At 36.7% G+C, this 72,089-nt stretch overlaps 3 protein-coding genes across 5 annotated transcripts; all 3 read right to left on the bottom strand.

The window, feature by feature from the left end:
* Positions 1-21,314: 21,314 nt before the first annotated feature.
* Positions 21,315-24,339, bottom strand: LOC121969917 (UV-stimulated scaffold protein A homolog). Of its 2 annotated transcripts, none has more exons than XM_042520237.1 (2): positions 24,049-24,339; positions 21,315-23,379 (listed from the first exon to the last, which is right to left on the bottom strand). In XM_042520237.1, exons 1-2 carry the CDS (start codon positions 24,108-24,110, stop codon positions 21,726-21,728), a joined length of 1,716 nt encoding a protein of 571 aa, XP_042376171.1. In that variant the 5' UTR covers positions 24,111-24,339; the 3' UTR covers positions 21,315-21,725. The 2 variants fall into 2 exon arrangements, with proteins under 2 accessions (XP_042376171.1, XP_042376170.1); XM_042520236.1 differs by having other exon boundaries at positions 21,315-23,492; positions 24,049-24,311.
* A 6,257-nt stretch (positions 24,340-30,596) lies between these two features.
* On the bottom strand, positions 30,597-39,456 carry LOC121972398 (protein SHORT ROOT IN SALT MEDIUM 1-like). Its single transcript, XM_042524074.1, has 3 exons — positions 39,226-39,456; positions 31,420-31,814; positions 30,597-30,612 (listed from the first exon to the last, which is right to left on the bottom strand). The coding sequence occupies exons 1-3, from the start codon at positions 39,454-39,456 to the stop codon at positions 30,597-30,599; spliced, it is 642 nt and encodes a 213-aa protein (XP_042380008.1).
* Positions 39,457-51,701: 12,245 nt separating this feature from the next.
* On the bottom strand, positions 51,702-66,897 carry LOC121969916 (protein SUPPRESSOR OF PHYA-105 1-like). Of its 2 annotated transcripts, XM_042520235.1 has the most exons (9): positions 66,505-66,897; positions 64,281-65,806; positions 63,674-63,831; positions 62,289-62,551; positions 61,702-62,213; positions 53,250-53,396; positions 52,604-52,921; positions 52,396-52,455; positions 51,702-52,122 (listed from the first exon to the last, which is right to left on the bottom strand). In XM_042520235.1, exons 2-9 carry the CDS (start codon positions 65,670-65,672, stop codon positions 51,931-51,933), a joined length of 3,042 nt encoding a protein of 1,013 aa, XP_042376169.1. In that variant the 5' UTR covers positions 65,673-65,806; positions 66,505-66,897; the 3' UTR covers positions 51,702-51,930. The 2 variants fall into 2 exon arrangements, with proteins under 2 accessions (XP_042376169.1, XP_042376168.1); XM_042520234.1 differs by having other exon boundaries at positions 61,702-62,551.
* Between the last annotated feature and the right edge of the window lie 5,192 nt (positions 66,898-72,089).

The raw sequence follows: 72,089 nt of genomic DNA, 5'->3' as shown, positions 1-72,089 counted from the left end.
ATTACCGTACTACCGCACCATTCCCAAATTACATTATGAGCTCCTTCTTATCATGAGTGTGTTAGTCTCCCTGTGTTTAAGATTACGAATGTCCACTAATTAAGTAAGTTACTGACAGCTCACTTAATTAATATCTAGCTCCAAGAGTAATACCACTCAACTTCATTGTCATGTCGGACTAAGTCCACCTGCAGGGGTTAACATGACAATCCTTATGAGCTCCTCTTAGGGACATTCTCAACCTAGATAACTAGGACACAAATTCCTTCTATAATCAACAACACACACTATAAGTAATATTATTCCCCAACTTATCGGGCATATTGATTTATCGAGCTAAACCTCACCCTTTGATAAGTTAAAGAAATAAATATTAAATATATGTGCTTGTTATTATATTAGGATTAAGAGCACACACTTCCATAATAACTAAGGTCTAGTTCTTTTACTAAGTCAGTACAAAAAGAACTTACCTAAATGATCCTACTCAATACACTTAAAGTGTATCAGTGTAATTTATTAGTCAAGATAAACTAATATTTAATTACACTACGACTATTCTGATGGTTTGTTCCTTTCCATCTTAGTCGTGAGCAACTGTTTATAATTTATAGAGAACCGACAACATGATCTTCTGAGTGTGACACCACACTCCATGTTATCTACTATATAAATTAATTGAACAATAACATTTAACAAATAAATGCAGATATTGACCAATGCGATTCTTTTATTTCAAAAATAAATGTTTATAAAAGCTAGGCTTTTAGTATACACTCCAACACTTCTCTTCTTCCTCTTCTCCACTTCTTCCTCTTCTTCACACTACAAGAAAAATGATCATAGACAGCAGTTCTCCACCGCTATCTATTACAAAATCGACTGATGTCTATGAAGGCGCTGTTAAATGTCTGTCATTTTAGACATCGGGTTATAACCTGTGTAGTATCACTTAACGATACCGATTTTTGAATTGGTTATGGACCGGTGTAGTATCACTTAATGACATCGTTTCAGTAACAGTGTAAAACCGATGTAATATATGTTAATAACACCAGTTTTGGCAACGGTTTATGACCGTTGTAACATTAACAACACCAATTCCATCAACGATGTAAAACTGATGTAATATCAGTTAATGATACCAGTTTTGGCAGCGGTGGAAAACCTTTGTAATATCTGTATTGTTTAATGACACCGATTCGATTTCCGAAATAGTGAAAAATCGATTTTATACAACATTTTAATAGTACAAAATTTAGTTAATATTAATATACATCGGTGTATCTAAACACACCAAGTCAATATCCATGTAACCAACACATAAATATTATCCTTACAACATAAAATGATAATAGATATTGTACACATCAAGTCCGTATCCACAAATTGCACAAATATTCTTCTTACAACTTCAAAAGGTAATAGATATTGTACACATCAAGTCAATATCCATAAAATACACAAATATTCTTTTTCCAACATCAAAAGGTAATAGATATTGTACACATAAAGGTAGTATCTGCAATTTACATTCCATGCAAATGCATGCATCATCCAAAATTTTCAAAAATCAAATACCTTTCCTACTCAAATGTAATCTAGCATGCATTCAGCCCACTCGAACCACACTTCATCAATCTCAACTCTGGAGTACTTGAGATTTGTAAACTGTAAAAACACATAAATAATATATTAGTAAACCAAGATAAAAAATCATAGTTGAAAAAGCAGTAAGAGCACCAGGTAACAAGATGACTAATTGGAATGCTTAAAAAGAGAAACGTTCATCAATTATCTCAACCACATCATATAGTGATAGATCTATCATTCTTGGGAACTTAATATAATCCAAACCAAAAATTATTGCAACGAAGTTTTCTCATAGTTGTAATTTAATTAATCAGTACTTATCTACGACTTACAGTATGTACAAGCAGAAAGATACAAACAAAACAAATTTCATCGAGTCTAAATATCTAAAACACTATAAAAAAAGTTATTTGTTGAAATATATGCAATTTATAACCTTAGTATTAAACACCAGTTCTTCACAAGTTGAATACTGAACTGTAAGCCTTTTTTCACTAGAATTATTGCTAATATGGATATTCTTACAACATTTATAGTTTTGGTCATCAGCTAGAGGGGCTATATGTATTTTGTTCGAGTATAAACTTAGTTGTATTCCAAGATAATTAACTATGATGCCTAAATCACATTGGTTGATTACAAATCACCGACAGAGCCTAAATCACCTTGATTAAAAATTTAAAAGAATCCAACTACATAAACAGCAATTTTAATCTTTCAAATTCAATTCATTAGTAGTTGACCCAAATGACATAACTGTTTATCACTAAGAGTACATGAAAAGTAAATAAATTCACTTTTAGTTTACAAATATTAAATTCACTTTTATCACTAAGAGTACATGGAAAGTAAATAAATTTCTCAGCAGCAATAAAGATGAGTAACATCAATTCATTTATATGATTTCCAATGATACAATAACATCAAAACAAGTTTTTATTTCAAGGGGAAAATAGCTAAAATGCAAACTAGTCAACACAAATTTTAAACTTTATCCTCTTCGAGCTAGGCTTATGAAATCATTTCTAAGAACAAACTCGACAAATTCAAGACTGTTCTTTCAACTAGACATAAACTTTGTAGAACTAGAGGAAATCAAATGAAAGATCATATCATAAACCCCAAGCGCAACAACTGGAGCAACGAATATCTAAAAGGGATCTTTCTACAGATAATTAGGCTCCCAACGAAAAATACTGAATTTTGGAGAGGGAGGAAGATCCATCTGCCAACCGATTAGCCATTGAAAGGGAGAGTCCGGTTGAACAAAGAAATAGCAGGATTTCCAATCCTTATTAGAAGAAGACATTTTTTCAAAAAAGACTACCTTCGGTTAGACTTGGAAAATAAAAAGCTCTTGTTACTACTTTTTTAGGATAATAAAAATAATGGAAGATGTGAGGAGACAAGGGGACTTGGCACAACTTGAACATAATAATGACCCCACACAGTAATCGAATCTAGTTTGGGATCACCTATTGAAGGGGGATATGTCAAGGACTAAAAAATAATGCCACCTATGAATTGATCCCTAAAAAATGTGACATAACCTGAAGGGGGAAGATGGGGACGGTCGAGGGTGTTGGGAATAATGATATTAAAGTTCGTTGAAATGTTGTAGATTAGCTTCATCTGATCCACCTCCCCGTCATTAATATCTGAGAGCATGGTGGTGTACCATAGGGAGGGGATGTGTAGTGGAATTTTAAGGGCCATGGAATCGAAACAAGGAGAGAGAGAGAATCACTAAGAACTTATGGGAGAAAGTGAGAAGGAAACGAAGAACAAGGGTGAAGCAAATAATTGTCGACGAAAGATAGCGAGAGAAATTGAAGAAGATGAACGCGTGGACACTTACTCTGAGCTGCCATGACTTATAAACTCTTAGGGTGTGTTTGGTTCAATTTATCATATATAACATTAGTTATGTGATTACCAGGTAATCACATAACTAAGGTTATGTGAAATAAAACATAACCTGTTTAATTCAACCTAGGTAATGTAATAAAAACTTGTTTGTTTGAAGGTTTTAATAAATTACCAAGTAATTTTACTGTATTATCCTCACAAAACTAACCATATTTATATTTTTTACTTTTTCTTTTTCACATTTTTTTTACTTTTTTTTTATGTTTTTCTTTTTTTTAATTTTTTTTACTTTTCTTTTTTTTTAAAATTTTTTTTTACATTTTTTTTTATTTTTTTACATTTTTTCATGTTTTTTTATTTTTTATGTCTGCTTTTAAAAGATTTTATATATATATTTTTCATGTTTTTCTTTTTTCCTTTACCTTTTTCTTTTTCACATTTTTCTATTATCGGAGAATATTTTTGGTAAAAAAAAAAAATTCATTAACCTCGAAATCAAGAAAAACCTCAGTTTTCGAGATTTTTTTATTCTGGATTGCATGCTCCTTTTGCTGACGTGTCAGGCATGAAACATTACTCGAGAATCATCGATTACCTAAACCAAATAAGATTTTCTTTGATAACCTTGGATGGATAACTAAAATTATCAAGGATAACCCTCAATCAAATGCACCCTTAGAGTTTTCTGAACTCTTCATGTGATTACGTGGACAAAAAGTGGACTTCACCACTATTCGATCAGAGAGATAACAAAATTCATACATCTCTTTAGCAAACCTATGATTTCGAGCGACATGGGTAAGCCACATGGCAACACTAGAGGAATTGACATTTATGATGGATGAGATAGACGAATCATGATCATGATACACCCTCACACATATTGTCGCACCTTACCGTGCATTTATGGCGCCTGCAAAGCATATCATTTCCTATTATCTAAGCATTTATAAGGTATATAATCCCATTTTTCGAGGAAGATAATGGCAAAAGCGGCTTGATGGTAAGGCATTAGATTTCCGATTTACTCTCATTAATAAGAATCTGAGAGGCATAATTCACTCAGCAATGTTGCTCGATAATTTCATGAAAATGGTAAAAGTCAAAACAAATGAGAAAATATCGGTTGGCAGTCTAGTCATACACCAAGAATATGCTAACTTGCCCTAAAATTCAAAACGAATGCACAAGGGTAAAGGACAAAGGTGAAATGCCAATCGGCTCCAATTAACAAAAATCCTATCAATCTCATGAACAAATTTTGAGTTTACAATTGGGTGCAGTTCAAATTTGTGATAGATTTGGTCTAGTCAGTCGGACTCGCACCTCCTTCGACTAGATTTAAAGAGGAGGTTTATGATATGATGAATAAGGAAAGGGTCAGCCTGTAGGAAAAGGGATTAATAAGCTTGTGCAGGTGGCGGTCAAAGTCCACAATGGGACAGAAAGCCGAACAGCTAGCCTATTGATGTGCATAGATTATATATACTTATTTAGCATATTTTGACGCACATTTATATATTTTACGCATGCTTTGTCTATACACCTTCATACTCTTAGTCTTAGTTTCAACATAATTACTCTTCTTTGTTTGGAGATATGCTCTTGTGTATTTTCTACTTACAGGAGTCGAATGTGGAGAGGAAACGATTCTCGTGGTTAATCCTCTCAACAAAGGAAGGAGGACAACACTGGTCGTGTGGCCATGCCAAAGGATCAAGGAGGAAAATGACCTAGGCCATGTGGTGCAGATAGGCCATGTAGCTTCACCAGAGGAGGAGGATGACATGGTCGTGTGGATCCACATTGCCATGTCATCCCAGTAGCTTTTCCAGCACATGACCGTGTAGATCTACACGACCGTGCAATGACTCCAGAGTACAAGCAAGCTAAGGCCGTATGTGCCACACAGCCGTGCAAGATTTCCAGAAGCCAAGAATGGCCTGGCCGTGTGAGCCACACAACCGTGTATGCCATCCAGAGTTACAGCAGCACACGGCCGTGTAGATCTACATGGTCATGTCACTTTGGCCGAGAGTAGGACTTGTGAGGCTGTGTGAGAGCCACACGGTCGTGGCATGGGCCGTGTGGTGCCCATTCCCTGCTCTATATAAGGAGATTTCTTCCCCTTTCAAAGGGAGGAGGCTCTCCCTTTTGGGGAGAATCAACTTAGGGCTATTCTTCATCCTCTTCAGCTTTGTTCCAGCGATCCTAAGCCATCTTCCCCTTCGCATCGACTCCAGAAGATAAGGATTGGTTCCGAAGATCACTCATCGTCTCTAGATAAGCATTTCTATTCTCTCTTCTCGTTGGGGATTGGAATGTTTATAATCTCTTTATCTTTGGATCTCTATCTTTGTGTTATGGAGTAAATTCATTGTTCTAAGTTTAAGGGAGTAATTGCGATGTGATTTGATGTACGAATCTCATGGATATGCCAATTTTCTATTTAGATGATGTTAATGTGTTTTGTATCTATTTGATCTTGTGTGGATGTTTGTATTTAGATCTTATTACCATATTTGATTGAATGTTTGTGAGGCTTTTGGATCTCGTAGAGGCGTATGACTGAGGGGCATTTGTGACAGGCTGCCCCGCTAACAGACGTCTAGGAGATCACCTTGAGAGATGAAGATAGTCTCTGCAAGGAGGTGGGATAGTTGAATGCATTTAGTTCCTGCACTTTTATGTGAATTGAGTGGTGTTGTGTTTCTATGTCGTATGACCAAGGGGCGTTGGTAACATGCTTCCCCGCTAACGGACTTCATAGGGATCATAACCATTTAACCACTAGAAGTGTAGATCGAAGTCCCTTGCCAGTTTTCTTCTGCAGGAGAAAACCAACAAATTCCTACAAATGCATGTCAATTGAGGATATGAATTGGAGAACCATGCTACATCAATGAATATCACAATGAAACCGAATTCCTAGAACACTCGCCAAACCATATACTTCATTTACTTTCCTAGTTTCATTTCTAGTTGCTACTTAGTTCATTCCTTGCCTTATTGATTATTTGGCTAATTCTACGTGAGACATCTCTTGTGTATATAACCAATCCCTGTGGGATCAATATCTTTTTATTACTGACGATGAAACCGTGCACTTGAGGTTGCGTAACAAGTTTTTGGCGCCATTGCCAGAAACTGTATCTATAATATTAGAGATAATCATTTGAGTTAGATTAAACTTTTCTTTTCGTTTCTATTACATAGTTGTAACTAGTCTTGGAAATTTAGTTTTCACAATCATATCTTTTATTTTTGATTACTTATTCTGTAATTTGTCTTGTTGCAATTCAAATTTTGCATTTCATATTTTCAGAATTTCAGTATAGTTGTTCTTTGCCTTTCAAGTAAAGAGAAAATTTTGTGATTTGTGATCTTGTTCTTTGTATGCGGAGATCTAACCTTGTAGGAGATTTGTTGCCTTTTGATCCTGATATTGATAAAACTCTTCATAAAAGAAAAACCTCCCAAAAACTTCTAGAGGAACAAGAACACTCAAATATGGCAAACAAACCACTGAAAGATTATGCAACACTATATGCAAGAGGACTTCGTTCTAGCATCACAAGGCCAGCTGTTGAAGCCAATAATTTTGAAATCAAGCCTGCGATAATCACTACGGTACAACAAAATCAGTTTCAAGACGGACCACACGAAGATCCAATCAACCTCTTAAAGTTTTCTATGAAATCTGTGGTACAATGAAAATGAATGACGTTCTAGCAGAAGCAGTGCGATTATTATTATTTGGGTTTGTTTTGAGAGACAGAGTTAAAGAGTGGCTAAATTCTTTGCCTACAAATAGTATATCTACTTGGGAACAATGTGAGCAACAATTTCTGGACAAATTCTATCCTCCAAGAAAAACTGCTCATATGTGAAATTTAATAGCAAGCTTCAGACAGTCAGACTTTGAATCATTATTGAAGCATGGGATAGATACAACAATATGCTCAGACAATGCCCACATCATGGATTAGTAAAATGGCTAGTTCTACATACATTTTATAATGACATCAACTATCATATAAAGGTGTCTCTAGATTCTGCAACTGGAGGGGTACTTATGAACAAAAGCCTAAATGAAGCCAAGAGTATTATTGAAAGTGTAGCATAAAACCATCATCAATGGGCAACAGAAAGAAGTGGAGGCTATTTTTATCCAAACCCAGTTAAAGCATCAGGAAAATTTGATATAGATGCAATTACTTTGATGTCTTCAAAACTAGATGATCTTACTAAAAAGTTGAAAAATCTGGGAACAAATTCTAGCACGGTCAACGCCATAGTGTGTGTTTGTGAAACATTTGGAAGCATAGATCTTGCTCAAGACTCATGCCCATTGGGAACCATCCCTGCATATATCAATCAACTTGAGCAGTGTGATGCAATCATGAGTTAGAATCAGAAACAGAACAATCCATACTCCAACACATACAACCCTAGTTGGAAAAATCATTCAAACTTCTCTTATCGTAATAATCAAGATCAAGGATCATCCACAGGGGCTAGATCGAGCTACTAGCCTGGGCAACAAAACTTTCAACAACAACAACCTTCTCAATGTTATCAATTTTCTAAATTGGAGAAAATGCTTGAAGAAATAATTTATGGTCAAAATGAATTGAAGCAAGAAATCAAGTTGTTAAATCAGAGAGTGGATAATTCAAAGAAACACCAGAAAATGCAAGATAGCCAAATCACCCAGATAGCTTCTTCATCTTCAAGAGCATCAGGACAATTTCCTAGAAAACTTGATGTAAATCCACTGGAACACTACAATAGAGTTGAGCTTAGGAGCGAACAGATCTTGGGGGATCCTCAAGTGACTACTCCAAAAGGGATGAAAATTCAAGAAGAGCTCTCTCATCCAACACTTGAACCAGTTCAGATTCAAGATGATGAGGAGAATACCAAGAAGATTGAAGAGACTCTTCCACGCTACCCTCAAAGCCAAGTATCCCTTTTCCTCAAAGATTAGTCATGTTGAAGAAGGATAAAGAATTTGGTAGATTTCTTGATAAGGTTAAAGATATTTGTGTTGAGGTCCCTCTATTAGATGTCATTCAACAAATGCCGAAGTTTACTAAATTTCTGAAGGATATTATGCCCAACAAAAGACAAAAAGGAGAGATCGAGATCATAGCTCTTACCGAAGAATGTAGCACTTTATTTGAGAAGAACACTTCCCCGAAGCTCCAAGACCAAGGAAGCTTTTATATTCCTTGAACTATAGGATCAGAATTTATAGAAAAAACTTTTTGTGATTTGGGGATAAGTGTTAACCTCATTCCATACTCAATTTGTAATAAGCTAGGTCTAAAAAACTTTAAACTTACTACTATGACATTGCAATTAGCTGATCATACTTGTAAGTACCCTATAGGTATTGCTGAAGATGTGCCAGTAGAAGTGGGTGGGAGCATTATTCCCACAGATTTTATCCTACTTGACATGGAAGAAGACCCGAAGATTCCAATAATACTGAGAAGACCTTTTCTTGCAATAGTTGGAGCTATAATCAACGTGAAAAACCATAAACTTTCATTGGTAATCAGTAAGGAAAGGTTAAAGTATGATATATCTAATTCTTCTAACCATGCCTCTTCTTTCTTAGTGAGCATTTCCAGCGGGACGGATGCTTGCAAATTGGAGGATTGGAATTTTCATCCTCATGGGAGGCCGCCGGATGAGGAACATGATCTGGCAATCGTTGGGAGAAGGCCTCAAATAAAAACTGAGAAGTACATCTACCCTCCGAGGGAAAGAAAGAAGGAAGAAGAAGCACACTCAACCCTAGGGAAATTTGTGTCCCTTGGGCTATGGTTGTGAAAACGGAAATGGGGTCAAGCTAATGACCTTAAACAAGCTCTTCTTGGGAGGCAACCCAAGGGTTCCTTTAGTTAAATTCAATTTTAGCATTCTTTTTCATTAGTTAATGTTTTTGAATTGTTGTTATTTTGTTTTCAGGGTGTACATTGCTTCCATGAGATGACCATGATTATTTCATGGTCATGGACGCATTAAAGAAGTCAGAAGGAAGGAAATTCAGCAATCCTGTACCAAACAGAGCTCGGCCTTGTACCATACACGACCGTGTGACATACACGGTCGTGTGACACTTACAGAGGTGGAGGAGCACAAGGCCGTATGACTCAACACTGGCCGTGTGAACTCACCTAAGAAAAAGAAAGATGAGGTCGTGTGATTTCACACGGGCGTGTAAAAATTCCAAAGGAGGAGAAGGAGGCCGTGTGACACACAACGGCCGTGTGAGCCCAGCTGAGGAGGAGATGATACTGCCCGTGACATTTATCATGGTCGTGTGAATCTAATCCAAAGGAGGACTGCTTGGGCCGTGTAGATCTACACGGCCGTGTGGAACATCTCGACCTGGCCGTGTCTATAAGACACGGTCGTTCCAAGGCCATGTCGGCCACACCCCCAAGCCAAATTTTCTCTCCAACCCTTTCTCATCCTCAACCTTCCTTCTTAACCTCTTAGATCTAGATCTCTCAATTATTCATCCCCATAACCCACACCCAGATCTAGATCTATACAACAATTCTCCTCTCATACCCTCAAGATCTACAACTTCCTTCTTTACGATCCTATTTTTCAAGATCTATTCTCTCAAGATCTCACTTCTCCAATTAAACAACACTTTTCCCTATTAGAACTTGACATCATGTCCAACCTTTTGAAGAAGCTTCAAAAAGGAAGTGGTGGTTCAAGTCGAGAAAAGGATCCATTAAAGGAAAAGGTCAAAGAGAAAGTCGTAAAGGGGAAAGGCAAACGAAGGGCACGTGATGAAGGTAACGATAATGAATTCAATATCGTTTTTAGAAATGAGGATCATAAAGCTAGATTTGATATTCTTATCACAAGGAAGGCTCTGTGTACACGATACATAGACTCAACTGTTTTGAACATTTTAGGAATTAGAGATGATGTAGATTGGATGATTAGTTCTCTAGATTAAGAGGATATTATGTACACACATCTTGCTACATACCCCCAAATTATACTTGAATTCTTGAGCTCATTAGATGTCCACTATTCAAATGAAGATGATTACATTGGCAAAATTACTTTTAGGTTAATGAATCAAGAAATTCAATGGGCATTTAGTGATTTCAACAGTTGTTTTAGTTTGTCTACTGGTGGCTCTCGCAAGTTTGGCCCTAGATTTAATTGGAATAGTTTTTGGAATTCAATCACTGGATTGGATCAACCTTACGAGCCTTCTAGAGCTAAAGATTCCCATATGCAAAACGCCATCTTTAGATACTTACACTGAGTTATGAGTAAAACTATTTTTGGTAGAGGGGAAAGCGATGGAGCCATTAGGAAAGTGAAACTTTATGCTCTATGGGCTATGTTACATAAGGTTGACTTTAATTCCAGTTTTCATTTTTTGCAAAACCTAGTGAGAGCCGGGAAAGAATCCTCGGGATTGATTATCTTTGGTGGATTGATTACCAAAATATCTATAAATCTGGGTTGTGATATGGAGGAGTTAGAAGTCGTTCATGGCAATGACATGATCGATATTGATACATGTCTTACCATGAAGATGATTTGCTGAGATGAGAATGATTTTGCCTTTCCTAAGAAGGATGGGTTTCCTTTACCCCTTCCTTAGCTTGAGCGGACCTCTGTTCACACCCTCGCTAATTGGGTAATCATTGATTTAGATCCCGAGAATGTCCCTTCCTTGTGTGGAGACACCGAGCCCCACCTTGAGCCCTCGTCATCTAGACACCCGCAGCCGTTCGGACATCCAGAACCTGCTAGGCACTCTTTTGCCTATGGTACGGGTCACTCTAGATTTGATTTTTTTGGATTTCAGTACTTCTCTAGACTCGCTTCACGAGAAGCAAGAGGCCCAACGAGTAATGTTGGAGGTCCGCTTCACCTTGTCTGATGACCAGTATAGAGAGGTGCAAGATCATTTTTAGTTCAAGAGAAACTTTCAGGATTAGGTGGCTGAATTTGTCCAAGATTATGATACAGATCAAGCTAGAATGAGAGAGTTCATAGAGGGCATGATCGTTATGCGTCAACAAGTTGACATCCTCTATGAATATCATAGGATCCTAAGCGAGACTCCTGGGTTTCCTAGTTTTCTTGCTGGCCGACCATGTAGACCTCCATTTCCCTACCCTCCTCCACCACCACGATATTGATTTCATCGGGACGATGAAAAGTTGAAGTATGGGGGGATGTTTTGTTGGGACTTTCGAGCAGCAAAAATCACTTTTTGCGTTGCGGAAACCTCGAAGTCTTGCCACGGATCCGTGCGAAGATAAATAAAATTCATGTACATGTTTGTTTATCCTAGATCTACCTTAGATCTACATGATAAGAGTGTTACCCTTGTCGCGATGCCCTTCGCTTATCCCGCTCGTCCAAACGGTTGTCGGATTCTGTAGAGTGTCAAGTGTACACTCTTCTATACGTATCCACACGGACAAAAGGTGGAGAAAAACCACTTAGAGTGTGCTAGCACCCTTGAATGGCTTGGCAATGGAGGAGAGGGAGAAGGAAGAAGAGAGGAGGAAGAAGAAGAATTGAATGAGCACACACCTTGCTTCAATTCACCATAAAGTGGCCGACCACTTCATTGTGTGTTATATACCTCCATGTAATACCAAGAGTCATGGCTCTTGGTCTTCCTCATGAGGTGGCACACAATGATGTAGCCATGATGATGTGGAACACCATCATTGGCTGGCCCATGCCAAGTCAAAAATGAGGTGGAATTTGGTCAAGTCAAACTTGACTCTTCATCTTCCCTCTCAAGTCAAGTCAAACTTGACCTTTTTATCTCCCATGGTTGATCAAATCTAACCATTGATTCAAGTCAATTTAATTTAATGAATCTCTATTCATTGGTTTAAATTGACTCAATGAATTATAATCTAAATTAGACTCATTCTACACATGAATCAAATTGAGTCCAACTCAATTAGTCTAATTTGGATTACTCTTAATCCAATTTGGTTCATCACATGAACCTAATCCTCTTGGTCCATCATATGAACCTAATCTCCATCTAATTACCCTTTGTGTGTGACCCTATAGGTTCTTGTAACGTTGGCAATGCTCCTAAACTCATTTAGAAACATAAGTAATGAGTGGTATCTAGCAACACAGCAGTACTACCCAAGTTACAAGAATGTTGAGATCCAACATCACCTTTGTGACTACTAATTATGACTCTTACAATATATGATAATGTCCTTCTATCCTTGACATCTAAATTGATCAACTGAGGCATAGACCGTGTCATCCTCTAATCAATTTATGTCTTGAATTCCAAGTAGACTCACTCTAATCAAATGAGCTCAATATCTCATATTGACTCATTTGGGCATGACCATGCACTTAGTGGTCTCCCGTTATATAGGAGGGATGTCACTACCGTTATATAGGAGGGATAAATCTCATCTACATCACTCACATCCCTCCGCATAATTTATTACATACCCAGTAGTCGCCTTTATAGTCCACCCATTTACGGGTGACGTTTGACGAAGCCAAAGTATACATCTCCTTATGTAGGGAACCATGGTGACTTCAGGTCCAAGGATTGATAGTCATACTAATAGTCACATGAGAAAGTATATGACACTCATATAACGATTCATGATACTTTCTCATGGCGGGTCATTCAGTTTACATTCTCCAATGCATACCCATGTGTCAACTTAATATCTCATATCCATGACTTGTGAGATCAAGTCATTGAGTTGACCTACATGCTAGTCTCATCGCATTAACATTGCCCTTGAATGTTAATACTTGACTAGGAATGATTAAGAGTAGTGTTCTCTATATTATCTCACTATCAATTCAACCAATCGATTGATATAGATAAGAACCTTCTACTCAAGGACGTTATTATACTTAGTTATTTGACACCAATACAAGTAAGTATAATAACCATAATGAAATGCCTTTATAAATATATAGGAATATGATACATCAAGTCCATACAACAATCATCACATGATTGGCTCTAGGGCTCTCACTAACATGTTTGCAACCTGAAATTTCTGCATTTTTTTTTACATTTCTACATTTTTTTACATTTTCAATTTTTCTTTTATATTTTCAGTTGTTTTGCATTTTGTTTTGCTTTGCTTGTATTCAGTTTTTGCTTATGTCTTGCATTTTTTCCTTGCTTTGTTTGTTAGATTTGGTTTTGACTGTCACGTGATTGTCTTTTGAAACATATGACATATTGAGAATATCATTCCTCACTTCTGCTGACTTGTTTACAAGTAAAATTGTTTGCACGTTTATATCTTGATTCATGATGTTTTGGATATAATACTAGTATGTTTAGTATACCTCTTTTCTCTATCTTAAGTAGCATGATATGTGCTAAGTATTGTATGGAAACAAATTCGAGTTTCGGCTTAACCTTAAGGATTCTATTATTACTTACTTAAGCTTGAATAGTTGATATCATTGGAATAGTCATGATTCATCTTATTTGTTTAGTACTTAGTTCCCATGGTGATTTCTCAAACTACATCTTGGTTACTGGATGATGCTCGAGTCATGTAAGTTCATTTGGAAAAATCAAAATATCCTAACATTTGCACTTATATGCATTTGTGTTCAAGTGTTACATCTTACAATCACTAAATAAAAAAAATGATGAATAAGGGATATAAAAAACGGTTGTCGTGAGTGGAACAAGTTACCCCTTTGAGACCGAGTTTGGTTACTGGGGAAATGACTACTATGTTTCTCTTGATATCGAGCACGCCTTTGAGACCTTGGGTTGATTGAGAAATATGAACCAAGTGTATGGCAGGTAAGTGTCTATCACCGGGAACATTAGGAATTTGATTGGATGACGACTTGACTAGGACAAAGATTGAAACTTGAAGAGTTTGGGCACTTATTGCACTGTGCACAAGAAACTTATGCTTAGGCCATACTTGAGTTATTTCCACAATTATTCTTATCAATGAACCTTGTTGATAGAATTAGGAAAGTGCACTAGGGATTATGATGCATTATAGAACACATAAGTTTAGATTGTAACATTTTGCTTGAGGACAAGCAAAGGTTTAAGTCTGGGGGTGTGATATGCGTAGATTACAAACACTTATTTAACATATTTTGACGCACATTCATATATTTTACGCATGCTTTGTCTATGCACCTTCATACTCTTAGTCTTACTTTCAACATAATTACTCTTCTTTGTTCGAAGATCTGCTCTTGTGTATTTTCTGCTTACAAGAGTCGTATACAGAGAGGAAACGATTCCCGTGGTCAAGCTTGTCAACAAAGGAAGGAGGACAACATTGGTCGTGTGAGTCACACGGCCATGCCAAAGGAGCAAGGAGGAAAATGACCTAGGCCATGTGGTATAGACAGGCCGTGTAGCTTCATCAGAGGAGGAGGATGGCATGGTCGTGTGGATCCACATAATCGTGCCATCCCAACATCTTTTCCAGCACACGGCCGTGTAGATCTATATGACCGTGCAGTGACTCCGCAGTACAAGAAAGCTCAGGCCGTGTGTGCCGCACAGCCGTACAAAGTTTCCATAAGCCAAGAATGGCCTGGCCGTGTGATCCACACGACCGTGTAAATCATCCAGAGTTGTAGCAGCACACGGCCATGTAGATCTACACAGTCGTGTCACTTTTGTAACGACCCACCTTCTACACTACTACTACTACTCTAAAGGTGGATGCTACTTAACTACTAACTCTACTTAACCGGTATGATTAAAAACCATATGAAAACCCTACCGAAAAATTTCGGCAGAGTCTCCCTTGTACCGGTGACCTTAAACTGATATACAAACACTATATACACAGCCACAGGCGGCTGAAACTTATTTCAAACAACCACGTAGTTTATATATAACAAAAAGAAGCAAAATACCAAAGGAAACCAACTCTAACAAAACACGACAAAACAATCCAAAAAGTAACATGTACAAGTTCTAAATACTTAAAACAATTAAAACAAAATACTCTTAATAAATTCTTGACAACTTCTTAGATCACTCCATAGTCCAAACATCACACGCCCATCAAGCCTCCCCTTGTCGCCTCCTTCATATCGTTTTGGCTTTTCCTTTATCTGCAGTAGGAGGAAATGCAAACTATAAGCATAAAGCTTAGTGAGCGCTATCTAACTCACAAAAACTCGATATGCATGTATATAAATAAAAACATGCTAAAACTGAATGCTAACATGTAAAGCTACTCATGCTCATACATAGCAAAGGAATCATACTAACTGAAATACTAAACATGTATAGCTAATCATGCTCATAAACCAATAAAGGAATCATACTAACTGAAATACTAAACATGTATAGCTAATTATGCTCATAAACCAATAAAGGAATCATACTAACTGAAATACTGCATGCTAGAAATAAGAACTAAACTTACTGATTCTAAACATATGTGAAGCTTGTCTCACTTGTTTAATACTTATACTTTAATACTTTTATATTTCAAAATAATAATAAACTTCTTTCTTGGGTCCAGGCTTAGTACCAATGCGTGCTCCCTAATAGGGACTGTGGTAGCTAGTCACAAGTCCTATGAGGGTAAAGACCTTGGTCTTACCAGGGCCAAGACCTTGGAATTGGTCACCTGGATTTGTTTAACAACAACCTTGAAAGTCGAGTACTAGCCTCTTTAAAGTAAAATACTTATTATCTTTTATTACTTCTTTTTTTAAATGTCTTGACATTTAAACAAGACCTTGTGTGCCAAAATTCCTAAAGTCTTGACTTTGGGAATCTACTTAAGGTCTTGACCTTTTTCTTTCTTTTCTTTACTCATGCTTCTCATAATCCTTTATTAGAGCTTACTAGAACACTGTAAGTTGATCTAACAAGTAGAGAATTGCAACTAACTGAGCATGCTATATAAAATAAAGCAAAACCAATCAACTACAAGATAAACTTAATAACTGTTCATGTTAAACTAATCATGCTTAATTACTAGCAAATGAAAGCTAAAAGATCTGCTCATGTATATCTATATAAACTAAATTTTCTACACAAAGGTGCTAAAAATGAAGGCCGTTCATGCTTGTTCAAGTAAGGAAAATTAACTGTATGTTTCACTTTAAAGAGCTTTTAAAAGCAAATGAACACATATCATCAGATAGATCAGTTGCTGTTGATGTGGCCTTAGAGGGTATAATAACAATGTCATTTTCCCTAGAGCTTACCCTACATGTTATAACTTTCAATAATAAAATTCTTAACTAAACCAATATGATTACAGAAAGCATTAATCTGTCAAAACAAGGCAAATGTCAATATGGATTCAACCTCACCAGCTACTTGATATACAGAAGTGCACATCAAAGGCTCACGCTTAAAGAGATACAACGTTTACAATTTCATGCCCTCATTAAACCCGAATACATCTATACTTCCTTGAACATGACAATCAAAATCACATGTCTCAGGCCCAAGCTAAGAATAAATTCCAAAACTCCATTCCGTGGGGACATAATAATACCAGGAAGAGCAATAAAAGAAGTAGATCTAAGCAAAGGTCTAAACAACATGCTAAATCCATTCAAATCCCTTTCCATTTTCTTTATAAACTCACGGTAGCAACATCAAAAATCAACAATCCTACAACATGCTTCGAATTCAAGAAGAACAAATGTCCGAAACTACTCCTACTGCAGGTGAGAAGCTACTCACATCGCTGTTCTTGGACTTACAACCGAAAAGGAGAAATCTAGGGTTCGGGTGAAGCTTCAAATCTGGCGATCCTTCTGTGCCCGCGTGCTCCCCTCGACGAGCCGACCTCAAGGAGGTGAAGAAAACCTCTCGAAAACTCTGGCCGGCGCTGGAGACAAATCCCTAACACGGCTCTGTTTCGCCCGAGCAGAAGAGTCGCGCGGCGTCGCGTGTGAGGAGAAGAGAGGGATCGAGAAGTTAGGTCACGGGAAAAGAAATATAAACTTATCCCTTAAGTTATTCTCGGTTCCAACTATAACTTAAATATTTTTCTCTCCCTCTTAGGTTAACACAGCCCGCGGGCACAGCTGGTCAGGCGGGTTTTGCTCGAAGCCACAGATCGCAGGTTCGATCCTCGCTGCACCCCTTTTTCCTCTTATTCTCTGTTACTAACTTCTACCTTATATACATTTTATTCCCTTCTTGATTAACAAAATACTCGCAGACCAGCTGGTTGGCTGAGTTCGGTTAAGACTCGGTTCAAGTCCGAGGTCCACGGCTCGAATCTCGGCTTGGACATTATTTTTGTCCAAATTTCTCTCGTTTAGTAAAAATACCAAACGACCTCAGAAAATTCCATAAAAATATTCTAAAAATTCCTAAAAATCTCTAGAATATTTTAAAAGCATTTCAAATATTTTTAAGGACATTTAGAACTAAAAATAGGGAAAATTGGGTCGTTACAACTTTGGCCGAGAGCAGGACTTGTGAGGTCATGTGAGAGCCACACGGCCATGGCACGGGTCGTGTGGTGCCTGTGCCCTGCTCTATATAAGGAGGTTTCTTCACCTTTCAAAGGGAGGAGGCTCTCCCTTTTGGAAAGAATCAACTTGGGGCTATTCTTCATCCTCTCCAGCTTTGTTCTATCAATCCTAAGCCATCTTCCCCTCCGCATCGACTTCAGAAGATAAGGATTGGTTCCGAAGATCACTCATCATCTCTAGATAAGCATTTCTATTCTCTGTTCTCGTTGGGGATTGGAATGTTTGTAATCTCTTTATCTTTGGATCTCTATCTTTGTGTTATGGAGTAAATTTATTGTTCTAAGATTAAGGGAGTAATTGTGATGTGATTTGATGTACGAATCAAATGGATATGCTAATTTCCTATTTAGATTATGTTAATGTGTTTTGTATCTATTTGATCTTATGTGGATGTTTGTATTTAGATCTTATTACCATATTTGATTGAATGTTTGTGAGGCTTTTGGATCCCGTAGAGGGATACCCTAGATCGTATGACCGAGGGGCGTTTGTGACAGGCTGCCCCGCTAACGGACGTCTAGGAGATCACCTTGAGAGATGAAGCTAGTCTCTACAAGGAGGTGGGATAGTTGATTACATTTAGTTCCTGCACTTTTATGTGAATTGAGTGGTGTTGTGTTTCTATGTCGTATGACCGAGGGGCGTTGGTGACAGGCTGCTCCGCTAACGGATTTCATAGGGATCATAACCATTTAACCACTAGAAGTATAGATCAAAGTCCATTGCCAGTTTTCTTTTGCAAGAGAAAATCGACAACTTCCTACAAATGCATGTCAATTGAGGATATAAATTGGAGAATCATGCTACATCAATGAATATCACAATGAAATCGAATTCCTAGAACACTCACCAAACCATATACTTCATTTACTTTCTTAGTTTCATTTCTGGTTGCTACTTAGTTCATTCCTTGCCTTGTTGATTGTTTAGCTACTTCTACGTGAGACATCTCTTATGCTTATAATCAGTCCCTGTGGGATCGATATCTTTTTATTATTGATGATAAAACCGTGCACTTGCGGTTGTGTAACACCTATAGGGCCTATATTCCCAATCGACTCTGCCGATCAGATAGGTTCCATGTGGACCCCCACTCCAGCTTGGACCGGACTTACTAGGGACCTACCTCCCTTATTCCAGATTAACTCTGCCGATCAGACATGTTCCATGTGGACCCAACTCCCGGCTCGGACCGAACTTATTAGGGACCCAGTTCCCTCATCCCTAATAAGCCCTACTGATCAGATAGGTTCCATGTGGACCCCATTCCCAGCTTGGACCAGACTTACTAAGGACCCAATTTCCTCATTCCTGATTGGCGTTGTTAATCAAATAGGTTCTTTATGGACTCTATTGCTGACATGAACCAGATTCATTAGGGACTCAACTCCCTCACTAGGGATCGACCTTTCTGGTCGAACAGATTCCCTGTGGGCCCCATCCCTGGCTTTGACCTGATTTTCTTATTTCTCTATCCCACTCCTCCGGTTGGTCGGCCCGGTCAGAGGGGTCTTAGAAGATTCAATGATGGTTTGATGGGCTGCCACAACTCTGGTTCCTTTGAGATTATTGCTACGACCCATTTAGGTCGGGCTATGTGAGAAGCCCACCTAGCTAGTAGCCAAGAGGCCTCATGGCCCAAGAGCCCAATTATGGCCATTACTACAATGCATAAGTTTGTTAGAGGATCATACCTATGTACGAATACTTACACTACTTACATGCCAATGTGATTGATGGATGTAGCATAAGCATGATGATGCATCAGGTTGACTGATTGCAGGATAATGTTTCATCAAGGAGGAAATTGTGAGGGACATTATAAAAGTGAGTCCTTCTTCATTGGAAAAAGTACGCATACATTTGTATATTTATGCATCTTCTTTTTCTATTTACTATTATTTACTTTGCGTCACCACCCGTTTTTGGCTTGACCGTCAGAGTAACTGTGTCAAGTACCACTCTGGCCTACTTACTGACGATTTTTCTCTTTTTTAAAGTTTTTTGGAGCCAGTCCATCTGAACGCTACATCATCGATAGTCCATCCTCATTGCTTTAAGATGAGATCAGATCCAATGGTAGGACAAAGTAACAAAGGGTTTGAAAAATAAATAAGCTCTAGATATCCTAATCTTTACCTAAGAAATCAGATACGACATTACAAACGAGTAGATGGGTTGCATGATCTTGTGCTAGAAATGCCTATAACCCACGTGTCTTCACTTACATTTAGTGCATTTGAAGAGACAATACAACCTCACGAGTATGATGAGATCGAAAAATCATCTTACTTGGACACTCATGGTCAGACTTATCTGCATTGATCAAACGCATAAAATCACATTAATAAATTTAACTGCATTGATCCAACATTAAAATATCATAATAATTGCTCTTCATTAGAGAGGAATCAACAATTTTTTGCTTATAACTTTGAACTAAAGCTTAACTTTGCCTTTGATTCTCTAACGGGAGAAGGCGTGACACCCTAGATTGTTTAGATAAAGGAGTTATTGTGGCAAACAGGAGGAACATGCCGGTCCTACTAGTGTTTAGCACTTTACAATTATATGTTTCATGTAGTTAGTTAGTAAAACGTAGTGACATAGTATAGATAGTTACGGTATCTAATTTTAATTTGTTGATTAAAGTATGCTGCTTGATGTTTCATGTAAACTGTTGGTTTCAATTGTCAAAGACCTCTTTGAAAAACTGCCTGAACTATTTCTAGGTGAACCCAAATCCTTGTAGAGGGACAATTAATAAAGCTTGACACAAACTTTATTGAGCCCATGTATGTCTAAATGGGTAACAGAACATTATGTCAATTCAAACATTTTGTGTCGACCTAGTCAATTATAGGTCATCTTATTTATCTCTTAAGTTGACCTATCCGTGGTAGAAGGTTTTGATGCCATGTTCTCTCATCTTAAGTTTACCTATGCGTTTCCTTCGGTCTACCTAAACTGATGAGTGTGTTGGATCCAGAATTGCATGTCCATGCCAGCTTACCTCTTTGCTTACTCCGACTTAACCAGAGCAATTTTCTCCCTTAGCTTCTACTATGAAATTTATTATAGCGGGGTTGCAATTTGCATTGGCCACGGACAATCTCTAAAAAAGAATGCATTCATATTGATAGACAAAATGTACAGAGCATAATAAACACCCTAATGGAGATGTCTTTAGTACTGCAAGAACGCAATTCTAATAGTCTTCACAATTTTTTCATCAATCAGTATATGTATCTGTCACAGAGAAAATAATTGCAGTGGATAGCAAAATAGAACGCACATTCTTAAGAACAAGATTTCAATAAGTATAATTCCAGAAATCTTACTTTTATTCGTGGTGCAATCTTTATAACATTATGAAAAACACATAAAGCCAAAGCAAAAAGATGAAGACCCAGTTTTCTGTGACAATCACATAAATGGGAATCTAACAGGAACCAATTTCAGACATAATATAACCATCATACATAAATATCCTATCTGAGATTGGTATATACCAAAAAGCATGGTCATGAAATCGACAAACCATTGAGAAACATATATTCAGCCAACAGAAATGTAGAAGGGTGAAAGAATGAAAAAAACAAAAATAAGTCGAGCTACAGGATGAAAGAAGACTGTCCACCTCTTTAGATACTCTTTATACTTGCAGAAATGTGCTTGCTGAGGACCATAAAGACAAACGAGGAAGGATTCTATTAGTCTATCGCACAAGCTAGCTACCACTGATTTGGGAAAGCTTGTCTGTAGTTCAAATCTTCCCCCTGCATCACCTGCCTAATTGCAGAATCGGTTACTCGGGTATTCAAGAGCCTTTGATTTATTCTATCTTTAGGTGTAACTTTCTTCTTCAACATTGATGACAATGTGGGTTTCTTTTTCTTTGGTTCATTTTGGTTTTCTTGTAAGGCTTCTCTATATTCTCCAGAAGCTCCTGAGTATGATGTGGAAGCAATTGCTGCTTCTCTCAAGACCATGTCATTATGCTCACGAACTTTTGCATGTTTTGCCCTCTTCAACAGCTTGTCATTTCTCTCTCTTTCCCTGGCATTCTTGACTGCTTGTTTTGCCAATTGCTCAACTGATACGTTGCTCAGCTTGAGAGATTCTTCTACACACATGCCATCACTTTCTCCATTTGTAGTGATGGAAGAATTTTTTTCAGGTTTCCCTTTATTAGATAGACTTTCACCTAAAGGATTTCCATTAGAATCACGTGGAATAATAGGTCCATGGAACGGGCACATTCTCAAGTCCCTTCTTTGACAAAGCCCACCTTTTCTTAAAGGAGCAAGGCATGGTTGGATTTCTACCTGCTCTTCTTCATAGACAGTACGATAAACGCTCAGCTCTGCAATCTTCTCAGCAGGAATAATGGCATCAAAATCCACTCTACCCCAATGGCTCTCTAGTTCAAGCCCCCTCTGGTTTGCCAAAACATCTCTTCTTGAGCCCCAATTATCCAAGAATGGACCCCAAGTCAACACTGGTGCTTCAGCCAAAAGTCTTGACCTTGGAGATGATGAACCAGAACTAGCAAATAAGTTATTTTCACCTAATGGCTTTGCATTCTTGTCTTTTCCCATAGTTGGAGCATCCACAGGACTCTGAACTAAGCTTTTGTACCTGCTCGACTTCTCCAATGTGCAATCTTCTATTTTACCCTCTTCCCAAAAGTCTTCCTCTTCCTCATTGGAAGGGTCATTGAGAACACACCCTAATTGAACACATCTATTTCTAACAGAATGGATATGCTTTTGGATGTCAATCAATTCCTTCAATGCAGTTTCCCTGAATCTGTTGTCACTGAGCTCCACTCTGATAAGTACTGATATCCACTCTCGTATCGATGTCAAATGTTTCAAGACTAGAAGTTTGAACAACTCTCTTAGTGCATCAAAGATGGCTTTGTTATCACTATTCTCTTGAACCTTTTGACCCTCCTTCAGTGATTCTAAACGAATTTTCCTTAGTGCAAGTGATTGAAATTCTTCCAACTCTTCTTCCTCAATAAACTTGTGTGGATAAAATTCTTCTTTTTCATTAAAAATTTCTAAACACTCTTCAGCTTCATCAATTGTTGATTGGATCTCACTCTTGATAGACGGGAAGTTTTCCTTTAGATGCTCAAACTTATTGAGTAAAATCTGCTGTGTTCTTATTTCTCTTTCTCTTCTCTCTTGTTGCAAATGAGCTGCATTTGCTATCCGATTAGGGAATTGGTATCTGAGAGTGTTCTTTAGATAATCAAAACCTAATCTCAGTTGTCTGTAGTAAATTCCAAAGGATGCATTCCATTTTTCTAGTAGCTCTATGCTCATTTTACGCAAATTAGTTGCAATGGACAAAGGAGGAGGAAGAGCCATATTTCTCCTGAAACCAACACTTAAGATCAAGAACTGGTCGAAGTGAATCACTAGAAGGGATCTAAAAAGCTTTGAACGCATGAAGAGTTCATCAATGATAAGAACAGCCAGGTACCGCACCTGTAATCCAGCACTTGATTCAATAATTACAGGACAGGATTGATTATATCCAATGTAAAATGTAAGACAACTTTTTATAGAAAAGTTGTGGATTTCACAATTGGAAGGAAAAGATAAGACAAATTAAATTAGTTTGAAATATGTTGCAGATCAATATACGTGCTTTGTTTCTGAAATCAAGAGAGGGCAAGTTCAAGAACTCTTTACAAGATTCTCTTACTTATAGAGGAAAGTTTGTTTAACGTAAAGGAAATATCAATCTAATTCGTTTACTTCAATAACACAGTAGGACGCCTTTCCCTTCCGTGTCCTTCAAAGAAAAGAAACAGAAGTTAATTTGTGTAAAAATCATAAGTTTCAATAATCAGCTAGCCTGATAAATCTTCAGCAGGTCAAGAAAAGAATATCCCACCCATCTAAAGGCCAATCAAAACCCTAATTATGCCCAAGACCTAGAACAGAAAGGCCAAAACTGGAGTTTTGGGAGTCAATTGTCGTACAATCGAGTTGAAATAACTCATAATTAATTCCATTGAAGGGTTTATCGATTGAGGACCTGTGAGTGGGATTTTCGCATCTGGAACATGAGAAATTGGACGGCGGCGCGGACCTCGTCATCGGAATAGCGGATGGTTAAACTGATGGCTCTGAGGAGGCGAGGATCGACCTCATGCGCCGTCGAGTTGGTGGCCTTCTCGATAAGCCTCAGCACCGCTGGCGCCGTTTCTTCCCCCATCTTCTGCTCTTCCGCTCGCATCCTTGAGGGGGTCAATTTCATTTTTATGCCCGGACTCAGTCGCCGTCCGGGTCGTGGCCTACGACTCAGTCTGGTTGTCAGGTACAGGCCTGGTACAATCCGGGCCGGATCTTCTAGTCCGTAATTTACGGACTAGGACCAAGCGATGATCCATTGTAGGAGGATCATTGATTTGAATAGAGCTTATCTTTAAATTGATAGATTCCATCCAAATCAACGGTCTATAATAATGAATCATCCCTTGATCCACAAATTACGGACCAGAGAATCTGTCCTCCGTACAATCGGGCGTAGGCATAATTTGTTTGAAAAAGTAAAATACAATATATATTTTTTAAAAACAAAACAGAAAATAAAAATAATTTTTTAAAAATAAAAATATGTATATATTGTATTTTTAAAGATTTTTATTTTAAAAATCATTTATCTAATTTTAAGTCTATATCTTTTCATGAATTTATTATACACATCTAAAAACTCACTATATATTTTTTATAAATAATATTGTTTTGTTCCACGAGACAAACAAAATAGTAAATATTAAGCTCAAAGTAAAAAAATGATAAAGTTCTAATGATGAGTCATCCAAAGTAAAAAAAGAAAGTTCTAATTTAGCATATTAAGAGAATTTAAATTTGGTAGTATGGGAAGTAATAAGGTAATTATTATGATAAAAAATGATAAGTTGATAGAGGCTTACATCTCTAAGCTCATTTATTAGAAGTAAATTGTGGTCATAAGGTAAGGATTCGAATCTCGGTAAAGTTGAGAAAACAAAGTCCTCTTTCATACTAGCTAACTATAGTTTCTTGATTTACCTCTTCATATATGGTCGTAGAGGCGACCGTGTGAGGCTACTAGGGTGGTGGATTCCACCTTTTGCTACCATTTATTGGAAGTAAATTGCCCCCGGGGTAAGGTTGAGTTGGCTAGAGTGGAGTAGAGTTGCTACCATAGGGCAAGAGTTCGAATCTCGGTAAAGTTGAAGAAAAAAAATTCTTCCTTCTCATTAGCCAACTACAACTTCCTGATTTACTTCCTCGCAAATAATCGTGGGGCCGACTGTGTGGGGTCGCTGAGGTGGCAGATTCTGCAGATAATTCTAAATGTATGAAAAGAGGAATTAAATTAAAGCGGTAAAAATTTACAGCGATCTCCCGTAGATCTGCAATCAGTAATGGCGAAACTCGTTGTCGGAAGAGCGATCACAGGATCGGAAAGCCCTCCGCAATTCCACAAACCAAATCCCACCGTCTTGAATATTCTCCTCGCTTACTCTCGTCTCCAACCCACGAATGATCTTTGGACGCACCTCCTTTATATAGGGAAATAAACCAGGGGCATAATGGAATTTTCCATTATGAGTAGTGGGGAACGTGGGCCATGTTCCCACATCCCCACTATCCACATTTCCAACATCTCCCACTCGTCCAAGGTAAGTCACTAAGACTAGTTCATTCAGGTAAGTCACAAAGACTTAATAAGTCACATAGACTATTAGAGAGTTTGGTCACATAGACCATGTGAGAACATCCAATCCATACTTAGAGAAAATGGTTCGTGCGACAGCAAGCACATTGAGCGATAGTTGCTAAGAAGATTGTTACACCTTGACTTAGCCGCTCTTTGAGTAATCAATGCTAATAAAGTTGTTACACTTTACTTGGTTGTTCAAATAAATTAGAGATACACTCTTTATGACACATAGCCACTTTCCTGGTGGCACATAGCCTTTATCCAGGATTCATCCAATCTTCAAGTGACACACAACCATTATCTTGGAGATATCCATGTCTTGCTATTTACCCAGATTAAATAATTTTTATTTACATCGATATGAACATCTCTAATCCCTTATAATGACCATTATGTCAAGAGCATGTTCCATATCCAATATTCACATTTATTTCTATACATAATAGAAATGGGTCGACCAGTGAATAACAACAAAAGATGTAAATATATTTAATCTTCCTTTTTAACTAGAATCTATTCATTTTAATCAGTCGCTTTCCTAGTTATGTTCCATAGACCGAATCATCCATAACCATAGGATATACGCTAAAGTAGCAGACACTGATTAAAACTTCAAGTAAATAGCTAAATAGTCACTAAGGCAAAAAACTGAGATTAACTTATAATCTCAAATGTCTCACATAGTAGAGAAACAGGGATTCATTCTCGTACTACCTTTATTATGGTAATAGCACATGTGATATGAATCACATGCTACGATGTTATTCTCTTTACTAAAAAGAGTGCATATTCTCTTCAAATTTAACATTGTATAGATTTTGATTTAGACATACCTAATGTCTAATCCTGAATTCAACATATGAATTCTAATATGGCTTTCAACAGGTTCAGTAAATAGTGAGTTTATTTACTTCGATCATTATTAACACATAAATGATCTCATCTTGACATGATTATCAAGGCGACCTAAACTTATGGATCTGTCTCTAATTTCAGCTACATAAACTGTTCCATAAGTAACGGTCTTACCCCTATATGTACTTAACAAATAGAGATGATTGTCCATATGAGTGGACCAATCTCTACCTGCCAACATGCTCACCGAGATCTTATATGAATGTAACAAATACAACATATACACTGAATAAATTATGACAAATTACACAATCATAACACAAAGTCTGATTGTTATTTCAATATTGTTACATTCTACGAAGTCCCAAAGACTTTACATGTTCTTTAAATGACTCTTTAGTCATTGGCTTAGTAAAAGAATCTGCAAGCATAACACGTGTAGGGACATACTCAAGAATGACTTTTTTTTTAGCCACAATATCCCTTACAAAATTATATTTAATTTCTATATGCTTGCCTTTGCTATGATATTTGGGATCCTTAGAAAAAGTTATTGCAGCTTGACTGTCATAGTAGACAGTTACTGGACTCCCACTATCCTCAGCAATTTTCAGATGATTCAGAAACCTTCTCAACCAGACTGCTTCTTGCACAGCCGCTGAACATGCCACATATTCAGCTTCCATAGTTGACAAAGCTACACAAGCTTATTTCTTGTTGTTCCAAGAGATGGCGCCACCATTCAGCAAGAATGCATAGCCTGATGTAGATTTTCTATCATCCAGGTCTCCAGCCTAATCTGCATCTGAATAACCTTTCAGACTCATATATGATCCTTGAAAACAAAGACAATAATCTGTTGTCGCCTTCAGATATCTGAATATCCTTTTTATCGCCTTCTAGTGTCTCGGTCCTAGATTTGACTGGAAGCGACTGACCAAGCCCACAACATAGCTGATATCGGGACGTCTACACAACATAGTGTACATCAAACTACTAATAGCACTAGCATATGATTTTTTATTCATCTCAGCTATTTCCTCTAGAGTTTTAGGACACATACTCTTGCTCAACACAGTACCTTTCAAAATAGGTGTATGTTCTATGTTGCAATTAGACATGCTGAAATGATATAACATCTTATTTATATAAGACTCTTGTGACAGACCCAAAAGTCTTTTAGAACGATCTCTTATGATCTTCACCCCTAAGATGTATTTAGCTTCTCCCATATCTGTTGTATCAAATTGTGATGACAACCACTGCTTGACTTCATTCACATATCCTATGTCATTTCCAGTTATCAGCATATCATCAACATATAATGATAAAATGACATACTTTCCTTTTTCCCTTTTCAGGAAAACACAATGATCCTCATTGATCATCTCAAAACCATAAGATAAAATGACTTCGTTAAATCTTATGTTCCATTGTCTTGACGCTTGCTTTAACCCATATATAGACTTTCTAAGTCTACATACTTTCTGCTCTTGGCCTTCAACAATGAAACCTTCTGGCTGAACCATATAGATTTCTTCGTCAAGATCACCGTTAAGGAAAGTGGTTTTTACATCCATTTGATGTAATTCCAAGTCATAATGTGCCACAAAGGCCAAAATAACTCATATTGACACAAATTTCACTACAGGAGAAAATGTCTCTTCAAAGTCAATGCCCTCCATTTGGGTATATTCTTTTGCAACTAAACGAGCTTTGTATCTGTTAATCGATCCATCTGCTTTCCTCTTTATTTTGAGAATTCACTTATTCCCAATAGCCCTTCGGCCCAGAGGAAGATCGACTAAGTCTCAAACATGATTTTGAATCATGGACTCCATCTCTTCAACCATTGCAGCTTTCCATTTTTCTCTAACTCTACATCCCAATGCTTCCTCAATGGATTGAGGTTCGTCGTCGTCAATTGGAATTGTAACCAATGCCTCATTCTCAATATCAAACCTCTTCTTAGGTTTGATCTTACGAACACTTCTCCGTAAGTTGGGCTGTTGAGAAGTCAACTCATGACTCGGCATATCACTCCCACTCGGTTGACTAGACTTAGGTATCCCTTTTGACATCTCTCTTGTTGATAATATCTCATCCTCCACAAATAAAGGAACATTTTTATCAACATCACCTCTGATTGAGAACTCTGTTTCGAGAAAAGTCACATCTCTCGAGTCTATTTCGGAGATGGTTCTATCTAGTTGCTCACATATGAAAATATAACTTTTGGAGGTCTCATGATATCTTATAAAGATACATTTATTACCCCTAGGTCCCAGTTTTCCATACTTGTGAGAACTAACATGAACATAAGTAACTGACCCCCAGGGTCTCAAATTACTCAAATCTGGTTTTTTGTCTGTCCAACGTTCATATGTGGTAGATGGAACTGACTTTGAAGACACTTTGTTAAGTATATAGGTTGCAGTTAATAATGCATCTCTCCAATAGGAGATTAGCAAATTAGCTTGCGCCATCATAGACCTAACCATTTCAAGAAGAATCATATTTCTTCTTTCAGCTACCCCATTTTGCTGTGGAGTTCCAGGAATTGTCAGCTGTCTAATGATCCCTCTATCATTACATATTGTCTTGAACATATCAGACAAATACTCCCCTCCATGGTCAGTGCGTAAAGTCTTATCTTTACGTTTCGTTTGATTCTCAACTTCGTTCATATAACAAATGAAGTAATCCAATGCTTCAGATTTGTGAGAAATCAAATACACATGACCGAACCTAGAGAAATCATCAATAAATATAATGAAATAGGAAGCTCCATATCTAACCTTCACATTCATTGGACCACAAATATCCGAATGAATTAACTACAATATTGATTCAGATTTTATAGCCTTACCAAATGGTTTCCTAGTTACTTTTCCAGCAAGACAATGCTTACATATAGACAATTGAATCTTAGCCCGAGTGCCCAATAGGCCCTCTCTAACCAACCGATTCATACGTTCTTGTCCTATGTGTCCTCATCTAGCATGCCAAACCTTATCAGTTATATCTGCATCACTAGTTAAAGCAATGTTTGAAAAACAACCATCAATAGCATAATTGACATCTGGTTTTACATCAAGAATCATAAAATCATTTGTTAAAAAACCATGTCCGATTAACACTGAGTCAATCTTAAATTCAATAGACCGACTGTAAAAATTAATACAATACCCTAAATCAAGAAGGCATGTAACGGAAACAAGATTTCGTCAAATTTCAGGAGTATACAGGACATCATGTAGAAACAAAACTCTACCACCACGGAGGTTGAGTTTGCAAGTGCCGACTCCTTTGACTTCAACTCTTGCATTGTTTCCTACATAGATCCATTTGTTGTCAACTGGTACCCGATGGTACTCAACAAATGTAACTCGTTCCTGAGCTACATGGTTGGTTTCTCCCGAATCTATAATCCACAAAGGATAAGAATCAGCTAACAACACTGAACTAGAAATAAAATGCTCTAGAAAAGAAGACACACTTGGATTTACCTTTTTCGGCTTAGTACACTCCCGAGCGAAGTGACCCTTTTTGCCGCAGTTAAAACAAGTCAACTTGTTTTTAGGTTTCTTTCCAGTCTTCTTTACTATCTTCTTGATTGGGCCCTGTCCCACACGAGCAGCTTCCCTCTTCTTTCCCTTCCCTTTCTTGAACCATTTCCTTTTTATGGATCCAGATGATCCAGCAGAACCTACAGTCACATAGGCTTGTCTAGAAATCCTTGCAGATTCAACTCTCTCTGCCTCCAATTCTACATGACATGAGACGTCAGTGAAAGTCTTGATACTCTCACTATGAGTTAATCTGGAAGTCATCGAATAACTACTTGAACCTATTGTTCATCAGTCAACTCATGACCAGCAGTTTTAAGCTCCCGAATCATGTTCGACATCTCCCTGAGGTGTTGAACCATTGATACATTCGGACGCTTTTTGTAGCTGTCAAACTTGATTGTCAGCTGGCGAAGCTTGCTCAGACTTACTCCACTATATTTTTCTTTAAGGGCTACCCAAACTGCATGAGCCGAAAGGTACGACTCATACTCAAAAGCTAAGTCGTCTACCATTGAACTAATCAATATGCCCTTTGCAATGGAGTCTTTTTTCTTCCATGCCTTATAGACATCAAGATCTCGTCTATGTTGTGCAGTGGGACCATCTACAGGTATTTCCATAACCTGATTTACATCCTCTAGAACTTCTTGTTCCTCAAGTACATATTGTATCTTGAGGTGCCAAATCTTATAGTTATTCCCATTGAGTTTTTCACCTTTGTTGAGTTCAGCTATTATGTTTTTGGTTGTCATAATCTATCATTAATAAACACATTATTTAGTATTCAGTGTAAATCATATGCATGCAATTTATGATTGACTCAATATTATTTTCAGTTGATTTACAAAATCAAATGACAACTATGTTTTCACTCATCATTCGTATGACTAATCAAATTAATATTAATCAATTTTATTACATACATCCCAACAAATGAACTGATCATTTTTAATATCATGAATTGTATTATTAAATAAATTAATCATTTAATATATCATGATTTCTTTAATTAAATGAGCTAATCATTTAATACATCATGAACTAATCATAATCATGTTAAGAAAACATCGTAAATAAATGAACATATCATTAACATAAAATTATGTTGCATATTGTTAACATATAACTAACTGACATGAATGAAATTGACTAACATTGTTCATACATAATGAAAATAACATAACCCTAGAACACTAGATAGGCAACTGCTACTCCTACTAGGACAGACACTAGTGCAATGACCAAAATAATCCCTCTCATCCTGAACTCATTTGGGGTAATCTCAGGCAAGACAGCTTCAAGATTCTCTATAGGATCCTCCACACACTCTCCCAGATTCTCTTCTGATTCTTCAGGATCTTTTGAATCCTCTTCGGATTCCTCTGGATCCTCCTCTAGATCTACAGGACCTTCTGAATCCTCTTCAGGATCTTCTGAATCCTCTTTAGATTCCTCTGGATCCTGTTCTGGATCTTCAGGACCCCAATAGTCTGAATCCTCTTCAGATTCCTCTGGATCCTCCTCTGGATCTATAGGACCTTCTGAATCCTCTTCAGGATCTTCTGAATCCTCTTCATATTCCTCTGGATCCTGCTCGTTCCTTTGGATCCTGCTTTGGATCTTCAGGACCCCAATAGAGATGAAGTAACTGTCTGCACATCTCTGAATACGAGATGTGCCCATCATAATCATCCCAAAGTTGGAATGCTATCTGCCTAAGATTTTCCGGCAGTGAATAGACTAGAGCCCATCTCCTGTGTGTGTCTTGGACTGGAAACTCTTCTCGCTCGAGTTTCCAGAACAATCGATCGAGCCGACCAATAAGTCATCCGAGTCCTTGAACAGGGTCAAAATCAAGCTCCTTAATCTCCTCCCAAAGCTCATGTTGTCGTAAATCACGACTAGCCATCTGAAAAATTGAAAATAAATAAGTCAGTACAAAACTGACTAACCAGTACAAAACTGGCTTATTTCAATTTATACAGGCATAGTACCAACATAATAAATCAAGAAAAACAAATCTTCTCGATTTTCAGGAGTTTAGATCGACAATTAGAACTGATCTAATTAGTCAGACCCATTGAATCGGTTGATTAGTGATCCAGATCCTAAGCTTGCTCCATTGTCCTTAATTAGAACAAATCTAATTGGATAGGGATTTTGTACCGATGTTCTGTTACTTTTAATCTAAGTCCATTTCTACCAATTTCAGACTTATTGATCAAACTCAGGTCCGTTTGATCAAACCAATGTCCATTGGTTTAAGTCTAACCAATTAGAACACATCTAATTGTTTTAATCAAATTTGACCGAATAGAACAAATCTGGTCATTTGATCATTTAATCAACCCAAATTGATTTCGGGTTTGGATCAAATTGGTTCAGTTAAATCAACTAATAATTTATACTTGAACCGGATCTAAATGGACCAAAATTACTCTAGACAATTTATTATAAATGGTGAATTAATTGAAAGTAATTTTCAATTAATTAACGCATGCGAATAAAATTAATTGCATTAAATAAAATAACTAAACATGCATATACGCATTTAAATCATGCATGAATTAATGAGAAATTTTAAATTATTTCATAAAATCTTTTGTTTTTTTTTTAAAAAAAACTTAATCATATTTTGCTTCCACCTCATTCTGTGAACATATCACAGTTCATTTTTAATTTGAAAAAGTCAAAACAGAAACTTGATATTTATCTTTTTCGTTTTTCTTTGTTACACAATTCCGTGTGTAGCGTTACACAATTCCACGTTGCACGCTACACGCTGCAGATCGCACGCCGACCATGCTGCACGTCGTCTCACCCACAACAGCCAGCCTTAGAGCGACAAACGCTGGGCAGAAACTGCAAGAGGCCACCTCAATCTTCTGCATGCACGTTGCACACGTCGTGCATGCTGTGCATGCCACCTTGCCCGCGACGAACACGGGTTGCAGAGGTGTCCATGAGCACTCCGCCGGCCAACCTTGATGTTGTCGCTGGACTTGGATCATTGCCGCCATCCATCATCGGAGACAAACTCCGCGGATGTTCCTCGAGGCATACGACATCACAATTTCACTCGGCTACAGTAAAACTAGATGGAGACAAACTCCGTTCAGGGCAACGATGATAATCCCTGATCATGACTCAGTCATGATTTCGCCCAACAAAAATGAACATAACCAAGCCATAATTTTGATTCAATGCAGAGATAAGGATTTAGGAATTTATCATGCATTTAGAACTAACATAGCTCTGATACCAATGTAGATAATTCTAAATGCATGAAAAGAGGAATTAAATTAAAGTGGCAAAAACTTATAACGATCTCCCGCAGATCCGCAATGGCGAAACTCGCTGTTGGAAGAGCGATCACAGGATTGGAAAGCCCTCCGTAATTCCACAAACCAAATCCCACCACCTTGAATATTCTCCTCGCTTACTCTCGTCTCCAACCCACGAATGATCCTTGGATGCACCCCCTTTATATAGGAAAATAAACCAAGGGCATAATGGACTTTTCCATTATGAGTAGTGGGGAACGTGGGCCATGTTCCCACATCCCCACTATCCCCATTTCCAACAGATTCCACCTTTTGCTACCATTTATTGGAAGTAAATTACCCTAGGCTATGATGCAATGGAAGGATATTCAGGTGTCATCTAGGCACTTATAGTTCAATTTTCAATTACGACATATTTGTAGGGATTTTTTTTCTCCAAATGGGAAACACAATTAAGGGAAGTTGGGCTTCTAAACCGCTCGTCGCGAGCACTTCTCGATTTATCCTAGTGGCCGATGAGAAACTTCTATCTGGTCGGGTCGGTCGTCACAGACTAACCTGGTTAATTTTTTTATACTGGAAGTAAATTTAACTGAGTATTAGAAGTAAATTTAATTAAGAGTCTTACATATCTAGGTTCGTTTTTCCAAGAAGATGATGATGTTGGATTGTAAGAGATTGAGAGAGGAGGGATGAATCTCGACGTTTTTAAAACTTTTCTTTTCTTTCGTTAAAACTCGAGTGTGTAGTGGAATAAAGTAAATAGAAAGACAAGAGACAAGCTTATTTTTACTTAGTTCCAGGGGCGGATCTAGGATTTTAAGTTTGGGGAGACCATATATCAAGTGACGAAATTAAAATAATTATTAAATATATTATATAATAATAATCCTTCCTAACTTTCATGAATAATATATATTTAATTGAAATATGAAAAAAAAATAGTCCTCTAAGGATTCGAACTTGAGAGGTGCGTTTGAAAAAAAATTATACATACCATTAGACCAATAATACATATTATATTTTAAAGGGGCCAAATAATATATATACTAAACTATTTTTAAAAAATTAATATAAAAATAATATTATTTAAAAATTTTGGAGGGGTCGTGGCCCCCTCGGGCCATTAGGTAAATCCGCCCCTGCTTAGTTCGGGATCTTCGACGACTCCTACTCCAAGGTCCGCGATTGTCGATTGCTTTCATTAGGCAATCTACTAAATGATCAAATGATATTACAATGAGTACAATATGCAAGTGAAATAAAGTATATTGACAACAAATCAATACAAGATGAAGTGTAGGTTATCGGAAGCCTCTCGATGTTGTAGTAATTGCAGCTTGCAAGAGCAATGAATGAGCGTAGCAAAAAAAATCAGAAGGCAGAAGTTTATATAACTTAGAGCTCGAGGGTTTCTTTTATAGGTCTCGTTTCGTCAACTGATAAAGGGTTTTGTCGACTGAACCTATTCGTCGATTGATCCTTCTATCTATCAACGGATCCTCTATTCCTTCCTTGTTTACAATAATCCAATCCATTCAATCATGAAAATCTCGTTGTTTCATTGAAGGATCAAGATCTTTTCGTCGATTGAACCTTGGTTTTCCTATTTGCTTAGAACTGATATGTCCAATCCCTGAGATCATATTGTTCCATCGACTGATGAGATTTTATCCGTCAACCGAATAACTTTTCCCTTTTGTACTTTGATTTGAATGTCACTATTTTAATATTTCATCGATTTGTCAACTGAACACATTTGTTCCAGCGACGGAACCTCATTTTCTACAAAACAGTGTTAGTAATATCAACAATAATTACCCTACAAAATATAGTTAGAACATAAACATACATAGTAAGATTAATGCAAATATAGTATGCATGAATGAGACAGTAATAACTGTCTTGATCTCAACTTATAAATCTCCTTTAGTCTTTTCAATTGGATCAATACCTAAGGTTTATCCTTACCGAAACACGACCTCACCACACTCCCTCCCAAGAGCCTACCTCACTTACCTGCCAAACATCTAACCCTCCAAAACTATACTTAGGTTCACTAAAATCTGTTGGTCTGGTAGATCGCATGTGGTCGACCGGAACCATTCGGTCACACATACTTGTAGTTCACTAGCTTCTCTAAGGCTTCTCTAGCAAGGCATCATTACTACCCAAGTGACGAGAATATCAAAATCTGACTTAACCTGTCTATGCCTATTATCTTGTATGACTCAGTCTCTCTATCCTTGATATCTAGATTGATCAATGAGGCATAGATCATGTCATCCTCTTATCAATCATTGTGTTTCTTCATTCCTAAGTAGACACACTCAATCAAATAAGCTCAATATCTTATATTGACTAATTTGAATATGACCATGTATTTTGTGTCCTACTTAATCAAAGAGCCTATAGATATCGCTTCCATTATATGAAAGGGGTAGATCCCATCTACATCACTCACATCCCTCTGCGTAACTTATTGCATACCCAGTGATCGACTTTATAGTCCACCTTGTTATAGGTGGTGTTTGATGATACCAAAGTACACAACTCCTTATGTAGGGAACCGTAGTGACTTTAAGGCTAAGGACTATTCATACTAATAGTCACTATGAGAATGTTTATAACACTCATATAACAATCCATGAAACATCTCATGGCCAATCAATTCAATACATATTCTCTAATATATACTCATGTGTCAACGTGATATCTCAAAACAAATCAGAAATGATTTGTTACAGATGCAACAAGAAGGAGCATTTCAAAAATGAATGCCGAAGCCGAAAGGAAGAAAGTCCCAAGTCGATAAGAAAGAAGAAAGCCCTCCAAGCGACGTGGGATGAGACATCCTCCGATGAATCCGATACAGAAAAATTGAAGTACTCCGACCATCTTACATTTATGGCAAGAAATGAAGACTCCGAATCTGAGGAAGATTACTAGTCTGAAACCGACACCAAGTTCGACGTTGAGTCTGAGAGAAGCCACAGATCTGAATCCGTCTCTAAAGGTCCAAATATGGTAACGATTTATTCAAAGTCAAATTTGCTTAAAGTAGTTAAATGTTTATTTAAAAAATTATCAAAATTTGAAAAATAAAATAACTTGCTACTTAAGGAAATAGACCACTTTAAGAAGCAAGTTAACTTGAGTGACTCGACTAACCAAGTTCAAGTCGGAACTTCAACTCAAGTTGTAAAACTTGAGGAAGAAAATTCTAACTTAAAAGGTCAAGTCGAGCGACTCAAGAAAACGTTGGAAAAGTTTAAATTGGGATCCAAGTGTCTAAACATGGTACTTGAATCGCAACGATCTGTGTACAACAAATCAAGACTTGGCTATAAACCAAATAAAACAAACAAACCATATTTGTCCCTAATTAGTCAAAATATCAAAAGTCAAGTCTAAGCATGAGTTCCAATAAAACATTTAAACAAACCAACTAAATCAAATCTCTATTTTATCCCTAAGAGTCATATTCACTACTTAGATAGACCATATCTAAGCTATTACTCAGGAGGAGCAAGTAGAAAAATGGTTCAACCAACTTGATCAATCTACCTTCCATGATTAGGACTAGGTTTAGTTTACTTAGCTTATAATGGTTAGTTAAAAAGGTTTACCCAACCCTATAACATAACATCAGAATGGATTGGGATGATAGTACGTCAAGAAAGTTTTGTCGACAGCATGTCTAGGCTGAATCTTGTGTATTCTACCTGGTGCACTAGACTTAGTGAATCTGACCGAACCTACCCTAGTCAAACATAGGCTAATTAGACCAAAACCTAGTATTAAGTTCTTTGGACAGGACTATTTTGGAAAGTATTCAGCAAGTGGTCCACCGTTGATACACAAGAAGGTCATATGCCTCGTCACTGAACTGAAAACTTATCCTTAGGAAGCATGCTTGATTAACCAAAAGCTAAGTTTGAATGTAACATGAGTTTAATAACCTTTTTCAAATTCAAATTTAAAAAAAAAAATAAAAATAAATTAAAAATACAAATTTAAAATTAAAATAATAATAAATTTTAATATTAAAAAATATATTAATATAAAAAGGGGTAAATAAAAATTAAAAATTTAAAACTTAATTAAAATTATTAAGATTACTCAAAAACTTAATTAAAAATTATTTTAAAACTTAATTAAAATTATTTAAAAACTTAATTATTTTAAAACTTAATTAAAAAACTTAAATTACTTAATAACTTAATTTTAAAAAAAACTTAATTAAAAATTATTATAAAACTTATTTAAAAACAAAATTATTTTAAAACATAATTAAAACTTATTTAAAAACTTAATCATTTTAAAACTTAATTAAAACTTATTTAAAAAACTTAAATTATTTAATAACTTAATTTAACAAAAAAAACTTAATTAAAAATTATTATAGAACTTATTTAAAAACAAAATTATTTTAAAACTTAATTAAAACTTATTTAAAAAACTTAATTATTTTAAAACTTAATTAAAACGTATTTAAAAAAACTTAACTATTTTAAACTTAATTAAAATTATTTTAAAACTTAATTATTTTAAACTTAATTAAAATAATTATTATTTTAAAAACTTAATTAAAATTATTTAAAAGCTTAATTATTTTAAAATTAATTAAAATTATCTAAAAACTTAATCATTTTAAAACTTAATTAAAACTTATTTAAAAAACTTAATTATTTTAAACTTATTTTTAAAAAAAAACAACTTAATTATTTTAACAACTTAATTAAAAATCATTTTTAAAAATTATTAAATTTTTTTAGTTTCGTCGACCGAACGACCTGTTCGGTCGATCGAATAAATAATACGTGGTAAATTGACCATGTTTAATGTTTCGATCGATCGAAGTCATTTATCGATCGACCGAAACAGTAAATTATCATTGTATTATTCAATTATTCGGTCGACTGAACCTCGGTTCTATCGACCGAAAACCTAATTTGAATCTCAACGAGAGTAAATTTATCGGTCGACCGAACCGTGGATCGGTCGACCGAACGCCGGCTAACAAGTCTTAAAGGACACCGAATTAAAGGTATCGGATGACCGAACCCCTTATCGGTCGACAGATCCAGCTCTATTTATACGATGCTCGGGCAGAACCCAAGCCTCATCCCACTCTTCTCTTCTTTGCCTTCTTCTTAGATTTCGACGCTTTCCTCGCCATCCATAGACATCGCTTAACATTTTCAACCCGATAGCATTGTCTTTTGTCGGCATAGTTACAATCCCATTCTTTGTTCTAAATTTTATCACAACTTGTGTGAACTTGACCCCATCACTATAGGACTAGAGTTGCAACCAGAGAAATGTTGTTTGATCTTGATATGTTTCTTAGGTTTTTATGAATCCGGCCTTCAGTTAACCGTATCTTTTTTAGTGCTTCCCTTCTCGACACATTACCTGCTCCTTTTTCCCATCTAACTCTAGATCTTATGTATGCCGATTTTTTTGAGGGGGCACGTCCTAAGAAGATGTCTACTATACCATTGAGTCCAAATGATAATGCCCTTTTTAAGATGATTGTATCATGTATTCATCCGTTATCATCTAGGGATCAGGGGTTTCTACATCATGTTCATCTTTTTTTGATGTACGCACTACGACACCATCTTGACTTTGACTTAGGGTACTGGATCTTCCGATCTATTATCTACTATTCGGGGTACACCACCTCGAATAAAGTCCACATAATCCAGTGCCATGTCCTCATTGCGTACATTGCTTCTTTAGGGGTAGGAGTTCACCGTGGTGGACTAATTGAGTTGTCTGACTTTGATCTTGTCGGGATTAGGCAGTAGTCTTTGGCTAAGATTAGGACTAGTGCCGAGGGTCTTGTGTATAAACGGGCCCATCCACATTACGTTCCACCGGATGCCGAGGAAGTTGCTGCTGAAGATGATCTGATTCCAGTGGAAGTACCTCTTCCACTGATTATCAATCCAGGATATTGCTAACGCCTTATTTTGATATGGCTCAGAGCAGTTCTCATGCACCTCCCCCATCGACTAGTGATTTCTTTAGTCGTCTTTGAGATGACATTTTTAGTCGATTTGACTCCTTAGAAACTAAGATGAATGATCAATACACCTCTCTCCAAGGATAAATTGTAGACATTCGTCAGGAGATGACAGACTGTATTGATGCATTAGAGAGGGAGCAGCGTAGGATGTTTGATTATTTTTGAGCTGATGATGTGGATGAGGATGAGTGACCTCTGAAACGATTATTTGTGACTTGTACTTATGGGATACTTTGCATTGTGACTATGTAGTCTTTAGGGTACTAATCTTTCTCCAGTTGTTTTTTTATTGTTCTTTACATGTCGTTTATAGAATAGGTTTCTTAACTGATTTTTGAAAATATTACTTAGTAGTTTTTCAAATTATTTTTGTAAAAAATCCCCTTTCAAATTTTTTTATCTTTCTGGAATAACCTAGGTCTTTCCCGTAGAATTGCATGATCCTATAGTTTTAGGAGCCAATATCTCACAAGCACAGTAGGATCCCTTGCTTGTACAACCTAGATTGGATGTGATGCTTAGGACTTAGCCTAAGATTTCAAATGCTTAAGTTAGTGCATCGCTATAAATCTGGACTTTAAACAATATACATTGATCAGTTTGAGTTTACTAGCTAGTAACAACCTAATTAGTTCTAAATGCTCAAATTGACCAACCCGAATCAATAGCTACTATCTTATGCTAGTTTAGCTTAGTATAAAGGTTGGGCATTTCATTATAAGGACATATTTTTTAGTTGTTAAAATCATGCTTGGACTTTTAGGATATTATCGATTTTAGGGGGGCTTCACACTTAACTCTCAAAACCCTTTCTTTTCTTTATCAAAATATTTTGAAAATTATTTAGTTTTAAAATTTTTCATAATTTTATCTATACTTTTCAAATTTCTAAAGATTTTTATACTATACTATCAACTTTCAATATTTCTCCCTAAATATTTTTTATTTACCTTACACTTTTCAATAATCTAAATCGTAATTTTAACCTTGCTAAAATTTTTGAAATTTTACACCTTCCTAAACCTACATATTTTTTTTAATCATTTCTCTAGAGGTTTACTTTAAGAATTTTTTTTTTACCTTTACTTAATATTTTCACATACTCAAATTGTTCCTCATTTTGAAAACTTTACTTTACTAAAATTTCAAATGTATTTTAAAGTTTTGCCTTTAAAAATGTTTGAATCTGGTGCTCGTTTTCCCTATTTTTGATGTGTTTCAAAGGGGGAGAGATAGTGAATTCAGGGGGAGATGTTTAACTCAGGGGAAGAGTTAAAGTTCTTGCTTATTTTATTTTTGCATATTTTAACTTAACTTTGAACCTTAGTTGCTAAACATCAAAAAAGGAGAGGTTGTTGGTGCAAGTTGAACCAGAATCAAACCTAAGTTTTGATGTTGTTAAAGGTTCAAGTTAAGTCTTGTTGTGATCTAACAAGTTGATTAAGTGTGCAGGCTGTTTACTCAACCAAGAAAGACCTAGTTAGAGGCTAGGCAGGAAAAGTCTTAGCAGATCATGGAACCCAGGTGGAAAGACCAAGTTGGTCGAGAGGACCCGATACTTGGCAATGAGATCGAGAGGTCTAGAGGATCGAAGATCGAAAGAAAGTCCTGGCGAGCCGATCAAGGCTAAATGAAAAGTCCAAACATATCTGGAGGATCAAAGTTTGGCAGGTATGTTGAGGTAAACAACTAGAGGAGCGATAGTGAGGTCGTGTTCTTGAAGGAAACAACCTAAGGTCGCTGATCCAACTGAAGAAACCAAGAAGGTTTCTAAGTTGAGATCAAGATAGTTAAACTGTCTATTTTTACTCATGCATTAGATGTATTATTACTATGCTAACATCTGTTTAACAGGATTATTGTCTAACATTGTTTTGTAGGTTCGTCCTGATCGGTCGACCAAATGGAGGATTGGTCGATCGAACAAGGCCAACTCAGAGCAGATACAAGTTTAGACCAAAACAAAGTCTGATCAAAGATTGATCGATCGACCAAATCATATGATCGGTCGATCAAATCCTGATGACTCAACAAAGTTCAGATCGATCAGAAATAGAGAAGGAAACAATACTGATTGGTCGACTGAACAAATCATCTCATCAATGTGGCATTAAGTGCACATCTCAGCAAATCTCAACGAACAGGGAAGAATACTATTCGGTTGATCGAAAAGAATGATCAGTCGACCGAACCCTTAATGATCAGTTAATGTCGAAGATCGAATTAGCATCAGATCTTAGCGAAGATGGAAGGGAGCTGGTTCGGTCGACCGAACCCAGGGATCGGTCGACCAAACGTCGACGATTCTTATAAAAGTGAGCTCAAGGTCCAAGGCTGAGTAACGCTGTTTGGTTCAAAATTCATATCTGTGCAAGCTTCTGCTGATGGTGTTACTGCTCTACAACTCACAAGCTACTCCATTCAGAAGTGTCGACCAAGCTTCGTCTTTTATTATTGTTAGTACATTTATTTAAACTTGCATTGTACTTAAACTCTTACAAGATAGTAGGGTGTTACTATCTTACATATTGTACGCACTGCTTCTTTCTGAGGTTTTCAGAAAGAAGGATTTTAGTGGATTGCCCATCGGTGCGGTCAAAGATGGCGGGCCTTAGAGTAGGAGTCGACCTATGCTTCGAACCAAGTAACCGAACTGAGTATTTTATTTTTCACTGCATATTCTGATTGTTTTTAAAATACGATAAGAAAAGGTTTAAGCGCGATATTCACCCCCCCCTCTATCGCACTATTCCGATCCAACAGAACTAGATCAGGTTCACCTCAGCTATAAAAAGTGATTTACTAGCAACTTCAAAATACATTTCAGAACAACCTTCGCTCTTGCGCTCTACTCCAGAACGATTCAACAACGCTCAAACGCTACTCCGATAATCAATCACCAACTGATAATTCTCTTATTATCGGTAAACTTTATTTTTATTGCAATACTTGTTCTTGTCATTTCTGTATCCCATTTGTAATGATTTATCAAAACTATAGTGATTGCCCAATAAAAGTGATTAATGATCGTGGACCTTGGAGTAGGAATCATTATAGGCTCCGAACCAAGTAAAACTTGGATTTGTTAGCATTGTTTCTTCTTGTTTTTATTCCACTGCTTTTGTCTCTCGATTGATTTTAAACAAACGTGAAAGTCACGAGTGTTATTCACCAATTTGTATCAGAGCGGGGCCGCTCTAAATCGGTACAACTACCATTCAAGTATTCTTTTCATTGTTTTTTCACCCATTTTTGGTAAAAAAAAATTCTTACACATTTTTCATTTTTAAATTTTTACCATAAGTCAGAATTGGTCTAATAACCTCTCCTAACAATTTGTTAATTCATTAAATTTTTTTCTCAAAATTGGTGCAATACCACTCGAGCTGATTTTTCATCCTATTCTCCTACTGCACTACTAATCCAAGACTAAGTTTTGGAACAACTTTCATTATTTTTGTCTTTGCAAGATCTTAAATAAATGACCCATCAAGAAGGCTATAGTACCGTACGCCCCGCCCCTTTTCTCCAACGAGTATTTTGACTATTGGAAGGGCTGAATGGAGTACTATCTGAAGATCGAGGTAGAAATATGGATCATCATCCAAACAGGTTTCTCCCTACCAGTCGACGACATCGGAGCACTTATGTCATGCGAAAACTAGGACACACACTTGATGAAAAAGATCGACGTTGATGTTAAGGAGACTCGAGCCCTATAATGTGGACTAACCAAAGATGAGCTTAATCGAGTTGGACCATTCAACAACGCAAAGGATCTCTAGCAAAAGTTGATCAAACTTCATGAAGGAACCTTTAATGCTAAGGTATGTAAGAAATATTTGTTGTTAAATAAATTATATAATATCAAAATACAGAACAGAGAATCAGTAAGTCAACTACACACCTTGATCAAAGATATGCTCAATGAACTCCACTCAATTGGACATAAAATGGAGAATTGTGATATTATAAGGTATATACTGCAATCCTTTGCTAGGAATACCTTATGGACATCCATGGGAGATGCCTACAAGGTTTCCAAGGATCTTTCAATTATTAAATTAGATGAATTATTTTTTTATTTTGAGTTACATTAACAGACTAATGCATGTCTGACCGAGAAAGGTATTCATTTGGTTGTAGGTATAAGCAGGACTAAGAAATCAAAACTCAAATTCCTACTCGAACGCAAATTCAAATTAGAATTAGAAGACAACAAGGAGATCACCTATGAACTAGTCAGTCGAGTTCAAAAATTGCTAAAGAAGCAAAGGACAAGGAAGGCCCTAAAAGCAATGTGGTCTGAGTCATCAGAAGACTCTGAAGAAGAAGAAGAACAAGCTCAAGCAAACTTCCTTGCTCTACAGGTACAAGCTTACGCTGCCGAAACTGAGTCTGAGTCCTAGTCTGAAATTGAAATTGAATTAGAAACTGAGTCTGAAAGAAGTCACGAATCCATATCCGTTTCCAAAGGGCCAAATAATACTGTAAGTTCTCTGGTTGCTAGTACTAAAATAGATGAATTATAAAATTTAATTTCATACTTATTAAGAAAATTGGCTAAATCCAATATCCATATAAAGTTACTTCAAGAGGAGGTAACAACTCTTAAGAAAGTGACTAACCCAAGTCCCTTGACCGAGCCTATTCAAACTAGAACTTCAACTTAAGCCCAACAGCTTGAGGAAGAAAATTCCAGCCTGAAAAGTCAAGTCAAGGAACTAAAAGATACATTGGAACGATTCACTTTGGGTTCCAAGAATCTTAATCTGATTCTTGGAAAATAAAGAGTCATATACAATCGAACTAGAATCGGATACAAGGCTAGACATCGATTCAAATCTTACATATCTTTAGTGAATCGATCAAATAAAAAGGTAGTACAAGCATGGATCCCCAAGTCTAACTTGATTAATCAAGTTGGACTTAATAAATATTGGATCTCCAAGAATCAAATTCATTATCTTAATTATTTTGAAATTCAAACTTAAAATTTTAAATTTAGACTTAAATATTTTAAAATTCAAGCTTAAATATTTTAAAATTTAAACTTAATTATTTTAAAATTTAAACTTAAATTTTAAAATTCAGACTTAAATACTTTAAAATTTAAATTTAATTACTTTAAAATTCAAACTTATTTTGAAATTCAAACTTAAATTTTCAAATTCAGACTTAAATATTTTAAAAGTCAAACTTAATTACTTTGAAATTTAAACTTAATATTTTGAAATTCAAACTTAAAATTTTAAATTCAAACTTAAATATTTTAAAATTTAAACTTAAATATTTTAAAATTTGAACTTAAAATTTCAAATTCAGGCTTAAATATTTTAAAATTCAAACTTAATTATTTTGAAATTCAAACTTAAATATTTTAAAATTTAAATATAATTAGTTTGAAATTCAAACTTAAATTTTCAAATTTAAACTTAAATATTTTTCAAATTCAGAGATATTATTCTTAAACTTAAAATCAACTTCAAAATTAAGAGTAACTTCATCTCTCACAAACTCAGAAGCCTAACATATTTGATAATATAGAATGTGTGAGATGAAAAATAAAAAAAAAACTAAATAATTTTTTATTTTTAAACTTATGTTTATCATATTTGGACTTTAGGATCTTAGTCATTATTCAAGACATTAATCAAGGTATTAATTAAATTATTTAATCTCACTGTCCTTTATAAATTACTTAAATTTTTTAAGAAGGTGAGAAATAGGGAGTTAAGTTTTTGTAAATTTTCTTGTAAAGTTATATTTCGAAAGAAAGTTTATAAGTTAAGCTCTTTCAAAATCAATTACTTCTTTAAATTCTAAAAGAAATTCTTTTTTTTTTGCTATGTATTTAACTAAGTTTTTTAAAGAAAAATCTTTTCAAAGTTAAGTATTTAGCTAATTATTTTCAAAAAAATCTTTTAAAAGCTAAGTAAGAAATCCTTTTCAAATCTAAGTATTTAGCTATTTTTTTTTAAAAAAACTATTTTAAAGCTAAACACATTTTCTGAAAAGGAAGTTAAGTGCTACTTTTAGGAGGAACTTAAAGGGAAAAGGTTAAAATGTTAACTTTTCAAATTTAAAGTTTCTTAAAAGTTAACAACTTTTCTCTCTACTTAAAAGTTTTTTTATATATATCAAAGGGGGAGAAATGTATTAAAAATAAAGTAACAAAATTTTATTATTGAGAAAAAGTAAGTTTTATTTTTGAGAAAAAAGTAATACTTAAGGCGGGGAGTTAGTAACATTTTATTTTTCCTTGAAAAATGTTACTTAAAAATTTACTTGCTATTTGTTCTACATGCCTTACTATTTTGTATATTTTTACTTAATTTTGAACTATATTGTCATATATCTAAATGGGAGAGAGTGTTGACGCTAAAAGCACCAGCTAATCAAACTTGTGTTTTGATATTGGCAAAAGTTCAAAGTTAAGCTATGTTGTTGTTCTAATAAGTTGAACTAAGTGTGTAGGAAAGTCCTAAGTGATCTTAGGCAAAGGAAAGCCCTAGTTAAGGCTAGGCAGGTGGAAAGTCCTAGCTATGGTTAGGCAACAAAGTCCTAGTCCGAGAGACTGGGCAAAGTCTTGGTAGATAGAGGACTTTTGGTGAAATCCTAAGGTCGAGGATGCTAAGTGAAAATCCTAGGGGTCACGAACACTAGGTGGAAGACTGGATGGATTGTGGATTGGACGCCCAGCATGAAATCCTGAAGTCTCGAATGTTGAGTAAAAGTCCAGACGGTCTGGAGGACTGATCTAGTAAAAGGTGAACTCTCCTTAGAGGAGTAGATGAGGACGTGTTCCTGAAGAGGAAATAGTAAGCGTCAGTCTGACCTAGAGTTTCAGCGAAATTCAAAGTCAAGACCAGATAGTCCAGAGGCTATTAAAATTATTTTTTATATATTGTTTGTCTATTATTCTAACTCTGTTTTATATGAAGACTAACACTTTACAGGTTAGTTTTTTGCCTTGTTCGATCGATCGAATGTTGGGATCAATTGACTGAACCCCATAGACTAGGTCAACTCACAATGAAGTTTCAACCAAAGGAGTAGTCGACTGAACCTAGGGTTTAGTCAACAGAATAGTGGATAGACTGCAGGTTGATTAGACCAGGTTAATCGGACCAGATAAGTTGAGGAGCATTGAAGGTTCGGTAGACCGAACGACTAGATCTGCCGACCAAATGAAGACTTTATCAAAAGTGGCAGCATTTGGATGGAAGTGATGTGTATAGATTATATATACTTTTACGCATATTTTGACGCACATCTACTTATATTTCATGAGCATAATCTATGATTATTGTACTCTATTTCATCGTAATATTATATTTCCACTTCTTTGTCAGAGATCTGCTCTTTGTGTGTTTTCTTATTGACAGGACGCTATTTGGAGCGAAAACAACGTTGATAAACAATTTAGAGAACAAACAAAGACAAAGGGGCTTGGCCATGTAAAATCCACATTGTCATGCCACTTACCAGAGGAGGAGATGACCCAGCACTGTGGATTCCACACAGCCATACAATGAAGCAGAGAAGAAGATATCCCTAGCCATATGGATTCACATGATCGTGTGGGTTTCCAGAGGCAAAGTAGACTCTGGCTGTGTGGATCAACACGGTCGTGTAGATTTTCCAGAGCTGAAGCCGACCTTAGTAGTGTGAATCCACACGGCCATGTGAATCCACACGGCCATGCCACCGGACTCACATGATCGTGTGGGTTTCCAGAGGCAAAGTAGACTCTGGCTGTGTGGATCAACACGGTCGTGTAGATTTTCCAGAGCTGAAGCCGACCTTAGTAGTGTGAATCCACACGGCCATGTGAATCCACACGGCCATGCCACCGGACTAGACTGCGGCTGTGTGGTTTCACACGACCATGCCATTGGACCAGATTGTGACCGTGTGGTTTCACACGACCATGGCATGGACCGTACCAGGCCTGTGCCCAACACTATATAAAGAGTTTTTCTCCCCTTTTCACTTATCTGGGGATCTTGGATCCATCATGGATCTTGGATCTCCCCCTTGGGGGAGCCATAGACTTCATCCTCGCCAATTTTCACCGATCCATCCACCTCTAGAATAAGAGAACGCCTCCAAGGATGCCATGCTTCAAGGATATGCATTCTCTTCTCTCTCAATCCATGTTTTAAGTTGTAAATACTATATTTATCATCTCTTAGTTGTATCTCCCTTGTAATAGAGTAGATCTCTAGATCTAGGATGTAGGAAGTAATTATGATGTGATATGATATATGAACTTGTATTTGGACATTTTTCTATGTAATGATGTACTTACTACTTGTTCTGTGTTATGCCTTTTCACAAAATATGTGAATAGTGTAAATATGTAGACGTGAGAGGTTTGTCTCTATGTTAAGGTTGCTACTAGATTGGATAATCAGGGGATCCATTCAACTAGACATATTATGCCTTTAGTGACAGAGGACATCAATACTTATCCACTTTCTAGAGTCAAAAGATTTTAATATAGGGACTAATTCTTGTTAGGACATTCTAATTGGAGTGGATACTTCAGTACTACTTTTAGGAAGTGACTGTGTAATCTAAGAACGTATGACCTGGGGGTCCTAGTGATAGGGATTCCCTCTTAACAAGACTTCCTAGGTTACCTCTCTACTTAATGGCGTTAGAACTTAGATAGACTCTCCGGTGCAACCTACACGGGGGTTGTACTGGGCTTTAGTTAGAATCTCTACACGAGTGTAAGCATGAAGTTAGGTAGATGAACTTAACTAACATCGTTACAAAATCGAAATCCTAGCATCTATCATCCATCCCCTTCCAAGATCATCTCTTATTCCTTCTCTCTCTCCTTCTCTTTAATCTTTTTCTTACTCTCTCTCTCTCTCTTCCAACCAACCTTACGTTTGTCTAGGAATTCGCTGTGCAAAATCAACTAGTGCTTAATCAACATTCTCTATGAGATCGATATTTTTATTACTGATGACGTAGCCGTGCACTTACGACTTCATAACATGAAGCTGGGCAAATTCAAAAGATTTGATCAACTGAATTGCTGGATCGGTCAACCGATGAACGTCGAGTCAAACAGTGATCCCGAGATCAGTGGAACTAGATTAGGTTCACTCGGTTATAAAAAGGGTTCAACTAGCCACTTCAAAATACACCATTTTAGAACAACCTTCACTCTTGCGTGCTGCTCCAGAACGATTCAACAATGCCCAAACGCTACTCTGACAATCGATCACCAACTACTAATTCTCTTATTGTTGGTAAACTTTGTTTTTTATTGCAATACTTGTTTTTGTCATTTCTGTACCCCATATATAAAGATTTTTCAAAACTATAGTAATTGCCTAACGAAAGTGATCAACACTCGTGGCCCTTGGAGTAGAAGTCGTCACAGGCTCCAAACCAAGTAAAATTTGGATTTATTAGTATTGTTTCTTCCTATTTTTATTCTGTTGTGTTTCTTCCTATGTTTATTCTGTTAGCTAGAGCCCTAGAGCCAATCATTTGATGATTGTATTTTGGACTTGTTGTATCATATTCTATCTATATAAATAAAGACATTTGGATTTTGGTTATTATACTTACTTGTATTGGTGCCAAATAAACTAAGTATAATAATGTCCTTGAGTAGACAGTTCTCACCTATATCAATCGGTTAGTTGAACTGATAGTGAGATGATATAGGGAACACTACTCTTAATCATTCCTAGTCGAGTATTAATATTCAGGGACAATGTTAATGCAATAAGACTAGCATGTAGGTCAACTCGATGACTTGATCTCACAAGTCATGGATATAGAGATATCAAGTTGACACATGAGTATACATTAGAGAATGTATACTGAATGACCCGCCATGAGAAAGTATCATGGATCGTTATATGAGTGTCATATACTTTCTCATGTGGCTATTAGTATGACTACTAGTTCTTAGACCTGAAGTCACCATAGATCCCTACATAAGGAGTTATGTACTTTGGTTTCGTCAAACGTCACCCGTAACTGGGTGGACTATAAAGGCGATTACTGGGTATATAACAAATTATGCAGAGGGATGTGAGTGATGTAGATGGGATCTATCCCTCCTATATGACGGGAGAGACATCGGTATTCTTGATAGAGTGAGATCACGAAGTGCATGGCCATGCCCAAATGAGTCAATATAGGATATTGAGCTCATTTGATTTAGTGAGTCTACTTGGAGTTCAAGATTTAGATTGGTTAGAGGATGACACGGTCTATGCCTCACATTGACCAATCTAGATGTCTAGGATAGAAGGACACTTGTCATATATTGTGAGGAGTCACAAGGTGATGTTGGATCTCAACATTCTTGTAACTTGGGTAGTAATGATGTGTTGCTAGATACCGCTCATTACTTATACTCCTAAATGAGTTTAGGGCATTGCCAACGTTACAAGAACCTATAGGGTCACACACTAAGGACAATTAGATGGAGATTAGGTTCATATGATGAACCAAGAGGATTAGATTCATTTGATGAATCAAATTGGATTAAGAGTAATCCTAATTGGGCTAACTTGAGTTGGACTCAAGTTGATTCATGTGTTCAATGAGTCTAGTTTAGATTATGACTCATTGAATCAATTTAGTTAAATGAATTAGATTCGTTATATTAAGTTGGCTTGAATCAAATGGTTGGATTCGATCAACCATGGAAGAGATTTGGTCAAGTTTGACTTGACTTGAGAGGAAGAGGAAGAGTCAAGTTTGACTTGACTAATTGCCACATCATTAGTGAGATGGCAAGATGTGGACCAATGATGATGTGCCACATAATCAAAGTGTGCCACCTCATGGGAGTTACAACTCCATTCTCTTTAATGGCTACATTTAATGAGAATGGGGGTTACACCTTGGAGATGTGGCCGGCCACTTATCATTGTGAATGAAATTGATTTTTCATTCAAGGCATATTGATTCCTTCTTCTTCCTTGAGTTCTTCATGCTCTCTCCCTCTCCTCTTCTTGCCGTGACCTATCAAGGTGCTAGCACAACTTTGTTTAGGTCTTCTCCACCTAAGTTGTCCGTGTGGATACTTCTAGAGGACCGTACGCTTGACGGTCTAGAGATCCGGCATTTTGGACGAGCGGGATACGCGAAAGGCACGCTTCAAAGGTATAAAAATGTTTTCTTCCTTTGTAGATCTACTGTAGATTGAAGCTTTAAACTCGTACTCATATTTTCAAAAGTTTTCTTCGCACGAGATCCAGTGGCATGGATGATTCGGGGTTTCTGCGACGCGAAAATGCGATTTTCGCGACCCGAAAAACGCAACATAATTGTCTAACGAAAGTGATCAACACTCGTGACCCTTGGAGTAGAAGTCGTCACAGGCTCCGAACCAAGTAAAATTTAGATTTATTAGTATTGTTTCTTCCTATTTTTATTCTGTTGTGTTTGTCTCTCAATTGATTTTAAACAAATGTGAAAACATAAGCACTATTCACCCCTTCCCTCTAGTGCAACAATCCTACACATTCCCCAATTAGTTACTACTCAAAAGAAAGAGCAAGTTGACCAATGACTTACTAATTGGAAGACATGTCCAATGACCAAGATGATGCACACTTTATGCTACATAACGGACAAGACTCAAGGCGATGTTATTATTGCTCTACATACATTGGATGGACGATCAACCAAAGTTCCTTACAACCCACCTAGAGTTTAGTTTTCTTCGAGGAGGGAGAAATAGCAAATTAGAAATTTTTTTTTATTATTTTAAATTGTAGTGAATACTTGATAATTATCCTCCTTTTAGGTGTCAAATATTTAATTTCTTTTAATTGATAGATATCTCTTCTAATTCGATTTGATTTTTATGTATTTTTGTTACTTTTCAAATTTTTGTAGGATTTTATATTTTCAAGTCTCAATCAATTTATTTCTTAGTGGTCAAGTTCTTTAAAACAAGTGAGTATTTCTTGCACTGCTTGATTGATTTTATTTTTAAAGTTTAGTTGAGTCGGAGCATTTAAAAAGACTCTGGTTTTCATTTTGTTATTTATCTTTTCATTAATAATATTATCTATTCAAGAAATTTATTGTAGTGGGAAGTCTGATGCTCAGTTTCCCTAAAGCCTGCTGCTGCACCATATAGAGCTTATTGATACCGTGGTCTGTTACTCTTCTTTTCACTTCCCTAGCTAATTTTTTTTGTCAAATTCAACCGAGCAGTCCTGCAATTGCTCATCCAAAACACAATTTTCAGCGCAGATCACATTATCGTTAGCAAATATTTACAACTGCAAGTATCGAGCAGCAAATCTTTGCAACTGCAAGTACCGTGCACGGTAGCCAAAATAATCAAACACCGCTATGATCGAGTCTACACACCATGATTCAGCAATTTGGCTGATCCATTGGTACAGCAACTAGAAGTGATAACTCAGCAATTCATCTTCTCGGAGTTTATTTTCTCTTAGACCATTTGCAATAGTCTTATGCAGCCACTAGAGTTTGCGGCGAGAACCATATTTGATGTTCTTCTCCAGCAGATGCTTGAGACAAAATGTGTGCTGTCACCGCCAATCTCATGGCCAGTAATAGGATCAAAGTTCCCAAACTTGTAGGAGGTTATGGGCATAGGAAATTTTTTATGATAAGCATACACCTAAAATAACAAATTAAGTTACAAGATCATTAGAAAAATCATTCAAGTCAAAATACGGCTTGAAATACGTAAGTGACTTCCACATTTGCTAAAAAAGTATTGCATAAGGGACTTTTGGATGAATTTGCAACGGAGACGGAAAAAAGATCTATGTGGGTGATGTTCTAGTTCATCTTTAGCAGTAATAAAAGTTTAAGGTGCAGATGCAAATTGTGTAAATATAGATACATTGCAGACTTAAGGATAGCAAAATGGAAGAATGTGGATACTCACTTCATTAGTTTCAGAACCGCATAAGATGTATCCGTCGCACACAGATAGGCCTACAAAATTCTGCATTTGAAAAGAGCCACACATCACAACCAAATTATTACACGAAAAGGAATCTGGAGAGCTAAATTAGCTATGTTGAGAAACAGAAAAGTAATAGAAAATTTAACTAATATTTGGTTAACTGAAACTTGTAAAGAAAATTTCCAACCTTCTCATTACTATGGCCAGTCATGGTCAATGTGCAGGCATTTGTGGATACTCCTGCTGCGACGGTCTTCTTGAGATCCCAAAGCTTTAAGGTGTTATCAGTAGATGCAGACACAATTGTATTGGAATTCACAAATTTTATGTAGCTCACAGTCCTTCTATGCCCAGCTAAAGTACACCAGGGAATCCTGGTGTTACGAATGTCATAACAGTAAATTCCATAATCAGCAGATCCAAAGGCCAGTAGATTAGATGAATATGGCGAGAATTGTACACAGCACACATTTGCGACACTCTTGATTGTTTTGATGCATTCCTTCTGCAAGCATAGAATATATTTACTTTAATTTTCTCTTCAAAGAATAGAGAAATTGTTAAGATTCTGATTGTAGACTTTAGTTTAGCAAGAGCATTGAGCTGAAGCATCATATATGGTTGTAAAGATGCATATAATAAAAGTGCAGTTGATGTCTAGCACCCTTATGGAGTCATAGAATAAAAGAATCTTCAAGAGTAAATACTCAATTTCAATTCACACTAAAAGCTATAGCTAGTTATTCTGGATGATTTAGCCCAATGAAAATTCACAATCCAAATAAGGTAATGCAAAAGATACAGATATATGAATATGATAAGAGAGCTCGCACTTCATGTATGCTCCAAAGTTTCACAGAGCAATCATCACTTCCACTTGCCAACTTAGTTGGAGCTTCCGAAGAGAAGTCAACACACCAGGCTCTTTTTTCGTGGTCAGTGTACTGATGAAATCCTTGACCAGTGCTAGCATCCCATAACTGCATAAGAAGAATTGAGTTATCTTGCAGAATTTTACTAGAGCAAATGATACATACCCTAATGAGAATAGTCATGTTATGGAAATTTTCCAATGGATGCACTTGAGTTTCAAATTAGCGCACCATGTTTAGTTTGCCCAAATTGAGCCAGCCTACCCGAAATATGACATTTACAACTGTTTTTCTTCCACCTGACCGAGTCATCCAATGGACCAGTCTAGCATCCCTCCCAAACCAGTAAAAAAAAAAAATCCTGGAAGAGTGTTACTTGCAGCAAGGGATCAGAAAAACCATCAGAGAGAGCTTTGGCTTGAAGAAGGGTTTTTCTGATCATTTTTTACTAGGAACATCTTTTAGGGAGATGCAGTTTATGGGGTGTTTTTCATTTCAATTAATCATCTTGGGCACCAGTTTAATAGGTGGCTCAGGCAGGCTGGAAGAAACAGGGTAAATCTGGTATTTAAGTTACGTTGGGGCATAATAATGGGAAAAAACTATGGTGTGTTGGGAAATACTGAAACCTACAATATGATTTTGAATAGAAATTGTAGCTTAACTATGCAACTTCCAAGAAGAATATCCTTCAATTGCAGAATATTGGAAATGAATCCACGATCTAAAAAGTTCTTTGAGGGTAAGATCATCTCTATAATTAGATCAGCTACATGGATCTTTAAGATTTATTTAAGTTAAAAATGATAATTAGCATGGCCAGATATGACATGAAGGAATGAGTTTGAGGATACAAATAAATTACCTTAAACTTAATGTTTGATACAACAAACATCTACTGGAACAAATTGATATGAGAAAATGTCAGGAAAGATAGTGGAACCCAGAATGCCAGCATAATCATTTAGCTCAAAGAAGGAAATATATGAACCTATAACTTAGTAGCTACATAGGAAAGAAGGAAATGTTCAAGCTCAAAGAAGAGTACATGAGGACCAATGGATTCGAGCTGAAAGAAGAGTAATGAGGTACTGGACCAATGGATGCAACTTAATCCTTACAAGGATCCTTAGAGAATGTTTCTAACTCAAATCCTTGATTTTGATTAAAAAGTTACAAAGGAGAAAATTGACCATGGAAATTCTCCATCAATATATCTTGTTAGTGCAATCATGTCTTTAGTGATCAAGTTTGACCAAATGATTTTAATGTGCTTGACAAATAATTTAAGTTAGATTAATGTTGTTGTTATTAATGAGGTTTGCCAGTACAAGTGTAGCAATCTTGACAAGTGAGTTGGAGAAGTCAAGTAAGTCGAGATTAACTGAATATTTAGCAGATATAGAAATGCATCAGGTTCTAATAAATAATGATGTAGGGTTAGCATACGACTGCCTAAGCCTGAGCGCCCAATGACTACCAAAGAACGAGTGGGTTACGGATGCCAAACGGCTCCCTTAGCCCAAGCTGGTTGCGAGTGCCGAATGGATGCTCCAAACTCCCGAGCAATAAATAGCAGCTCGAGTTCAAGTGGGTTGCGAGCTTCGAACGACTGTCGAGCCTAAGTGGGTTGCGAGCACCGAATGACTACTCGAGCACCAAACTTTCAAATGCCCGAGAGTCAAGTATCACCTACCAAATCTCGAGCATCCAGTGGCCGAGTGCCCAAGCACCAAACTCCTAAGCATCCGAGTGTCGATTATCGCCTATTGAATGGTGAATGGATTGCATTCACAAACACCATAGTGCCCGATCACTGAGCATGGATCGACTAATCATTGAATGTTGATCGCCCTAACACCCCAAATCCCAAGGGCCAAGCACCCTAAGCCCGAATGGATTGCGCTCCCCAAATATGTGAGGGTCTATATACCATGACGGTTACAACAACGCCAGTTGCAAAGGGGCGCACCCTTTGGTGAAGATGAAAGTGGTACGCCCTTTGCGAAGATGCAGTATAGCTTTTTACTGCTTTTTCCCTTATATAAGGTAATGATACTAGCGTCACAAAGGTACGTTATTCTACACTGTTTTGCCTATCTGTTATTCTATTCTCTATCTTTAAGGCTTGACTTGAGCGTGAGGAGTCTCATCGAGGTTCGCCTTGGCCACCCTTCTAACATTCTTCTTATGAGCACAAGACATCAACAATCCAGAGGCCATCCCAATCCCAGTCCGACAGCCAACCTTTTCCTCACTATCGTCTTGTCATTCCGCAAGTGTCGCTAATCTATCCGAGCTCTCCACCCATCATCAACCCATCTTGTTCCCAACCGGATCATTTTGGCGACGTCTATGGAAATCTGAGCTGAGATGTAGAGATGGGAAACACTTGAAAACGTCATGGAGAGAGAGGATCTTCTTCTGAAGAAAAGACTCGGGCCATGTTCTGGGAGCCGGGTGTTCCTTCCTTGATGTTAGAAGGCATGAGTCAACTAGTAATAGCTACAGTAGAGGAAGTCCTTCGAAGATGATTTCTCTTGAATCCCCTTACTCTGAAGGAACCAGGAGGAATATCAGCTCCTCAAGAAGAGCAATCTTGAGAGTCGACTGCTCGTGAACCGCCTCAAGAGAATCCCATATGAGCTCAAGAAAATGGTTGGGAAGAAAAGAAGGAAATGTCATCTTGTCAGGATACTCCTCTCTCGAAGGGAATCCTAGCAGAGGAGTTGTTGAGTCATTTCCAACCTCTGTAGATTAGAGGATATATAGGATCCTTAGATTGAAAGGATCATCTATGCCAATTTGAGAACACCTCCCTCCTACACCAATATTGTGAGGGAGTGAAGTGTTGAGTTTTTCTAACTACTCTAGTAGGATTGACGCAATGATGGTTTAACCAACTAAAGATGAGTTCCATTCACTCTTTCAAAGAGTTCAACACATTGTTTTACATCACTTCTTGAGTAACAAGTGCTATCATACGACCCCCTTAGCCTTTTCTCTTTAAAACAGCGGAGTTGGGAGACTTTGTAAGAATACATTCAACGTTTCAATCATGTTGCCTTAGAGGTGCTTACTGCCATCATAGAAATTCTCACCAGTGCCTTTTCCTAAGAATTGTTGAAAGGTGATTTCTTCCATTCATTAGTAAAATAGCCCTCTATCGACTATGATGATCTCTTGGGGCGAGCGGAGAAGTACATTAATGTCGAGGAGGCATAACAAGAGAGAAGAAATGACCCGGACGCATATGCTCTGCCTATTAACCAAGCCACGAGGAAGGTCCCTCATCCAACACCGCGCAATGAACTGCCCGGGCCATTCCTTAACTATATGCCCCAATAAAAGTGACTAGGGAAAATGCTATCCAGAGGAGAATTAGATACTAAGGATACCTAAGGGCTATCCATGAGGGACTTCAAACTTGACACCCCGATTAATTTGCATTTCCCATCTCTTTCTGGGACATGAAGGGGAGACAACTTGGTTGTCCATGAAATGCTTTCCACCTCCAATCTTATCGCACTTGAGGAAGATCTTGGTTTAAATCAGCTCTCCCCCCTTCTCTGAAGAGGTCAGCGCAAGTTACTTCTCCCAACTCAACATAGTCGCGGATTGAATCTCTCCCCCTTCTTAGAAGAGGTCGATGCAGATTACCTCTCCCAACTTAACATAGTTGCGGATTGAGTCTCTCCTCCTTCTCGAAGGGGTTGACGTGAATTACCTCTTCTTAATCAACACAGTCGTGGATTGAGCCTCCCTCCTCGAAAGGGACATGGGTTACCTCTCTCGACTTAACATAGTCATGGATTAAGCCTCTCCCCCACTTCTCAAAAGGAGTCGACGCAGATTACCTCTCCTAACTCAACATAATCACAAACTGAGTCTCTCCTCCCTTCTTAGAAGGGGTCGATGCGGCTTACCTCTTCCAACTCAACATAGTCATGGATTGAGGCTCTCCCCCCTTTCTTGGAAGGGATCAACGCAGATTATCTCTCCCGACTCAACATAGTCATGGATTGAGCCTCTCGTCCCCTTCTTGAAATAGGTCAACATGGATTACCTCTCCCGGCTAAACAAAATCACCGATGGAGCCTCTCCCCCTTTTCTCATAAGGGATCAACATGGATTACATCTCCCCCCTTCTCGAAAGGGATTGACTCGGCTGTCTCTCTTGACTCACTAGGCTCTAGGGTCGGCGTATTCTCATAAAGTTCAATCATATTATAATTAATGTCTTTTGCCCTCTAGTTCTTCTAGTGGCCTACTTCTCTAAGGACCATTACTGCATCCTACTATCCTCAACACTCTAATTGAGTCTCGCGTGCTACAATTCCTCGAATTGACATGAAGGAGAGGACTCATGATATTGTCGACATCTAGCCCATGCCGAGGCACCTACATAGTCCAGCCACGCTGTAGCCCTAAGCCTGAGCTGCGAACAGCTTGAGCTTGAGTGGGTTGCGAGCATCAAATGACTACTCGAGTGCACAAGCACCAAACTCCCATGAACAAATGCCTAAGCCCAAGTGGGTTGCAAGCTTTGAACGACTACCCGAGTGCTAAGTGCTTGAGTAACCGAGCGCCCGATTGGTCGAGTGCTTGTGTAAGCGAGCGCCCGAGTGCCAAACTCCCGAGCGCCGAGTATTGTTTGTCGACTACTGAGTGCTGAGTACTGATAACCTATGATTTAACGTATTATTTTGTGTTCCTACTTGCCATTTTTAATCCGCTCGAGTGCTTAATTCCGTGTTTATATAATATTTCATGAGTAAGGGTTTATTTTAAGTTTTAATCCAAATCCTTTCTAATTAATAGCATTTTTACTAATATATGAGTGTACCTTGTTTTGCAGGGGCTCAAAAGAGAAATCAACCAAAGCTCAAAGCACATTATAGTAGGGAACACGACCTGGTCGTGCCCCATCTTGAAGCTCAATTCGGAGAACACCTCAGTAGCTAAACATGGTCTGGTCATGCTTTTTGGCACGGCTATGTCATGACTCTTATAAAGGGAAAAGATTGAGATCTAGGGAAAAGGGAGTCATCTTCTTCCTCCTCCACCTCCATCTCACCCCGGTTGGGAAGGTTTTCATAAGAGAACGCACACTTGGCGAAGAGAAGAGGGTGTGGAGGTCTTCCACCTTCTTAGCTTCCATAAGTCCATCTCCAACCAAGGTTTAGGCATGGAGGTCTTCTACATCTACTTGTCCGCATCAAGCCCTTGTCCTAGTTGGGAGAGGTGCTCCCATCTTTATTGCTGGAATCCACCACTGACAAGCCCTTGTCCTAGTTAGGAGAGGCGCTTCCATTTCCATTAGTGAGCTACAAGATTCTAGGCTCATTCTGCATCAACCATTCATCCGATCGGAGGGAGAGCTCCACTTTCTTTAGTGCTTAACTTAGCTTAGTTTTTATACTTGCAATGTGTTTGGTTTAATTCCTCTTACACTTTTACATTACTTTCAATTCAGTTAATGCATGTCAATTCATTTAATTCGTGCAATGATTATTTTGTTGAAAGTTTTAAATTCTTGTTCTTCATTTCGATGCAAGTAAGTTAGGTTAGACTAGGAATGTTTTACTTTATGTTTCATTTAATTCCTTGCAATCGTAGTTTAACTAGATTAGATTATAAAAAATGTCTTTCATTTATTAGTCTTAGCACTCAATTCCAACACAAACCACCATTTGCAACATCAAAAACCCTAAATCCCAATACAATAACATTTCATCCTAAGATTATCATTGGTCACTACATTCCTTGGGAGAGACAATGGGTTATTCCCTATACTATACTAGTATAGAGCGGTTTGGTAATTATGTTTGATATTGTAGTATGACATACGATGTGATCCAGAACCACGGTACTGCCGACTATTGAGTGTCGAGTACAGCCTCCTGACCATCGAGTGTCGAGTACCGCATGTCGACTATCGAATGTCAAGTGGATTGCATTCTCGAACACTAGAGCATGGATCGCTAGATCACAAGTGCTGGATCACCTAAGCACCATGATTCTCGAGCGTCAAGCACCCCGAGTCTTAATAGATTGTGTTCCCCGGATACATGAGGGTCTCTGTACCGCGATAATTACAATGACACCAGTTGCAACGGGGTGAGTCCTTTGGTGAAGATGAAGAGGGACGCTTTTTGGGAAGAGGCATACACTATTTTGTCTATTTGTTATTCTCTTCCCTATCTCTATGGTCTGATTGACTGAGGTTTGCCTTGGTCCTCTAACCTTCTTCTTGTGGGCACAAAACATCAATAATCTAAAGGTCGTCCCAATCCCAATCTGTTAGTCAACCTTTTCCTCACCGTCGACCTTTCATTCCGCAAGTGCTGCTGATTTGTCTGAGCTCTCCGCCCATAATCAACCCATCCCGATCCCAACCGGACCAAATAAGGAAGTTCAATAGGAGTTGATCATGAAGAAGTTCAATAGGGGTTGACAAAAGAGAAGCCACAATAGGTAAAGGTTGATCGGGTGGTACTTGACAAACCAAGAAGTCTCAAAGACTAGATTCCTAGAAAATGAAAGATGATCCCGTGATAAGTACTCTTGGCATGTGAGTTGTGAGAGATTACAAAAAAATATGTAATTTTGAATTTTGGCAGTCTTTTACTTAGGCATTTCCTCGATAAAAAAAGTAGGATGTTTATTGTAATTGATGTTGACGAGAAAATTTAGTTGACCAAAGGTTTAGTCATTTGAATAGTTGAGTCGACTAAAGACATTTTGCTCACAAATTTTACCTCTTTGTTTCAACTTAAGTTGATTGAATTTGACTATAGTTGAGTTGACTAAGTAATTGACTACTGAAAATAGCTTGCTCTTGGTTTTTTGTTGACTATGTAGTCAACTAAAATACTGTAAGAATTTAAAAATTAAATTGTTCAAGTGGATCTTATCCACTTTAGTTGACTAAGATTTGAGTGATATATTTTTTAGTCAACTAGAATCGTGATCACCCGAATGATAAGCTTGCGACCTAATCTAGTTGAGTTGGTTGTTAAGTGTTGAGTCGATTGAGATGGATTTGAGTCGACTAAGAAAATAGTTGACAAACAAGGCTTCTGTGATCAAAGTTTCAATCGACAAGTAATAATTTGAGTAGACTATAATTAAATAGAATAGATGGTTGAAACTTATGCAAGTTCATTTTGAAGACTATAAAAAGAAGAGCAAAGGGAGCTTGTTCAAGAATAAGAAAGCTACTACTACCTGCTGCTCTCAAATTGTCTTTACTTTAGTTTATAATTTTTATTTTGCTTGGACTTGAGGCCTTTACCTTTAAGCTTTATTTTCTTTAGACAAACTTTTCTTTGCTTTACTGTTTTTATCTTATAGTAAAAGCTTTTCTCTGAGGTTTTTCTGCCTATAGTGAGTAGAAATTACAGTGGTTCTTTGAGGGGTGACTCACCTTTCGAGTCCATAGGCTGTGAAGAAGGAACTTAGGATTCTGAACGACACTAAAACAAAATCAAATTAGCATTGCTAACTTTATTAATGTCTATCCTACTTCCTCTATCACATATGTTTGCGCTAGAAGGACTCACCGCCTACCGAACCATTAACTTAAGAAGAAAATGCTCTATATTTGGTATCAAAGCCCGACCACTCTTGAAGGACTAATTGCCAATAGAGACTACTTAAAACTTATATATGCAATAGGGATTCAACACCACACAATCCCGTTTTTCGACGAGGTAAAATTTTCTTATTGGAAAAGTCATATGGATAATAGAGTTCAAGAATTGGATCATCACCAAGAAAGGATCCAAGGCTCTCATCAATAAATTTGGAGATCCCATTGACTTCAACAAATGGAGTGACAAAATAGAAAAGGAAGAATAAGAAAATGTGAAAGATACAATCACACTTCAATATGGACTCTTATTGGAATAATTGAACTAACTTGATACTTTTAAAAGCACAAAAGAGCTATGAGAGAAGTCAATCAAACTTCATGAAGGGTCACATGGGTCAAAATTCCTTGATTTAAAATGCATGATTTTGAAATTAATTAACATGAAAAAGATACTAAACTTGAAATCACAAGTAGATGAATTAAAAATGATCCTAGAAAAATTCACACAAGAGTTAGAATATATTGATTTAATAATAAATAGTCATTAAGAAAATTTTAGCAATGTTGGACCAGGATACGAGTAAAAGAAAAAGGAAAAGGGACACTATTCTATTATTTTTAGTGGTCAGGATTACAGAAATATGCAGAAAATGAATAGCAAGAAAATACTTAGTTGATAAAGTTGGATCCAACTTGTATTGGATCCATCTTGTAGCTTGTCAATCTATGGAGACCAATATTAAGTATTTCCTACAGATGCTCTGCAAAACGGAAGCAACAATATAAACTAAAGGAGAAAACACATGAAATATTCACCTGAACGACTCCATCATAATCTGTTGAAGCTAAATAGTTCCTGATGTATCTGTTCCAACAAAGGCAGCTGAGTTTAGATTTACTTGACATCTCTAGCACTGGGTAGTTAATGTCAAGAGTATAATTTTGAAATGCATCAAACTCGAATACTTTGATTTTCTTTGATGCTCCAGCAGCAGCAAAATATTCTTCATTTTTGTCAAAGCTCAAGGAGCAGATCACATTTGCAGAGTTGAGGATATCTGGATTTCTTAAACTACCACGAACTACAAATTTTTTGTAGCAAGCATACTTGCATAAGCCTTCAAAGAACAATCCTCGTTGATTGGAGGATTCATCCTTCATATAAGAAAGTTTTGTGTTATTTCCAAATGTATACAACTCATTTGGGGCCTTCAGAATGTTTATGTCTTGACGTAGTGCCAAGTCAATATCAATTTCTGAAGATTTGGATCTCATGGAAAAGTATGCACTTTCAAGACTTTCAAAGTTATTCATTAATGTCCTTGCATCTGTATTAACAACCGAAAATTCAGATCCCAAATCCTGAGGTAGTGGTTCTTTGCAAGCATAGAAACCTGACATACCAGTAGAATTTTCCTGCAAGAATATATCTCTGGACATATGTTCATTTGAGAAGTGTCTCTTTTTTGTATCTCTAATGTCTTCTTCTATGGAACCAAGGTTTTCCATCAACTTGTCTATCTGCAACTCTTTGTGTTTTCTTAATGTAGATAGAAAGTGCAACAACAAATCTGCTTCTGAATGTTCATAATCAATAGTTGAAGATAATTGTTCTGCAGTTGACAATTCTCTATCTTTACAAAATACATTACAGTTCAGAATATCCCTGTCATCCACACAAAACAAAAAGCTCTTAACTGTAACAAAAAAGTTGATAATATTTTAAATTTTAAATTTTGTTGGCACAAGTTTCTTAAGTTGGAATTAACGACTCAAGCAAAAAGATTTTTAGGACTTCCTCTATCCTGCCCAAACTTGTGATTAAAATGCTTGAGTAAAATTTGGAGAATGTATAAATGTGTGATAACATTCACCCAACAAATTTTTTTAAGACATCAAGCTAGTTCTTCATGCATGTTACTCCAAAGATTCTTCATGTATAATGAATCAAACAATTATGGGAAAAAACCTTTTGTGCCACAAAAATACCAATAGATGGACCATTTAAAAGAGGCAAAGTCATCAGTATGGGAAGATGATTTTATATAAGAATTTGCTGTATTTTGAGAATTTCAGTAATTAGCAGGCCTGAACCTATGTGCATTGAACAGTTCAAGCATTTTAAACTCTCCACTTATAATTCCAAGACAATATGTTCTGGAGCAAATTTCCCATATTATTCTACCAAATTCTAGAATAGTTGTTAGGACTTGAAATTTGTGTGTTATTGGTTCCTGTCATTTCAAATGAATATAGAATCAGCAGAGTGATTTTTTGTATTGTGTAATATTAAAGTTTCCAAAATATAATTCATGTTAATTAGTTGTAATCCAAAGATATAAAATATAATTTGTCATGCAACTGCTTTACTTTATTTATATACATTGAACTAATGAAGAATGAGAGAGTTGAAATTTTCCTTTAAAACAAGAAACAATAGGGATTTTATTGTCAACGTGCTAGTTCCTTGGACATTTTCTATCATAAGGCTCACAGACCATCCAAAAATCTTTGCAGGCCACTTAGCTAGGGACAAGACTACTGAGATTAGTCAGCTCTCTATTGTCCATGGTCAAGCACGATTAAACACAGTCCTATTATGTTTTGTCTTGTTCAATGTTTCTAGTCATAACAGTCTCCTATATCATTACCAAAATTAATAAATAAAGCAAAGAAGGGCATCTCCTGAAAATGGACAATGTAATCCAAATAAAAAGACTACACTTAATTTAACAACATTCAGGAATGTGCAACTAAATATAAACCAAAATATTAAATGCAAGATTACCTTGTTTTTGGCCGTGAAGAAGGATCTGGATGGAGCATCCATAGGCATATTCCAGATTCCTTAGGTTGTTTTGATAGAAAATTTGGAGGAAGAATCCGATGGCGTAGATTTAACATTGCCGCAAAATGGACTTCGCGAGATTCAAAATGACAAAAGAGCTAGAAAATTATTGCATTGGTTAGCACCTTAAGGAGATGAGCAAAAAGTTAAATCTTAGTGGGAGGCTGAGATTGATCTACTGTTCACTTGTCATACTTTGGATAGATTTGACTATTGAGAAATTTAGTGTTGAAAAGCAATTTAAACATGTTACAGGAGAAGAGGACCACGCCCTGAATGCAAAAATATTTGGATAAAAACTCATGTATGCCCTCTACTACAAAAATTCTGCAAGAAATATGCCAAAAATTGATAGTTAAAAGTTAGTTAAGATGTAAAGGTTTACTGCAGTTGACATCATGTATGATCTTAGTATGCTCGACACGTTATCTACAACCATAGAAACACTATTCTGATCCACTCTACATTCACTGAATCTAGTAAGTCATTTGACCCATGATTGACAAATAAAGAATACCATGTTTGATTTTCTAGAAAGAATTCTTACCTCAAACAGAAGAACCCCAAGACTATAGACGTTGGATGAAGAAGAGTATAAACCCTCATTTAGTTCTTCAGGACTAACATACCACCTCTCCTCCAACTTCAGAACTTCAGAGATTGTATTCTGGCCACCAGAAGAGAGCCCAAGGATTACAAGAGAGGTTTGGAGCATGCGTGAAACATTTACTAGAAGTCTGTCACAAATTTCGCAGCAACTTTCAACATTAGACGATTGTTTGTCAAAATCTTTGCTTAGTTCTTCTTTCAGGACACCAGAATGTCTTGAAAAAACTAATTTCTTAGTTGAAGCTTCAGCAGCATTTCTTTTTCCTAATATGCTCCTTCTCCTCTTCCAAGTGTTTTCCAAACAATCCCCATCCAACTCTGTTTTGCCAAATAATGATTCCCGTTGACCTTTGTCAATAAGAGGACCAACATATTTAACTTGTTTTGTAGGAAAAATAATAAAATGAGATGGCCGTAAATGCTTTAGAATGAATCCTTGAGAATGCAAATTACTGACTAGATCCACAATCAGCTTAAAGATGTGTAGTTTTTCAACTTCACTTAGTTTGTTTTTAGGTTTAAGAAAACTTCTTATGCTGATTCCTTTAGTAGGAATCCCAGATAACTTGTTGTTGATTGTAGCTGATGGAGATGCACTATCAGCTTTAAAATGAGTAAATTGTCCACTTTTATATGCACATTTGTGAAATTTGTTATCATCATGGCAGCTGAGTTCAATATCCTTTCGTTTCAAGCCATTCATGACTGAGAAGAGTTGTGATCCAGTGTCATCCAAGCCATTAGCTTGTGAAGGACTAGTACAGTGCATATCTGCATTGCCTGAAGCAATATATTTCTCATTTTGAGTTGAACAATCACATAATTGTGAAAGATTTTGATCAAACTGACTGCTTAAGTAAAGCTTCTGGGTGTTTGTTTGGGGCAGGAACGGAGTACCAATATCGATTTCGTTCGATGAATCTTCATGTAGCAAATATTTTGGCCTCAAAACAATCTTTCCTGTACCCTCTTCCAGGCCCTTCCTCAGTTGCAAATCCTTGTCACTGTCTGTCTGATCATCGGCAGACAGGTACGGCCTCTTGAAATTTCTCAGGGTCAATTCTGTGACAGGATCTTTTGAAGGTTTTGTATATAATGCTTCATGCTCAAATTGTGGTTTGGAACCAAAGTATGCACTCTGACCAACAAACAGTTCTGAGTTGAGCTCAGTATAGCATACAGAAGAAATGTGCTCAATAGTTGCTGGAGCAGAAACTTCCATAACATTGTAACTTTGAGTTTGCTCCTCTAGATGTTCCATCTCTTTGAACTTTAGGTGATCGACTTCTAGACCACCCACAGCATCATTAATATCCGTTATGGCCTCCATTATTCACAATGTATTATTCTGAATCAAAAGACTTGAGCCAACAGGCTCTCTAAAGGCGCCAAAGCCTCATCCAAAGCAAGAAGCAATTTTCCTCTCCCAAGAGAAAATTAACACACAGCTACGTGTCCATGGACCTAAAAGAGAACATAACAAGATCATAAAATGTTCACACCATTTTCATATACATTCATCGCAGGCAGACCAAAGAATACAAGAAATCACAGGTCGAGAGACAAGCTATATATAGTGAATCATATACGGACTATTTTCGAATCTAAAGAATGAATGAAAATTGCAAGTATAATTAGAAGAGAGAGACGAAGGTTATAAAGTTGTCCTTGTGAATCAAAACCGAGGGAGACATTATTGCACAATCAAGGAAAGCAAGGTTACCAAGTGAATCATATATATATGAAACTATATATAAGATGTCCAAACGATGTGTATCGTCACAGCGTAAGCAAATCCACTCGATTCACATGAATAATGCAGATCATTGGATCCATAGGTCGTGCAAATCGTAGAGATGGCGCAGAACCTAGAGATTGGATAAATCTTAAAATTGTTTCCAGTAAAATGGAGAAGAAAACAGGGAAACCTAAGCCTTCAGAAACTTAAGAAAGAAGCAAAATCCAACCCTTTTCTTGGAATAGTAAAAATGCTGCAAGCTGGTTGGCAAATCTGCATCAACAACTACTAATGAACAGCCGCAACACAGATATATTTGTCCAGAAGAGCAGAAGTAGAGATAAAAATGCATTTAACAAAAAAAGAAAAAAAACAAAACATTGAACATTCCAAAGGAGGAAATAAGGATCATTGAAGAGCTTACCTTGAAGGGAAACTCCGAGGCCCTCGAGGCTTTCGACTCTATACGAGTACCAAATACTGATTAGTTATTCCATAGCAGCATCTCAAGATTTTTCTATCGGCAGTAGCTACCTCGCCCGGTGTCAACACTTATTCATTAGTGTATTAAAGACTATATATTCTGATGGACATATGCACTAGAAAATATTAAAAAAGAAGAATAGTTTCATGGACAGCCAGAGGTTGGAGGAACGCGAGGGGAGAAGATATTATTGGAATAGCAGTAAGAAGAAGATGGACGTTACGTGGACAAGCTTGTGACCAATGCTTGCGCGCATTGTTTAATGCCAGAACCCAGAAGAGCTTTATATATTAAAATAAGATGGGTGAGGTTTTTGTGGGGTCAGCTTAGGCGGCCGCAGCCTCCACGGGAGGAGTTGGCTGAAGGATGACCGGGAGATGAGCTTATGTGGACAGGAACGCAATCTTCGAATTGATCACCTCCACCTCCACCTCCACCTGGGAATTGGATGGCGAAGAAATAAATGATCTGCCTTTACCTTTGTTAAATCATTTCGTCATAATTTTTTATTTTTTATTTGGAAATTTATTAAGTTGAGTGCCTAACTTTTAACATAATTCAGATTGAGCTATCAAAATACACCTCGGTTCAAATTGCCTAGTGTTAGGATGGATCCCCTTGATGAATCAGGAAGCTAGAAGTGAAATAATGTTTGACGATAAAGATAAACTGTAAATATTTTTGCAAGCTCAAATAAACAAATAAGTTAACTGCGGAAAAATATAAATAAGAAAAGTATGTGCTAATTACACAACATGATTTACATAATCCGAAACTTCAACTTTTAATCCATGCATTATGGACTCATAAAGTAAGTCACCTATCAAATTCTACTATCTTTTCTCCTTTCCGGAGGCAGAAAAATCAATTACAAAACTCTGCTTACAATAAGAGCAAAACAAATCAAAGTTTTATAAATCAAATAATAATTAGACTAAAAATGAAACAATGAGACCGATGAGAGATTCTCCGCTTTTTCTTAATGTCCTATTTAATTGGAATAGCAGAAGTAAAATTGAAGAAATTCTTTTACTTAGGAAAGTTTTGTTGATGTAATCATGCCCTTATAATCAGGAAAGATCATGGTTTGATGGTTCAAGTATCATCTTGGATCTAAAATATGTATGAAATAGTGCACTTGATGCTGATAGACATGGAGACTTAACGTGACCAATGTGTTGGTGGCTCGATGGCTTTGTTGGTTGGTCTTAGAAAGATCGTACCGGTTTCACTGTAGAAAAATTTTATGCAAGTGTCGAACATTTTCTAATAACCTATTGTCTTCTTTAGAAATTAAATTAGGAATCGCAAATGAAACTTAACATTATTGATTCCAAATTTAACTTATCTATTCTTAATGGGTTAGACTTGGATCGCAAACGATACTTAACATTATTGATCCAAATCCACCTATGTTATAAATTCAATTAAATATTAATTTTCAAAATTGACTTCCAGGACTGCATGGTGAGACACTAATCCTTCTTGGGTATGAGATCATCCACCACCGTCTAGACAAAGCCTTTTAAAGAAATCTAATATTTAATTTCCTTATATAACTCTAGGTTTAACGAAAAAGAACAATCAAATCACAAGATCAAAATAAAATAAAAGAAACATAACTTTGAATTACAAATCCGAAAATCTAGAATCATATGCCTCTTGTGTTTGGAATTCATACAAAGAAAAACTAGCATGATACGGAAAATAATTACTAGTTATACCTTTCTTTGTATGCAACGACCTCTTGATCTTCTGCCGTATTCCTCGCCTTCTCTTGGACGTCATGTGGGCGACGATCCTCCAAGATGAACACCACCCAAAAGCTCCTCCTCCTTCTCTAAGATTCAGCCACAACCACCACCAAGGAACAAAAGAGATCAAGAGGAAAGGGAAAGGGAAAGGGTCGGCCACAAGAGAGAGCACAAGCAAGAGAATAAGAATTGATGCTTCATGAGGCCTCTCCTCTCCTTCTTTTATAATACTTGCCTAAGACAAATAAGGAAAAATTTTTACAAAAAATTAAAATCTTTCTTTTGTTTTCCTTTCCTCCTTTTTAATTCCTTTTTCTCCTCTTAATTGATTTAATGGCCGGCCCCTTGCTTGGACACCAAGCAAGGTGGTCGGCCCTTAAAAGAAGAAAAAAAAATCTTGTAAAAATTTTTATAAGAAAGAAGGAAAGCTCTTATAAAATTTTACAAGCTCTTTTTTAATTTCCTAACGTAGATGTTTTAAAAAAGGAAAATTTTAAAACAAGTTTTAAGATTTAAAACTTCTCATTTAAAATTTTCTTTTTTAACATGATTACAAAAAAAGAAAGTTTCAAATTTAATTTTTTTTTTTTTAAAACCATGAGGATGGTTAAAAAAGAAAATTTTTAAAACTTTTAAACTTTCTTTTAAACCATGTGACCTAATTCAAATAAGGAAAGTTTTATAATTTTAAAATCTCTCTTTCAAAACTTGTAGATATCTACAAAGAGAAGGTTTTAAAAATTCAAAACACCCCTCATACTTTGAATTATGTGGCCGGCCCCCTTCATATTGCTTGTGGCCGACCCCCTTTGAGAAAGTAGTGGTCGGCCCTTGGCTTAGTCACCAAGCCTTGGGTCGGCCCCCTCTTGGACACCAAGAAGAGTTTTTCATGGGTGGATATGAGGCATTAATGAGGCTCTGACAGAGACCTAGAGGAGAAATTGGTTTTGACCTCCCGACGAGCTCGAGTATCCCATGTTCGACCCGAACACACAACTCAAGTTCATCAATAATAACTCATTTCACTAGAGAGTTATTATTGCACTACCGCACCAATCCCAAATTACATTATGGACTCCTTCTTATCATGAGTGTGTTAATCTCCCTGTGTTTAAGATATCAAATGTCCATTAATTTAATGAGTTACTGACAACTCATTTAATTAACATCTAGCTCCGAGAGTAGTAGTACCACTCAACTTTATTGTCATGTGGGACTAAATCCACCTGCAGGGTTTAACATGGCAATCCTTATGAGCTCCTCTTGGGGACATTATCAACCTAAATTACTAGGACACAATTTCCTTCTATAATAAACAACACACACTATAAGTAATATCATTTCCCAACTTATCGGGCCTTTTGATTTATCGAACTAAATCTCACCCATTGATAAATTAAAGAAATAAATATTAAATATATGTACTTGTTATTATATTAAGATTAAGAGCACACACTTCCATAATAACCAAGGTCTTGTTCTTTTATTTAGTCAGTATAAAAAGAAACTGCCTCAATGGTCCTACTCAATGCACTCTAAGTGTATTAGTGTAATTATATAGTCAAGATAAACTAATACCTAATTACATTATGACTGTTCTGATGGTTTGTTCCTTTCCATCTCGATCATGAGCTACTGTTTATAATTTATAAGGAACTGATAACATGATCTTCTGTGTGTGACATCACACACCATGTTATCTGCAATATAAATTAATTGAACAACTACACTTAGCATATAAATGTAGACATTTTTGACCAATGTGATTCTTTATTTTCAAATAAATGTTACAAAAACTAGGTTTTTAGTATACACTCTAATAATCTCCCACTTATACTAAAAGACTAAGCTGTCATATCTGCTGCCATACATCTGATTCTCATCCCCTCCACATGCCGATCAAAAGCTTTCGCCGGAAGGGCCTTAGTGAAAGGATCTGCCAGGTTATCTGCTGATGCAATCTTGGCGACAACAACTTCTCCTCGCTTGATGATGTCTCTGTTGGTTAGTCCTAGGAAAATCGTACCGATTCCACTGTACAAAATTTTTTTTGTACAAGTGTCGAACCTTTCCTTAAATAACCTATTGTGTTCTTTAGAAATTAAATTAGGAATCGTAGACGGAACTTAACATTATTGATTCCAAATTTAACTTATCTGTTCTTAATGGTTTAGATTTGAATCGCAAGCAGAACTTAACACTATTGATTCAAATCCACCTATGTTATTAATTTCATTAAATATTAATTTCCAAAATTGACTTCCAGGACTACATGGTGAGGCATATGACCTTCTTGGATATGGGAGCAACCGCCACCGCCTAGATAAAGCCTTTTAAGGAAAGCTAATATTTAATTTCCTTAAATAACTCTAGGTTAACCAAAAAGAACAATCTAATCACAAATTCGAAAACAAAGAAAACACAAACTCGAAAAACTTATTCGAACTACTAGATCTAATGTCTCTTGTGTTTGGAATTCTTACAAAAAGAAATAACTAGCATGATGCAGAAAATAATTACTAATTATACCTTCTTTTTGTATGCTAATGACCTTGAGATCTTCTGTCGTATTCCTCGCCTCGCCTTGGACGTCGTGTGGGCGACGATCCTCCAAGATGAACACCACCCAAAAACTTTTTTCCTCTTCCTCTAAAATCCGACCACCACCACCACCAAGGAGAAGAGAGCAAAGGGAAAGGGAAAAAGAGAGGGTCGGCCACCAAGAGATCCTTCAAGCAAGAGAATAAGAGTTGTGTCTCATGAAGCCTCTTCACCCCTTCTTTTATATTAGTTGCCTAAGGTAAATAAGGGAAGAATTTTTACAAAAATTAAAATCTTCCTCTAATTTTCCTTTTCCCTTTTAATTTTTCCTTTTCTTTCCTCTTGATTGAATAAATCACCAAAAATTAATTGATGATTTTATTTTTTTCAATTTGGCCGGCCACCTTGCTTGGGCACCAAGCAAGGGTGGTCAACCCCCATAAGAGGAAAGGAATATTTTTTTTTTTATAAAATTTTACAAGCTCTCTTTCCTAAAGTAGGAGTTAAAAAAGGAAAGTTCTAAAAATGAAAACCATGTTTTAAAATTTAAAACTTCTCTTATAAAATTTTCTTTTTTAACATGGTGATAGAAAATTTAAATTTTAAAACTTATCTTCCTTTTTTTCTTAAACCATGAGGATGGTTAAAAACAGGAAAGTTTTAAAATCTTTTAAACTTTCTTTTAAAACATGTGGCCTAATTCAAATAAGGAAAGTTTTTAAAATTAAAATCTCTCTTTTAAAACTTATAGTTTTCTACAAAGAGAAGATTTTAAAAATTCAAAACAACCCTCCTTGTTTGATTAATATGGCCGGCCCCTACTAGCTTGGTCACTAAGCAATAGGGCCGGCCCCTATAGAAGAGGATGTGGTCGCCATTGCTTGGTCACCAAGCAGTGGACCGACCCCCTTCTTGTACACCAATAAGACCTTATATTTGGATAGACTTGAGGCTATAATGAGGCTACGACAGGGACCTAGAGGAGAAATTAGTGTTGGCCTTCCGATTAGCTTGAGTATCTTGTGCTCGCCCTGAACACACAACTCAAGTTCATCGATAATAACTCATTCCACTAGAGAGTTATTATCGCACTACCACATCAATCCCAAATTACATTATGAGCTCCTTCTTATCATGAGTGTGTTAGTCTCCCTGTGTTTAAGATAACAAATGCCCACTAATTAAGTAGGTTACTAACAACTCACTTAATGTAACACCCATAGGGTACTT

Source organism: Zingiber officinale, chromosome 4A (assembly GCF_018446385.1).
Source record: "Zingiber officinale cultivar Zhangliang chromosome 4A, Zo_v1.1, whole genome shotgun sequence".
Classification (NCBI taxonomy): Eukaryota; Viridiplantae; Streptophyta; class Magnoliopsida; order Zingiberales; family Zingiberaceae; genus Zingiber; species Zingiber officinale.
This window is presented reverse-complemented; position numbering and strand designations above follow the sequence as displayed.

Excerpts from the sequence above, each read along its gene's own strand:
- LOC121969917 (XM_042520236.1), bottom strand. The coding sequence starts at position 24,270 with ATGAAATTGACCCCCTCAAGGATGCGAGCGGAAGAGCAGAAGATGGGG. Across the intron at positions 23,493-24,048 it reads TGCGAAAATCCCACTCACAG|GTGCGGTACCTGGCTGTTCT; the intron begins GTCCTCAATCGA and ends GCTGGATTACAG.
- LOC121972398 (XM_042524074.1), bottom strand. The coding sequence starts at position 39,456 with ATGGGGGAGGTGCATGAGAACTGCTCTGAGCCATATCAAAATAAGGCG. Across the intron at positions 31,815-39,225 it reads CTAATCCCGACAAGATCAAA|AGATGTGCAGACAGTTACTT; the intron begins GTCAGACAACTC and ends TCTCGTATTCAG.
- LOC121969916 (XM_042520234.1), bottom strand. The coding sequence starts at position 65,672 with ATGGAGGCCATAACGGATATTAATGATGCTGTGGGTGGTCTAGAAGTC. Across the intron at positions 53,397-61,701 it reads ATTATGATGGAGTCGTTCAG|TTATGGGATGCTAGCACTGG; the intron begins GTGAATATTTCA and ends CTTCTTATGCAG. Across the intron at positions 52,123-52,395 it reads GCGGTTCTGAAACTAATGAA|GTGTATGCTTATCATAAAAA; the intron begins GTGAGTATCCAC and ends TTGTTATTTTAG.